Raw genomic sequence first — 54,452 nt, 5'->3', positions numbered from 1 at the left:
ATACTGCGAATATTTAATTTTAACAAAACAAAAATTTGCGAATTAAAATATATATGGTGTGGCAATACAACCGTAATTAAAACTTTTGATACTTGTAGTAACAATTTAAATTTTTTGCCAAGTTAAACATTATATAAACAATTAAATTATTTGTTATTAAAAACAAGTTAATTAAATCTAAAACTAATGTTTGAATTATATTAAAGTTGATATTTTAAACTATTAAGTAAAAAATGATATGTAGATGTACTAATGAATATTACTTGATTTTCAAAAAGTTAAAACTTTGTAAGCATATGTTTTAAATTAAATAAAAACTTTTGAATAAACAGTATTACAGAATTAAATTAAACCAAATAAAAGCTCTAATTATGTTCATCAATCTACAAATTATACAACAAAACTTAAAAAGTATTGAAACAATTGTTACACTTATTAAGCCAATGAACTCATGAACTTTAATTGGAAACACATTACATCATATTTTAAATATAGAAAGGTTAATAATAAGGAAAGTGTAAAACCATAATTTTGTGGAAAAATGATGAATTTGATTTGCTTTGAGTGATGCATGACTTAAGTAGGAAATAAAACTTAAAGTTTTTGACTTTAAATGCTGATATAACTGATTGATTATTATGAAGGATTATGTATATTGTTCATATTATTTTCACATTTAATTGTTCTTATCCGATATAATCATATTGTGGTATATTTTATATATTTTTTATACAAAAAAACATGAGGAAATGATTTAGTCAAACAATATAAATGTCATTGTTTAATGTTATACATGTAATTAGTTGGTAAGTTTTAGCTTTTTTTTACTTCAGTATGTTTTACTGAGTATGATTTATGAGTTTTACTCAGTATGAAAAACTTTATCTCATGTAATTAATAGAAACATGTTTATGTTAGTTTTCTATATGCAACCATACAATTATTTTCAAAGTGTTGTAAACTAAGATATTAACTAGTTTCTTTTAATATAATTTATAATAAATTTTTAAAAAAGTACAACTGTATTTCGAAGTAAATCATTAGTTTAATACAAGTGTTTATGTTTACTTTCTGAAGTTGCAAAAGTTTACAAATTTTAACTCAAAAATTCAAAAAAAGGTGTTTAATATTTCATTGCCAGCCTTAAGTAATGACAAAGTTTTTAATTTAAAAGTTGAAAAGATGACGTTTTAAGATTTATAATCTAAAACAACACTTTTCATTAATGTAAATTTAATTAGTTACATTCTTATAATGAGAGCTATTACTTCAATGATTTTCTTTTAATCTTAAGAAAAAACTGAAAACCTTCAAAATTAAACCAGTTTTTACAAAATTTACTTTCAAGCTGGTTAATCAGTGACTAAAATGTATAAAAATATTTTAAATATGTACTGGTTGTATTGTTTATTAACAAAAAACTAATAAAAGGCAGATAAGAAATCAAAACATAGTCAACACTCATGGATTAAATAAAATAAAGTTTAAGAAACAAAATTTTTTATTTTAGTTTTGCTTATGATACATAACAAACTGTGTGTGTAATTTACTATCAATAAAATTTCGATTCAAAAGTTGCATCTCATAATTTTGATTATTACTGGTAACATAAAAAAACTTAAATTTCTTTGATGTATCCAACTTATTTACTAAATGTACTTAATAGCGTGATTAAATTAAGTAGTGATGTTGAAAATGTTTTCTTCAAAATTTGTAATACTAATAAATTGTGCATACAAAACATGAGTTACAACCTCAAGCAGCATATAATTTTTACATCAAAGTACAACATTGAACATCAAATGAAATAATCTGTTTTGTGTTTAAATAAATTTATCATAGATTTAAGTATAATGACCTTTTAACTAAAAAAAAAATATGATCGATAACATTTAAATCTTATGACAGTTGGTTATGTTATTTTTTATTTAATTTTATCGCTTAATTCACGTTTTTGATATTATAACTATTAACACGATGTGTTATGTGGTAAATAATTTAGCTTAATAGTCGCGTGGAAACATTTTATTGTATTTAGTTGGCACGGCTATTAACACTTTTAAAACTTAAAAAATCGAAGTAAAAATAGTTTTACTATCAAATGGAGTATCAGTATATTTTTGTTTTCATAATGTTAAGAACAATTTATATTAAAAATAAGCTAAACGTTTTTAGACTAGAATTTACTTTTTGTATACAAAAAGTTAATAAATATAAAAATATAATTTCTGTCAATCTTTTTCATTTGCTAAATTGCTATATAATGATATAAATGCACTTTTAAAGATATTTTAGCTTAATAGTCGCTTGGCAATACTTTTTGTATTACGTTGCTACGGCTTTTAAGATTAATAAGCTCATAGATGAAACAAAAGAATGTAAACTATCAAATGGCAAATATTTTTTTTTAAGTTTAAAATCTATTATTGTCAAGATGACTTAGACTTAAGATTATTTAAAGTTAGCATCAAATAAACAATCAAAGTTTTTTATGTTGTAAGTCGTTATCTAATTATATATATGAAAATTGTACGTATAAGAATATGTACATATGTAACGTGTTATTAACTGTACGAAATATATTTGAAATTTATTTTGAACAACTTTAGTATAGAGATATTATGTTAAAATTTTAACCTAATATTTTATAATTATATTTAAAACAATTTTTTTAGTGAGTCACAGAAACCGAGCTTTTACTAAAAATTTATATTTGAACAACCAAGTTAAATTTAAAAATGCTTTGAATTTTGAGAGTTTTTTGTGGTGAAATTACTAAAAACAAATGATCAAGTTATTGTTAAAATGATTAAATTTTCAAAACTTTTCTTCAGTTAGTTTTTTCATCATTTTAATTGCTAATTTATAAACAGAATTAAATTAAATAAAAACATGAATTTTTTTGTTTTTTTAAGCTTTTGAGCTTGCAATCAATGCTAATCGAAACAAAAATAAAACTAAATACGCAAATATATGGAAATGGAAAGATAGCCCTATTAACAATATGTTAGCTTAAATTTCGTCGTTAATTTTAATTTAAAAATCCAATTCTTATAACTTAGTATAACTACGTCACAAATTTTTTTTTTTTTTAAAATACTTAAGTTGCAAGTGCGATTTAGATACAATAAAAATTCTTCTGACAATAAAATTAACAAATTAAAAGGCAACATAAATTGTTATAAGTTTATTTGATAAGAAACAGTACAACGATAAAAATAATCGAAATAACACAACAATATAAAAGAAATAACGTTCTTGTAAAACTCATAAGTTTGTATTTATTGTATTGTAATTAAAAAAAATACCGTAGAATAATTATGTTTAAGGTTTCATTGCTGAATTAGTATAAAAATGTTGCAAATAAAAAGATGATGATTAGAATACTTATTTAAATGCCACAAAGAAATAACCAAATGAAATATATTGTTATATCAATTATTTTTGAATTAGAAGTTTTGCACTTGATAAAACTTAGATAATATTTCTTTCTAGGCTTAATACTGTATTTAATTTGAGGTTTAAAAGATAAACTTCTGTATAAAGGTTTCAAAAGAAAGCACTGTAAGCAATAAATACGAAAGCAAAAAAAATATGTCCTTTAAAAATATTGGACTAAACAATAAAAGTTTGGAATGTGTAAAAGTTATGATCAGTTCAAAAAATATAAAAGTTTTAGTTGAGATTAAAACAAAAATTAAACTTTTTGAACCTCGATTAGTTTATATTTATTTATATAAAAGTGTTGTAAATTTAAGTTATCAATATTTATGAATTAAAGGTATATCTGTAAAAACATCAATTAGCTTTACATAACTAGTCATGTTGATACAAATGGCTGCTAAGTTTCTAAAATTGTGTTTATAATTGAAGTCTTAAAATAAAACAAAAAAAAATTACCTATACTTATATTTAGTTCTTTTATTCTTGTATTTTATAGCTTTCTAAAACGAGAATGTTTAAAAGTAATGAAAAATGTTATAAAATTCATAATTGGGCAGTGATTAAGCTGTTCTTTTAAATTTAAAACTGGTGAAATTTTAATCGACTGACAATGTTATTTTACTAGTTTTATATACATATATATAAACTAAGTAACTTACAATAAACGTATAACAATGCTAATGACTTATAATTGGCTTGCTTTAAAAAACTTCTCTACTTCATCTATAAATCATTTTAAACAACTTTTTATTTTCTACATCGCTTCATGGTTACTACTACCGGTTGCTGATTGATTTAGTTTGAGCTTTTTGACAAGTTCCGCAGCAGTTTTTACCGAAATAAGTGTGTGAACACTGGTTGTTTTTTGGTACGAGGTAACACCATTTAAAGTTGTCCACACACTTGTCTGAAATAAAATAAACAAGTTTAGAAAACAGTATATTTATTTCTAAAACTTAAATATGTACTAGGTATTTTTTAAGATTTAGTTGATAGTATTTAAGTATCATTTACTTATACGAGCAAAATCAACTAAATAACTAAGTTTATCTATTTTTTTGGACTGATCATAAATTTAACGACAATTAAAAGAAAGAAAGCTTCAATCGTTGCGTCATAACCACGATATAACCTCTTTCGAGATTTGATTAAACAATTTCATCACGCTAAGTTCAAACGTTAACGAGCTTAATACTCAAATCGAAAATATTAAAATCCCACTTTTGTTATCGGCAGGACATTTGTTGGTGTTGCAGGTTTTTCGAATAACCGGTTTTTGCCCGGGTCGGCATTTAATCGAGGGTCGACCGAATAACAGACATCTTACAATTCGCATTTGGTATCCACCACCACAAGTTACTGAACACTGAAAAAAAAATATTTCAGTTAGCAGGAATAATTTCTAACACTTAAACAAATGTTTGGTCATGAATATTTTTTTCAGATAATAATCTAATTTAGTAGTTTCTATTTGTTTTATATTCAAAATTATAGTAAAAAAAAGGTAAAAAATAGTAAATTTTAAGTCTTAAAAAAGTAGTAAACTACATTACAACTGGTTTTTAAAAGATAAAAAACTTATTTATAGTAGTTATTCTGCTGAATATAAGCAAATAATACTTTATTAATCTAACCTGTTGCCAATTGCCAGTGATCCAGCTTGCTCCAGTGAGACCTATTTTTAGAGCTGATTCTCTCTCATTCACCTCAATCCGTCTCAATCTTTCACTCGTCGTCCCTGACAGTGGTGGTTGTTGGAGTGGTTGTCATGGCAACGGTTGTCAGGCAACTTCGTACCAAACAAATGGCTGTCCTGTCGGCTTTCCAGTCGGTAGGCTTTTTGATTCGCTTGCATCGTTTGGAGCGGACGTGATAGATCTTGCCGCTTCTCGACTTGTAAGTACATTTCAGTTGCCTTCTTTTAATGCCCTCACTGCAAGATTCGAACACTGGAAAAAATTGAAACATGTAAAAATGAGCTGACAGTGTAACTGAATAATTCTAAATACAACAGGAAAAACTGTCATTCAACAACTTTTTCATCCCTTTTCAAAAATCGTTGCAGTAAAATTTAACTGCAAGCCAGAAACATAAGTAGTCATTGTTTGATTTTTGCGGTTACCAAATGTAAACACGAAACTAAAGGATTTGTTTTAAGAGCTTGGGGTTACGTAATGTTTATATAAGTAAACAGTCTTTTTACAAGCTAGTAAAAATTTATGCTCTCTTTTACTTTGATAAAATATTTTATTTAAATGTAAACTAAACAGAACTGTTTTCGAAGCAACAGAAAGTTAATTAAGGATTTAGCTTTCTACGTATAATAAATAACTTAAACATTAAAGATTTTAATCTGAAAAAGACAGCATACTAAAACATTTTTACTAACTTGTCCCCATGGTGTCCACTGCCAAGTAAATTTTTTTATTCTGCACTTTCTAATAAGACAGTTCTGTCTGCTGATTTGTTTAGTGTTAGTGCATTTGATGCTTCTCAGTGTCTGAAGTTCTGATTGACAGAAAACAATTCCATGTTGGTAACCTTGCCCACAACGTCGAGAACACTGTTGGTTTATTTTTGTTAAACTTTATTTAAACTATTTTAAAGGTAAAAATTTAATAACAAGTTTGTTTTGACAGTAACTGTTAAAATAACAAAAATATCAGTTAGTGAGGCTTATATATTTTTTTTGTAAATGACGAAACAACTTTTTTTTCTTTTGTTTTAAATTTGATATGTAATAAAATGAATAAGTTTTCACCAATACTGATTGGAAAAGATTAATTTTTAAAGTTTTAATTAGTTACTAAATAAAAAATGACAATTATATAAATTTAGGTTTTATGAGAATTAACAACTAAATATTAAATAAAAGTATGAAGTAAAATATATAGAACTAGGTTTTAAATAGGAAGTGATTAATTTCGTTAATAATATAAAGACTTGTTATGAAAAACAAATCTTTTTAGGAAATAATTTAAAAAGGGCACTAAAACAGAATTAATCCAATCAATTTTACCGAGATCACAGATAGACATGTTGTTAAAAGTTTTATAAAAATAAGTTAAAACACCCAAGAATATAAAAAACACTTCCTTTTAACAACGATTAATTTTGACAGACATCTTTAAATTTGTACACTTGTAAACTTTTAAAACATAAATACTGTAAAAAGTAAATGACAAAATAACTTGTTTTTTACTTATTTATTTCACAAAATTAACAGGTGGTTTTAAAATACGTGACTAGTTAAGAAGTTAACTACATAGCATAGATCTTATTTACCTTGACCAAGTTTTCAATTTTTATATATACTAAAATAGATAGTTTTCAAACGTTTATTTAATGAAAACTTATTATTTCTAATGTAGTTTAAAATTCAAAATTTTGAACAACGGCATATTATTTTGCGTTTAAGTTAATTAAATTCAGTTAAAGCTTGTTTTTTTAATATAAGTTTGAGTATATCAATACAATTAATTATTACAAAAACTAATTTATTTTCAATAAGTTTATAGATTTTACAAACTTTAGACCATGGGCCGGTGTGCCATTGGGGAGGACAAATTATGTCAGAGTAGCATTGTTGCGTCGTTGCAAGTTTTGATGACGTCACGCATTCGTAATTGGGAAACAAAAGATCCCCGGATGCAGTTAATGACATGCACTTGACCTGCCTCGATTTTATGCCGCCCCCGCAACTTCTACTGCATTCACCCCGATCATCCGACACCCATCTGGATAAATTTAAATAAATGTGTTATGTTTATTTAATGGACAAGTACTATTTATTTTCAACAAAAAGAGCTTATACTTATAGATAAAAAGATAGATAAAAAGAGCTTATATTTATATATAGATATATTTATTTATATATTTCAAACAATAAAATTTAAAACCGTAGTTTTAAAGTTATTTTTGCAACTATAAAAAAATTAAACTGTTAGGTACGTGAAAATAAAGGGTCTACACATAAAAACATATTTAAACTTAAAAAAAAAACAAATTTCAAACCTTGTTGGGCATTTTTCAATATTACAACGCCTTGTAATAACAATTGGTTTATTTGATGATTTGCAGTAATATTCAGATACTGTTTGTTCTTTTTGTGTAACTCCTTTTAATATTTGTCTCCTCAAACAACTTACTTGTAAAGTTTGTGATCCTTAAAATAACCTTATCATTGTACATCAAATTTTATAAAAAAGTTTGTTATAGATTTAACCATAAAATCAGAAGTTTTTATTGAATTTTCATCAAAGTAAAAAGAATACAGTCGAAACTGGTTTGAACATATAAATTATAAAAACTAGTGTTGTTATTGTTCCACGATTTTAAATGAGCATTAATTTCAGAAATTTAACAGTCAATAACAAACTCCAATAATAAAGTCTTTGTACCTGAATACTAAATCGATAAAAGGCAAATGGAATAGCAATACATATATACTTTGTAAACGATAAGTTACAGTAAACGACAAGCGCTTAAACGTTGTGACGTAATAATCTATTCTAGAATTACAACCGGTGTACTTCATAGAATAGAATGTTTGTATCAATAAGCAATATGTTGCACTTGTTTTTTACATACGTTTGAAGTTTTTTAACATAAAATAGCTACTTTTGTACCTCTTAAATTATTTAATACCTACTGAAGGTCTCTTAAGACATAATGTGAAACTAATGTCTAGTTTTTAGCTAATATACTCAAAACATTTTCAGGAAATATGATTTCAAACAACTGTATAGCCTGGAAACCTTTAAGTTAAAAAGTTTTTTTTTTACTCTCGCTAAATTGATTTATCAATACATAACTTTATTAAACAAAGCAATTTAGCTCTCATCTTAAATACACAGAGGCCAAAAATTAGTATAAAATCATACTATGATCATTATTTTTTAAAAAATCAACGGCTTGTTAAAATGTCCTTTTGGTTTTATACTTACTATTTTAGATTTAAAGGAATCATTAAGAACTATTTCAAACCTCCAGCACAAGATTTAGTGCATTCTGAATACTTTTTACTCCAAACATATTTTTCTTCTGGAGCGACCAGCTCATGTTCGAAAACAACCAATATTCTTGGTTTTGGGTAATTTTGTTTTCTTGTTGTATACGTCCAAGTTATACCCGGATTATCAGTTACTACTAAAACCTGTAAAACAGTTTGATAAATTAAAATACATGAATTGAATTTCAATTTGTAATTATACTTTATATTCTTGACAGTATAAATTTAGCAGATTTCTGTAAACAAGTTAGAAAAAAAATTAAACCTCGATTATCAAGTCTTGATCTATCTGGCCTTCGGTTGATAGAGATTCGGTTTATACGGTATCCGGTTGTATACCCATTCACTTCCGGCAAATATTCGATATCTTTGCATATTAACTGCACAGTTTCCATTGAGAAAATATCTTGAAACATATCAAAATTAAAATGGTATGTCAAATAAACGAAAACTAAAAATTATTTTGAGTATTTTTTGTCTTATTACTTTAGTATTTACAATAGATGTTAAAATTGTTTTGTTTACTTTATAGTTTATTGTTAATAAGTGTAAAATATATACATCAAACTTTGTTGCAGCTAAAACTAAAGCTTTATGAAAAAATAAATTTAGCTGTAAAACATAAAAGTAAAAGTTCAACAATTTCTCACTTAGTATTTCTTGTGTTTGTATTTTTCACTGCAATATAGCTGTGAGTGCAGCATTTATTTTCTTTTATTTCAATTTTTCGCGTACCGGCTGGAATGTGAACAACTCTGTAGTACCTTGCATTCATTGTTAAATGTGAGAAAATAATTAGAAAACAATTGTACTACAAATTCCAAAGATTTTCAAAGCGAGCATTGCCGGCTGATGTTACATAACCTTTTGTTATTAAATTTAAGTGTTATTTTATTTTGATATATGACTTGCTTGCCGATACTAAACTATTGTTAATGTGCTCTTAACTGGGTTAAAACTAAACACAAGAGCAGATCTATTGCTATATTTTCAAACAGTAATTAAATAGTTTGTTTCATGCAAAAATAAAAACTATTCAAGTGTTTGAATTTTGCATTTAAACTTTTAGGTTTAGGAATAGACTTTTTATGGTTTAATTAAAATTTGATCGTATAATTTTTTTTTTGGAATATTGTTAAAAAAATACTTTTGTATTTTCTAAAAACTAATCAAACAAACCGCTATTAACGACTTTTCTATTGTAAACACCATTTATTGTTTGGCATGTAGAATTGTCACCATTACAAACCCCACATGCGTCTATTGTCGCGTTTGAATTTATTTTATTGTCACATCCTAATCTCTGTTAAAAAAACAATTTATAATCTATTAAGTAATAAAAATAAAAATAGAAAATGAAACAAAAAAAAATAAACTAGTTATCTTTTGTACTACAACTTAGTAAGTTCATTAAACCATTCTACCCTAATCCAATTAAAAGTATAAAAGTGGTTTTAACCAGATAATTAATTTTCAATTAGGCATAAAATTTCGGAACTCATCTTTTTTATTTTGAAACAAATTTGGTGTAAAAATTAAATATTTTAATTTACCGAAACTTTGAAGTTACTATTATTAGATATGTAACCTTTAAAATGATCTGACTATTTTCAGTATAAAATTTGATTGAATATTAGAAATGTAAAAATAAACTAAATCTCCTTTAACAAACTACTTTTAAATTTTAAAAACATTTACAGAAAGGTAAAAAGCATGGTTTAAAATATATTTACTTTCTTTTTATCTTGATACTTTAAACTACTTAAATAAATTTAAACAAATGACTTTTAGAAAACAAATTAAATTGACCATGCATTTACCCTAAATACATAACATATTTTTATCTTCAGTACAAGGTGTCCCATCTATAACTTGATCTGCCAACATATCGAAAAATCCGAATCCTTCAGCTTTACATAACAATTCACATTGTCCTCGACCTAAAGATAAAATTTGTATCTGTTTTGTTTTAACTATTTAGAGGAAACTTAAAAAGTTATTGAGCTACTTAGTTAAGATTAAGTACAAAAACTTTAGAACTGTATTATTTCAAAAGTAATAATATGTATTTAAGAAAGTCTCATAAGATTCTCATAAACTTAAAGTAAATGTTTTAGTTGTTTTTGTTTTATAATACTTTTATACACTTTTTGCTAACCAAAAGTTAAATTTGGAAGTAAAAGATGTCATAAACTTAAAGTGAATGTTATTATTATATTTTATTATATAAATACTATTAACTTATTTTAACTAACCAAAAGTAGTGAATTTAGTGAAAGGTACCCATTTGTAATAAGATCTTCTGTAAGGTTTTGAATCAAAATTTGAACATTGCTGCTCTCTGAATGTCTTTGTTGAAGGCTCACAATTCTAAATTTTAAAAAATTATTAATCTAATAAATAAAATAACTCCTTACAATATCCTATATTTTCAAGAATATAAAATCAAAACCTGTAAATAGAAACTCGGCAATTAGAAAAAAAAATACCTCTGGATTGCAAATTTCGTACTGTTTGTCTTCGCCATTACAGGGAATTCCCCCAAATCGAGGCTTGGGGCTGTCACACCGCCGAACTCTCCATCGGACACCGCGGCCACAAGTCCTCGAACAAGATGACCAATTATCAAATTTGCTCCACCCTCCGTTAATTCTACTCGGGACTTCCCCTAATGTGACACACTCTCCTCGTCTGTACCACTGTTATAAAAAAAAATTACTGAAAAATAAAACATGTTTCTTTATTAAAAGTTGTTGATAACTTAATGTATTTTTTAACTTTGCTAGTTCTTTTACTTGAATTACAAAAAAATATTGAATAATAAAAAAAAAACAATGTAGATAAAAATTCAGATGGATTAATTCAGAATAGCATGTTATATCTAAACTTTAAAATAGAGTGCATTTGATTAATTATAATATATATATATATATTAAATAAAGTTGTTATTTAAACTTAAACACCTTCTACTGAGCCACACTTGAAGGGCTTTTAAATAATTTAACCTTTATGTTTAACAAAGTGCTTTTTATTTTAAGTTTAGCTGGCTTAAGATAAAAGAGGTCTAGTCTTATGAAACACGTGTACCAGTATTTTTGAAATCTTATTTTTCTAATAAATTATATATTTATATAAACTACTAACAAGATAATGTCCACATTTAGTACCTTCTGCAGCTGGCATATATTTTGTTTCACAAATTTCTCCCCTCCCACACCATAAAGTCTTACATATTCCTTTCTAAAAAAAATTACTGATCTATAAGATTGAGTAGGTAAGTGTACATTTATATACATATATATATGGTAAAATGTGTAGTATGGTTTGCAGAAAATATGAACATTGTGAATATCGTTCTTTTAAAGTTTAACATTTTTTTATATTGTGTAAATTTTTTTATTAAGATTAGTTTAGATTATGTATTTAATAAACAGCAAATAAAGTCTTACGTTAACTTGTAATGCTGCTTAACTAATTCTTAGCAAAAAAAGAACAAATTGAAAGTAAACTATAATATCAAGTATCAACTTAGTTTAAAAAGCTGTGTAAATATTGTACATCTACAAAGACTTGCCGGCTTTATTGTTTGTTTTTCATTAGTTGGCAAGTTATAAGCAGTTAACAATTCTCTCTTTTATCAATTACAAACATGCTTTGCTGGTAATTAAGTTTGTTTTAATATGAAAGTGCTGATAAAACTGACTTAATATTTGTTTTAACCATTTTTATAGGTCGGTAAATGTTAAGCTCTGGTTTAATCCAGGATGTATATTTTATTGTAAACGTTTTCAGCTGCAGTATTTAAGTTTAACTATTTTTACATTAAAAGCAATTAGCGATTAAAATTAATCAGCTGCAATTAAATTACTGTTTTTACGATCTATAACGGCTTTAATTACTGTGTTAAAATATCTTCAAAACCAGCTAATTACATACGGTGGCATAAAAACAACAACATTTTATATTTAAAAGAGTTGCAAAACAAGTAAATTTGTATCTTATTAGGCTAGCGCGTGCAAAAACTTTAAAAAAATTAACTTTAATACTTTTATATTAAATTACAAAATATTTTTAATTAGCTACCTTCGCAGCTTTCTGAAATAATGAAATTTTGAGAACGTATGTATTAAGCTTGGTTCTACAAAGAATTTTTTATAAGTGTTTATACTTTTTGCTTGTTTTTATCTGTAAACTAATGTACATACGTTATATAGCTTCTCAAAGAAGCATGTAAAATATTGACAAGTTAAATTAATTTTACGCTCGCTTGTCTGTTTTGTAACACCTTTTAAAGGCTTAGTAATTTAAATTTTAAGTTTTGTAATATGTTTTGAAGTATTTTAATTGACTTGTTACGTTCAAAATAGCGGAAGCATAGATAAAGATAATAAAGAAATCAAGTTATTTTGCTTAAAGTTAACTACGAAGCTCACCTGTTTTTATCATAGTTTAATTTTACTTTTTAAAGATATTTTTACTTGAACTAACAAGTCCATGTTTGTATTTATGGTTGCAAATTTGTGTTTTATTGCCAAACTGCCATCTACACTGTTCTTCAGCCGAATAAGTTTGTCCCGGTTGCTGTGACGGATAATCAAAATCAGAAGTTAGTTCTGATGGAATGTCGTTCATACAATAGCTGTCTGAACTCCTGAAAAAGTACTGAATATATAAAAATAAATTAGAAGATTTTTTTTACCTTTAAACAAGTGATGTAATTTTATCTTTAATAGGATTTTTTAAACTATACTGTTATGAAGAATTTGAATTATTTACTTGAGGAAGTCTTTTAATGACTCTCTGCTGCATTGGGACCAGGTAAATACCCCATTTAGAGAATTTAATGTAGGTGACATGATGTTTCCTTCACTCAAATTACACGTATTACTTTCACCATCATGTCTCATTCCAAGACTGTATTAATTAAAAAGTAAAATTATATTTATTTCCATTAATAAAATTACTATTTTCTACTATTTACAACAATATACAACACCTACCTATGTCCAGTTTCATGAGCGACAGTAAAAGCAAGTCCAAGACCAATGCCCTCGTTAATTGTGCAACTTTCTTTTCTACGACACATACCCCCTATTTGTGCAAGACCTGATAATGAAAACAGTAAATACTAAAAAAGTTTAACAGAATACAGTACTAATTTTTTAATGTATGTAGTTATGTATCAGTAGTGTAAGTTACATATGTTGTTTAATTTTTAATTTTATAATTTATAAAAGTTTAAAAAATGTAATTTTATAAATATTTACAGAAATTAATAACCTAATGTTGAACATGGTTTGTTCTTGTTAACACAAATATCAATTCCTGTGAGTAAAATTGAATGATCAGCTTTTCTACTGCCAATTTTATCTTGTTGTTTATGTTGCCATTCACAAAAATTAAGCAATGATGTATCAGCCCTGTGGCTTAATTCCAATTCCTTAAATATTAATTTAAAGTAAAAAATACTTACATAAAATTACTTAAAAATAATTAAGTATTAATATAAATTATTAAAAACTTTGCATGTATTTTAAAAACCTATTACAAATACTAACTGAATCATCTTCCAGTAAAACAATTCCAATGATAATGACGTTAACATCATTTTCTAACGAAGGATCAGAATATAAACTTGATACCTAAAATATTTTTTGACAGTTTATTTAAATAAAAAAATCAGTAAAAGTCAAATGATTTAAAACAAGTCAAGCTAAAAAAGTGTGAAGAAATACTTTAAAGCTTATTATATGTATTTTTAACACACTAATATTTAACCATAAGTAATAAAAACTTTTTAAACGTTTATTTTCACGAAAAACATTAATTGTCTTTCAAGGAATTTAGTAATTTTATAATTGAATGTTTACCGGTAAATAATGTTCCAGATGTTTTATTAGCAACATTGTGTAGTTTAAATTCTTTTAGCACCATAAACATCGAAACCTACAAACCTAATTACAAGTCCAAATTTTTAACTAGGTTAAAACATTAAAGAATTTTTAACGAATTATATCCGCCTTATGATGGGTTATAAAATTTAAAAACACCTATCAATGTGCTAACTATACTAATGAAAAACTTTAATTACAACAAAGACACTAAATATTATCCAGTTTTAACTAGTTTCTAGTACTTTATGAAACGGTAAAATCGTAATATGTTTACCAAGGATTATTTGACTTTTTAGTTTTTGTAATGTCTGTTTTTAGTTTAATGCAATTAAAGTTAGTATAATTTCTTATTTTTTTATCTGCACTTTATGTTTCTGGCGCTACAATTCAGTAGATAAGCGCATTAGTTACCTTAATTTTACGTATTACTATTGCTAGTATTTCTAATAAAAATAGATGCCAAACTTATGATTCCTTTTAAGAGCTTTTTTTATCTCATTTATAACTAGCTTGAACAAAATAGTTAAGCATTGTAATTTACAGCGAAGTACATAGTTTGCGGTTAGATATTAATTAAATAAAGAGTAAAAATTTTCTAGTGAAAAAAGCAATTAGGGTCTAATTTTTGAAAATATACTAGGAAACTTTAAAGAGAAACATGATTTAATCTTTAAAAATTAAAAACATACTATTTTTTAAAGTTTTATTTATTTTTGTAATAAAATTTATACAGTTTATACGATAAAGTATAATAACGATAAAAAATAAGCTAACAACTTATATGTGATTGCATAGAAAGACTTGTTACTATTCTAACCATGTTCATAATAGTTAGTATGTAGATTGTAGTACTCCTTTCATCATTTTTATGTTTTTCAATAAACTTTTTATCAGCGACCACCAAAGTTTCAATTCTCTTTTTAACTCTTCTCTCATCTCTCTCATAATGACTCGACCTTTCTCTTGAAATTGACCTGCGAAATCTTCTTTCTGCTTCAATTCTCTCTTCTTTTTCATGTTGATCTTCCTGTGAAGAAATATGAATTTCACCGTTTGACAGGATAGTCAGTGTCTTGTTTTCTAAATTTTCACTGATTTCTACTGGATCTGTTGTAAAATGAAACGCGTTGTTTATTGGTACAGTTTGACTTAACTTAATTATTTTTCATAAACAGTCAAAAAGGCAAAATAACTCCTAGTTGATCTAGAAAGCTGAGTTAAAGTAATTAATAAGCATATTTTTTAGTAACAATTACTATAAGCTTTCTATACTTATGTAGATGTCTTCAGATTTAAATTTTACTTATTTTACAAATAAACTACTTTTTAAAACAACTAAAACAGAAGTTTTCGTGCAAGTCTACGGAGAAACAAGTAGCTTTATTTTATAAAAATTTATTGTTGTAACTTTATAAAAAAAAATCGAACTAAATTCAGACCTGTTTTATTTTACGGCTGATTAACTCAATTATTTTTTATTGACTTTGAAAACAAACCACAAATTTGTTAGTTCATATGTTTAATATGTTTCATGTTGATTTAGTACTTTTTTAAAAGTTAAACATTAAACCATAAAAATAGACATACTTGATAACTCGCTTGAGTGAAAACTAAACAATATAATATAAATATATAGAAAACAACTATTAAAGTTAAATATTTATAGGGTCTTAAGTTTTTCTAGTTTAATTTCCAAAAAAAAACATTCGAACAACCGTAAACTTATATAGTTATTATTGGAAACAACTTTTTTATTGTAATGATATCAAAAATAACAATATTGTATTATTTCAACATTACTATAGAATTTGATTTGATACCACAAACAACTTAGCTCAGTAAATTCGACTTATCATTGTTTAGAATAGAAACGTTATTTTCTCTTCATTTGCTCAAATAAACTACTAATGCCAAGTTCACAATTAACAATAGAAAAATGCTTGTTGGGTCGTTTACGACACTTGAGACCCCTTGGTTTTTGTTGTTTATGTTCCAAAAACTCCTACTCACATGAAATTGTATAAACAAGTATTCTTAATAACAACAAATACACAAACGACTTTATGCTTTACTAGACAGAAGTACATAAAACACAATTGTAACAATGGAATTTGGAAAATTTCTGATAATGGAGTATTTTGTACAAATTGTTAAGTTTTATTGTAAAATACTTTTAGTGGTAAACTTTTAAAATTATTAAGTGATAAAAATGTCAAATAGGTTAAAAAGTAGCTTGTTAAAGATTTCTATGTAGCTTCAGTATCAAGTCATTGATTTTTCCAAAAAATTTAAAGCTTTTCGTAACTAGAAGGAGAAATCTAAAAACAAATTTTACAATTTATAACTCTAACTAAAATCATGCACGAACTTATGGCCAGCAATTTCTGTTTGTGGTGACTTTATTTCAGATCATATTTATTCAAAACTTATACTTTGGAAGGATATTTGTCGGTAATTTAGATAAAAATCAATTAAAGGGTTTTTAATTAACCACAACACTAAAAGCACGCCGACTTTTCCACAAAAATGTTTTAGTTTTGACGTCATAAACTCACGTCTTCTGCCCTTGCCACGGTACTGTATTTTTTATTCTTTTTTACCTCCTTGATGTTGATGCACGTGATTGTGACGTTTCCATCTTATGACGTTCTTTGTTGCTTATATGGCTATCGTTTATCGGTTCTATAATGATGTCATCATCGTTTGTTCGCATAAAGCCCGTCTGTAAAAGTTAGTTTATGTTGTTAAAGTTTGATGAACTGATCAAACTCATATACTAATTACATGAACAATTTTTTAAATACAAACAGATATTATTAACACAAAAGCTAACGAAATAAACACTTAACTTTTTAAACAAAAACTTTTTCTAGCAAATCTAGAAATAATAAGTGTTTTTTTATTTTCAAAAAATAAATTGTTTTGTGGAGTTTTTTGTTTATTACAAAGTTGTGTCGAATGACAATTATAAAAGCACTCATCTGCTGTCACAATTGCAGCATTTGTACGTCATAATAGTTGTAAAATGAGCTCCAGACGACAATTGTACTTGTTGAAAAATTGTATGTAACTTTACTACCAACTTAAATCAAAGCACAAACTTTTATTTACTAACTGTAAAGCGTTTTTAATGGTAACTTTTTACTTTCTCTTCACACGTTAGAAATTTTCATGTTATAAAGTTATCCAAAATTCTTTTACCATTTAAAAAACTTAATAAATGCTGTCATTATAAATATTAAAATATAATTTTTTTTATACTTATATTGACGTTGTAAATTTCAACTTAAGTGTACTTATTTTGTACTTATTTTAATTATGATTTGTAAGACTAAATTTGAATAAATCTTTTCATGTTAATATTTGATTTTTAATAACTTTTGTAAAGTTAATTCCTTTAAAGTATGTTTTATTGATAAAAGTAATTTAAGTCAGTTTTTGGATGTTTATATCAAAAGTTGTTTAAATTTAATTAAATTAGATCTTTATACTTTTTTGTACGCTTTATTTACCGACAAATGACAATTGTACTTAAGCTTACTAACTACTTGACCTCATACGTAAATACATATTATTTCACACGCTACTTATAAATAATGACTTTAAAAAAAATAATATGCTATAAACAACAAGTACTACACCAGCTTCTATACTAAAAAAAAGGTGAAATATAGACTGATTACGAACTTAATAAAACAATGAGTGTACATAAAAAAATGCAACAGTATTAGAAGGTTATAATAAAAAGAAGAAGTAATTAAAAACAGTACGGTCAGTTACACATTTTTTGAAAATAACCACTTTTTGTCCTTAAAATCATTCAATTATTGAAGCTGACCAATCTTAAGAGTTCAACCACGTAATACTAATTAACAAACGAGAACATGTGATGTTTATGAAAAAAAAAAGACCAAATATGTAATCATAAGGAATCTAAAACTTAATAATTTACTATTGAATAAATTGAAAACAAAAGCAATATGTTTTCAACGTCGGCATCTTCAAACTGAAGCTGAATGGAAATATTTCTACCGGTTTTTTTGTAAGATATTTAATAGCATAACGGTTTTGTTGTATTGTTAATTTCGTAGCGTTGATAACTACTTGCGAATTAACTACTAAGTGTAGTTAATTCTTACTAAGTGTTCGGAAATTTTAAAAGCTGTAGCCTTAACAGTGGCTTGATTAATAATATGTGATTGATGCAATAAAGTTGCTTTTTGGAGTTAAAATATGTTTTGTATACATTTAATAACAACCAAAAACCACAAAGAAACAATTATCTACTTTCTCGCAGACAGATAGTCATCTGTTAAACACAAGATTACTTAATTTTGTTCAATATCTTTTTCATTAAATTAACTAAAACAACTATTTCAAAAAATTGAAAATTAAAAAATAATAATTGTACTGTTTTTTTAATAGTAATTCTCAATTACATAAATGTTAGTTATTTTTTTTAAAACAGTTACTAGAATTTGTTTTCCACATTACTGTCTACATCAAAGGAAATTCTTTATAATTATGCGAAGTGGTTTAAAATTTTACATTCTTACATCATAACACTTCTTTAAATCAAAGGTAATTTGTCAATTAATAAAACCTTATGATTGTCAAATAGCTAATAGTTATTTATTAGACTTAAGCAATTACAACAACTTAAAAAATTTATGATTTTAAACAAGTTTAAGTTTATTGATTCTCATTGAAAATTTTTCACTTGTTATAAAAAAAGTTATAAAACCTATAAGTTGTTTTAAGTTGATAACGCTTTAAGTGGTTCAATTTATCTTACATTTATAGTTTACAATAAAACCAAGCAAACTTATAAAACTTTGAAATTTATGTTATACTTTTTCGGCCAGTTTAAAACAGCTTAACCTTTTTTCCCCATTTAAAACAGTTAGGTCAGTAAGGTTCATACACGCACACCTTTAAAATCATAAAATATAAAAATTAAATTTATGTAACAAACTGTTTTTTTAATACCTATTTTCTCACCTTACAACTACTTAACAATATTTCAACAGTAATTGTTTAGTTACTTATAGGTTTAATGTTTTTAATAAAAACCACAACAATCAAGTTGTAAGTTTTGAATATCAAACATGTAAGTTCTTGGAAATGAAACGGCAAAATTTTTCTGTATGCTAAAATCGTGATAACGAACAGAGTTAATTTAATTAAGCTCTGAAAACTTGTTACCATTATGTCATAGTTAAATCGGCGAAATTGAATACCTTCGGCAAAAAAATTAAACTTTTTATAAACCAGAAATTCAAACCATTATCAAAATTTAATCTAATTAAATATAATCTAGTTTTCTAAATGTCACACAAACATTTTTGCTGTGTTTTTTGAACATTTTTCTGCACCGGTAAAAACTGAATGAAACTTTCTCTTTATGATTTATTTATTGCAGCATTATTGGTTGCAGCATTCAAGAGATTATTGCAGCAATTTTGCAGCTTTTATGTTTAAATCTATAATTTATAATAATATGTAAAAGTAACTTCCTCTTTTTTTGTTTTATAAAAGTTAGTTATTTTAATTGTAACAAAATAACAATAACAATACCTTAGCAAAAGAAATAAACTAAGTTATTGTTTAATATCTACAATCAAATCAACTAAAGTTTGATATAATTGTTAAATAATATTGCACTGGTTATTTTAACAAATAAAAGTGATACAAATAATAAAGCTAAGTAAACTATTATATACTATTTAATGAATGTATTTATCTATTAAATGTTAAACTAAAACTTTTTTTATTTTGATTGTTTATAAGTTTTAAAATTTAGAGTTAAACAACACATATAAGAAAATTTGTAGGTGTTGATTTAGTTTGAGTTTTTTTTACAATGTTGATTTTATTATATAGTAATGTTAAGGCTATAAATTTTAATTGTATATATATTTTTTTTACAAACTTTGATATTAAAATAAAACAATAAAAGAAATTTATATTTTTTCCTTTAAAACGTAATCTAGCAAAAAAAAAGGATACATAATAAAATTTTGTCTATAGTTTAGTTTAATTAATCTTGGTTAAACAAACCTCAAAAGTATAACTTCAAACAAAATTATTTTGCTGATCTTTTGAAGTGATTACACAAGTAACCAAAAAGCGTGAATATTCTTAGAAAGTTAAACACATGTTTGTATAAAATAACATGTCTTTTTGCTTTCAACATCTATTAGAGTTTATTTTTATTAATTTTATAAAAGTTTTATATTTTTCCCGCGCAATTATTACCGTTCTCTCCAACTGTTCGAGCTCAAACAATACCGACTTTTTTTACTTTTAAAATCTCTCATATCAAGTATCTCGTATATTCTTACTTATACTGCGAATATTTAATTTTAACAAAACAAAAATTTGCGAATTAAAATATATATGGTGTGGCAGTACAACCGTAATTAAAACTTTTGATACTTGTAGTAACAATTTTAATTTTTTTTGCCAAGTTAAACATTATATAAACAATTAAATTATTTGTTATTAAAAACAAGTTAATTAAATCTAAAACTAATGTTTGAATTATATTAAAGTTGATATTTTAAACTATTAAGTAAAAAATGATATTGTAGATGTACTAATCAATATTACTTGATTTTCAAAAAGTTAAAACTTTGTAAGCATATGTTTTAAATTAAATAAAAACTTTTGAATAAACGGTATTACAGAATTAAATTAAACCAAATAAAAGCTCTAATTATGTTCATCAATCTACAAATTATACAACAAAACTTAAAAAGTATTGAAACAATTGTTACACTTATTAAGCCAATGAACTCATGAACTTTAATTGGAAACACATTACATCATATTTAAATATAGAAAGGTTAATAATAAGGAAAGTGTAAAACCATAATTTTGTGGAAAAATGATTTATTTGATTTGCTTTGAGTGATGCATGACTTAAGTAGGAAATAAAACTTAAAGTTTTTGACTTTAAATGCTGATATAACTGATTGATTATTATGAAGGATTATGTATATTGTTCATATTATTTTCACATTTAATTGTTCTTATCCGATATAATCATATTGTGGTATATTTTTATATATTTTATATACAAAAAAACATGAGGAAATGATTTAGTCAAACAATATAAATGTCATTGTTTAATGTTATACATGTAATTAGTTGGTAAGTTTTAGCTTTTTTTAACTTCAGTATGTTTTACTGAGTATGATTTATGAGTTTTACTCAGTATGAAAAACTTTATCTCATGTAATTAATAGAAACATGTTTATGTTAGTTTTCTATATGCAACCATACAATTATTTTCAAAGTGTTGTAAACTAAAAATATTAACTAGTTTCTTTAAATATAATTTATAATAAATTTTAAAAAAAGTACAACTGTATTTCGAAGTAAATCATTAGTTTAATACAAGTGTATACTTTCTGAAGTTGCAAAAGTTTACAAATTTTAACTCAAAAATTCAAAAAAAGGTGTTTAATATTTCATTGCCAGCTTTAAGTAATGACAAAGTTTTTAATTTAAAAGTTGAAAAGATGACGTTTTAAGATTTATAATCTAAAACAACACTTTTCATTAATTGTAAATTTAATCAGTTACATTCTTATAATGAGAGCTATTACTTCAATGATTTTCTTTTTAATCTTAAGAAAAAACTGAAAACCTTCAAAATTAAACCAGTTTTTACAAAATTTACTTTCAAGCTGGTTAATCAGTGACTAAAATGTATAAAAATATTTTAAATATGTACTGGTTGTATTGTTTATTAACAAAAAACTAATAAAAGGCAGATAAGAAATCAAAACATAGTCAACACTCATGGATTAAATAAAACAAAGTTTAAGAAACAAAATTTTTTATTTTAGTTTTGCTTATGATACATAACAAACTGTGTGTGTAATTTACTATCAATAAAATTTTAGTTTAAAATTTGCACCCCATAAGTTCGATTATTACAGGTAACATAAAAAACATAATTTCTTTGATGTATCAAACCTATATACTAAACACGCTTAATAGCGTGATTAAATTAAGTAATGATGTTGAAATTTTTTTCTTCAAAATGTTTAATACTTATAAATTGTGCTTACTAAACATGAATTACAACCTCAAGAAGCATTTAATTTTTACATCAAAGTATAACATTGAACATCAAATGAAGTAATCTGTTTTGTGTTTTAAATATTTTATCATATATTTAAGTGTAATGACCTTTTAACAAATAACAAGTAAAATATGATCGATAATGTTTAAAAACTTATGACAGTTGGTTATGCTGTTTTTTAATTAATTTCATCGTTTAATTTACGTTTCTGATAACAAAACTATTAAATATATCAAAGCTAATAAAAACAAGTTAACAGCAAAAAAAGTTTAATTTTAACTAAGAGTAACATTAATTATATTGTTTAAGTGTTAAGTTGCAAAACTTAGTTACTTGAACTTAAATTTTCTTTATTTTTATTAAAGCAAATAAAGTTTTTTTTTTCATCAAGAATTGATCCGTCAAAACAATTTATATCATAAATTCATTAACATCATTAAATTAATATGTGCTAATTTCATAATAGGTAGTTATATTTATACGAAAAAATGTATGATTTTACGAGTACCTTAAAAGTTTTGAGCAGCAAAAAAATAAGCATTTATACTCAATTGTTCAATTGTTACGATGCCAGAAAATTTTGTAAACTAAAAGTTACTTTTGCTGTAAAAGTAATAATATATAAGCTAAAAATGTTAAACTTCTAAAATAGTTTACATTACTAAATTACTATATAATAATTATTTTACATATGCTAAATTACTCATTAACAGGATATGTTATGTGGTAGATAATTATGCTTAATAGTCGCGAGGAAACATTTTTTGTATTTAGATGCCACGGCTGTTAAGACTTTTAAAGCTTAAAATATCAAAGTAAAAAATGTTTTACTGTCGAATGGAAAATCAGTATATATTTTTCATAATTTTTAGAACAATACTTGTTAACAATAAGCTAAAAATTATTAAACTAAAAATTACTTTTTGTGTTTAAGTAGTATGATGAATATGAAAATTTAATTTCTGTCAATCTTTTACGTATACTAAATTTCTCCATATTTATATAAATGCAGTTTGGTAGATAATTTAGCTTATTAGTTGTGTGGCAATACTTTCCGTATTAAGATGCTACGATTTTTAAGATTTATGATGCTTATATATAAAAACAAAAGAACTTAGACTATTTAATGGCAATTAAATTTATTTTTTTAGTTTTAAAACTTTATTATTGTTAAGATAACGTAGACTTAAGATTTTTTCAAAGTTAGTATCAAATAAACAATCTATAAATTTTTATGTTTTAAGTTGTTATCTAATTACATATATGTAAATTTTACGTTTAAGAATATGTAGATAAATAACGTGTTTTTAACTATGCGAAATATATTTAAAATTTAATTTGAAAAATTTTAGTACGGAGATATTATGTAAAATTTATACCTATTATTTTAAAAATATATTTAAAACAATTTCTTTTTAATGAATCACTAAAACCGAGATTTGAAAATTTATATTTGATAAACCAATATTAAAACCAACAGTATTAAATAAAAGATTGCATTTTTTGTATCTTAAAGCTTTGTAGTTATGAATCAGTTCTCATCAAAAAGAAAAACCAAAACGCAAATATCTGGAAATTGAAAGATAGCCCTATTAACAATACATTAGCTAAATTTCGTCGTTAATATAAGTTTGAAAATCAAATTCTTATAATTTAGTATAACTACGTCACAATTTTTTTTAATAAAAAAAATACTTATGTTGCAACTGGTATTTAAAACAATAAATTTCCTTCTGACAACAGAAACAAAAAATTAAAAATCATTATAAGTTGTTATAAGTTTATTTGATAAGAAACAGTACGACAAAAAAACTAATCGAAATAACAAAACAAAATATAAGAAAACACGTTATTGTAAAACTGATAAGTTTGTATTTATTGTTTTGTAAATTAAAAAAATACTGTAGGATAATTATGTTTAGTTTGAGGTTTCATTGTTAAATTAGTATAAAAATGTTGCAAATAAAAAGATGATGATTAGAATACTTATTCAAACGCTATAAAGAAATAACCAAATGAAAAATATTGTTGTATCAATTATTATTGAATTAGAAGTTTTGCACTTGATGATACTTAGAAAATATTTCTTTCTAGGCTTAATATTGTATTTAATTTGAGGTTTGAAAAATATACTTTTGTATAAAGGTATCAAAAGAAAGCACTGTAAGCAATAAATACGAAAGCAAAGAAAATATGTCCTTTAAAAATATTGGACTAAACAATAAAAGTCTGGAATGTTTAAAAGTTATGATCAGTTTAAAAATATAAAAGTTTTAGTTGAGATTAAAACAAGAAATGAAACTTTTTTTAAACTCTAATAGTTTATACTTATTTAGATAAAAGTGTTTTAAATTTAAGTTATCATTTATATAAATTAAAAGTATATCTGTAAAAAAATTCGATTAGCTTTGCAAAGCTAGTCATATTTATATAAATAAGTGGTAAGTTTGTGTATTAAAAATATAAAAGTTTTTAAAGTTTTATTTATACTTGAAGGCTTAAGATTAAACAAAATAGTTTACCTATACTTATAATTAGTTATTTTGTTCTTGTATTTTATAGCTTTCTAAAACGAAAGTATTTAGAAGTGATGCAAAAACGTCGTAAAATTAATAAATGGGCAGTGATTGAGCTCTTTTTTTAAGTTTAAAAATTGGTAGAATTTTAATCGACTTTTTATGGTATTTTCACTCGTTTTATAGATATAAATAAACTAAGGAATTTACAGTAAACGTATAACGATGCTAATGACTTATAATTGGCTTGCTTTAAAAAACTTCTCTACTTCTTCTATAAATCATTTTTAACAACTTTTTATTTTATACATCGCTTCATGGTTACTACTATCGGTAGCTGATTGATTTAGTTTGAGCTTTTTGACAAGTTTCGCAGCAATTTTTACCGAAATAACTGTGTGAACACTGATTGTTTTTTGGTACAAGGTAACACCATTTGAAATTGTCCACACATTTATCTGAAATAAAATTAACAAGTTGAGACAACAGTAAATTACTTCTAAAGACTAAACTAGATATTTTTTACGATTTAGTTAATAATATTTCAGAATTTTAGACTTAAATGAATAGCATCAACTGAATATCAATTTTTTTTTCTACAGTTGCTGAAAAATTTAAAGATATAAAAAAGGAAGAAAAGCTTCAATTGTTGCGTCATAACCATTTTGTCAAAAATCGTCAAAAGAGTTACGTCAAAACCTTCGGGATTTGATTAAACGAACTCGTCACTTCTAATTATAATAAGCCTAGTACTCAATTTAAAACAAAATATTTGAAATTTCTCACTTTTGTTATCGGAAGGACATTTGTTGGTGTTGCAAGTTTTCCGAATATCCGGTTTTTGCCCGGGTCGGCATTTAATCGACGGTCGACCGAATAACAGACATCTGACAATTCTCATTTGGTATCCGCTACCACAAGTTACTGAACACTGAAATAAATAATAACTTTATTGCACAAAGTAGGAATAATTTCTATCATTAAATCATGGCATTTTCTTAATGTTATTATTTTTATATTGAGGAGTTTCTACTTCTTTTAACTTTGAAATGATTGTAAAAAAATAAAATCTAGCAAATTTAAAGTGTTTAAAAAGTAGTAAACTACATTACAACTGGTTTTTAAAAAGATAAGAAACTTTTTTTAGTAGTTGTTCTTCTTAAAATAATTATATGATACTTAAATATTCCAACCTGTTGCCAATTGCCAGTGATCCAGCTTGCTTCAGTGAGACCTGTTTTTTAAAGCTGATTCTCTCTCATTCACCTCAATCCGTCTCAATCTTTCACTTGTAGTCCTGACAGTGGTGGTTGTTGGAGTGGTTGTCATGGCAACGATTAATGGGCAACTTTTTACTAAACAAATGGCTGTCCTGTCGGCTTTCCAGTCGTTGGGCTTCTTGATTCGCTTGCATCGTTTGGAGCGTACGTGATAGATCTTGCCGCTTCTCGACTTGTAAGTACATTTCAGTTGCCTTCTTTTAATGCCCTCACCGCAAGATTTCGAACACTAGAAAAAATTAAAACATTTTAAAATTAGTTGACAGTGTAACTAAACGATTTTAAATACAAGAGGAAAAAACTGTCATTCAACAACATTTTGCGCCCTTTTTAACAATCGTTGCAGTAAAGTTTTACTGCAAGTCAAAAACATAAGTAGTCATTGTTTGATTTTTGCGGTTACCAAATGTAAACACGAAACAAAAGGATTTGTTTTAAGAGCTTGGGGTTACGAATTGTTTATATAAGTAAACAGTCTTTTTACAAGCTAGTAAAACTTTTTGCTCTCTATTACTTTGATAGAAACTTTCATTGAAATGTAAACTAAACAGAATTCTGTTCGTAACAACCGAAAGTAAATTTAAGATTAAGTTTTCTATGTATAAGAAATTATTTAGGTATTAAACTTTATAGTTTGTGAAAGGCAGCATACTAAAACATTTTTACTTACTTGTCCCCATTGTGTCCACTGCCAAGTAAATTTTTTGATTCTGCATTTTCTAATAAGACAACTCTGTCTGCCGATTGGTTTAGTGTTTGTACATTTGATGCTTCTCAGTGTCTGAAGTTCTGATTGACAGAAAACAGTTCGATGTTGGTATCCTTGCCCGCAACGTCGAGAACACTGTTGGTTTATTATTGATTCACTCTATTTGTACTTTTTAAAAGATAATAATTTTATATCATGTTTGTTTTGACAGTAACTGTTAAAATAACAAAAATATCAGTTAGTGATAATATCAGTTAGTTAGCTTATACTTTTTTTTGTAAATGACGAAACAACTTTTTTTCTTTTGTTTTTAATTTAATATGTAATTAAATAAATAAGTTTTCACCAATACTGATGGAAAAGATTAATTTTTAAAGTTTTAATTAGTTACTAAATAAAAAATGACGATTATATAAATTTAGGTTTTATGAGACTTAACAACTGAATATTGTGTATATGGTGAATAATTAATATCATTTTAGTTATTTATTTAATGACTTGTTATTAAAAACAAATCTTTTTAGGAAATAATTTAAAAAGGGCACTGAAACAGAATTAATCCTATCAATTTTACCGAGACCACAGAATGATATGTTGTTTAAAATTTTATAAAAATAAGTTAAAACACCTAAAAATATAAAAAACACTTCTTTTAACAACGATTAATTTTGACTGACATCTTTCAATTTGTATACTTGTAAACTTTTAATACAAATATAGTATAAAAAGTACAATGACAAAAACAACTTGTTCCTTTTACATATGGTTTCACAAAATTAACAGATGATTTTTCAACACGTGACTAGTTAAGAAATTAATTATTTAACATAGACATTATTTAACTTGACCAAGTTTACAATTATTATATCTACTAAATTAGATGTTTTTAAAATGTTTATTTAATAAAAACTTATTATTTTAGCGTAATTCAAAATTCAAAATTTTAAACAACGGGCTACGTTCTTGCGTTGAAGCTATTTAAGTTCAGTTAAGGCTTGTTACATTAATTTAAGTTTGATTATTAATTAATATAATAAAATCTACAAACTTTAGACCATGGGCCGGTGTGCCATTGGGGAGGACAAATTACGTCAGAGTTGCATTGTTGCGTCGTTGCAGGTTTTGATGACGTCACGCATTCGTAATTGGGAAACAAAAGATCCCCGGATGCAGTTAATGACATGCACTTGATCTGCCTCGATTTTATGCCGCCCCCGCAACTTCTGCTGCATTCACCCCAATCATCCGACACCCACCTGGATAAATTTAAATAAATGTGTTATATTTATTTGATAAACAAGTTATTATTTATTTTCAACGAAAAAAAATTTAAAAGCTTATAATTTTTAATATTAATTTATTTATATATTTCAAACAATAAAATTTAAAACCGTAGTTTTAAAGCTATTTTTGCAACTATAAAAAATAAAACTTTTAAGTATGTAAACAATAAAAGGTCTACGCATAAAAAACATATTTAAACTTAAAAAAACAAATTTCAAACCTTGCTGGACATTTTTCAATGTTACAACGCCTTGTAATAACAATTGGTTTATCGGATGATTTGCAGTAATAGTTAGATACTGTTTGTTCTTTTTGTGTAACTCCTTTTAATATTTGTCTCCTCAAACAACTTACTTGTAGAGTTTGTGATCCTGAAAATAACGTTATTATTGTACATTATTTTTATTAAAAAGTTTAAGATACATTTAATCATAGTTTTCAGCAGTTTTTATTCAATTTTCGTCAAAGCAAAAAGAACAGAATCTATACTAATTTGAAGATATAAACTTTTGAAACTAGTGTTGTTATTGTTCCATAATTTCAAAAAAACGCATTATGCTTAGAAGTTTAACAGTCAATAACAATCTTTAGAAAATAAATTGCTTATACCGGAATACTATATCAAAAAAAAGCAAATTGAATAAGAATGTATGCTTTGTAAATTTAAAGTTGAGTAAACGACAAGCACTTAAACATTGTGACGTAATAATCTATTCTAGAAAAAAACAACCGGTGCATTTCATTGAGTAGAATGCTTGTATCAATAACCAATATTTTGCACTTATTTGTTATATTCGTTTAATGTTTTTCAACAAAAATAGCTACTTTTATACCTCTTAAACTATTTAATACCTACTAAAGGTCTCTTAAGATGTAATGTGAATATAATGTCTAGTTTTTATCCAATATAATCAAAACATTATCAGGAAATAAAAATTCAAACAACTGTATGGTCTGAAAACCTTTAAGTTAAAAAAAGTTGTGTTTTTTACTCTCGCTTAATTGATTTATCAGTACATAACTTTATTAAACAAAGCAATTTAGCTCTCATCTTAAATACACAGAGGCCAAAAATTAATATTAAAATCATACTATAATCATTATTTATAAAATAATCAACGGCTTGTAAAAATGTCCTTTTGGTTTTATACTTACTATTTTAGATTTAATTGCATTATTATGAACTATTTCAAACCTCCAGCACAAGATTTAGTGCATTCTGAATACTTTTTACTCCAAACATATTTTTCTATTGGAGCGACCAGCTCATGTTCATAAACAACCAATATTCTTGGTTCAGGGTAATTTCGTTTTTGTGTTGTATACGTCCAAGTTATACCCGGATTATCAGTTACTACTAAAACCTTAAAACAGTTTGATAAATTAAAAAACATAATTAGTTTGAACCTAAACTTTAGCTATACTTTATAGTTCTTGACAGTACAAATTCAGCAGAACTCTGTAAAAAACAAAGCAAAAATTTAAACCTCGATTATCAAGTCTTGATCTATCGGGCCTTCGGTTGAAAGTGATTCGGTTTTATATGGTGTTCGGTTGTATAACCATTCACTTCCGGCAAATTTTCGATCTCCTTGCATATTAACTGCCCAGTTTCCATTGAGGAAATATCTGGAAAAGTATAAAAATCAAAATGGTTTATCAAATAAACGAAAGTTAAAAATTCGTTTGAGTGTTTTTATGTTTTATTACCTTGGTATTTACAATATGTAATAAAATGTTCTGTACACTTAAAATTTTATTTCCGTTATTTTAAACTATATACCCAAACTTTGTTGCAGCTAAAATTAAAGCTTCAAAAAAAAAAAAAATTAGCTGTAAAACATTAACGTAGAAGTTCAATAAAAACTCACTTTGTATTTCTTGTGTTTGTATTTTTCACTGCAATATAGCTGTGAGTGCAGCATTTATTTTCTTTTATTTCAATTTTCCTTGCCCCAGCTGGAATGCGAACAACTCTGTAGTACCCTGCATTCATTGTTAAGTGTGAGAAAATAATTAGGAAACAAATGTACTACAAGTTCCGAAGATTTTCGAGAGCCGGCTGATGTTACATAACCTTTTGTAATTGAACTTAGGTCTAATTTTATTTTGATATATAACTTGTTTGCCGACATTAAACTATTTTTATTGTGCTCTTAAATAGGAAAACGCGATATAAAAGAGCAGATCTGTTGTTTAATTTTTATATGGTAATTAAATAGTTTGTCTAATGCAAATATTAAAAAATACTTAAGTGTTTGAAATTCATAACTATATTTTTTGGTTTAGGGATAAATTTTTTATGGCCAACTTAAAGTTTGATCGTACCAATTTCAAAAGAAATTTTTTCAAAAAACTACATTTAAAATTCTTAAAAAATATTCAAACAAACCGCTATTTACGACTTTTCTATCGTAGACACCACTTATTATTTGGCATGTAGAATTGTCACCATTACAAACACCACATGCGTCTATTGTTGCATTTGAATTTATTTTATTGTCACATCCTACTCTCTGTAACAAAAGCAAATACAATCTATTAAGTAATAAGAATAAAATAGAAATTGAAACAAAAAACATAAAGCATATATATTTTGTACTTTAACTTCACGAGTGAGTTCATACTAAACAAATCTACCCTAATCCAGTTAAAAGTACAAACAGTGGTGATAACCACACAATTAATTTTCAATTATGCATACAATTTCGGAACATACAATCTTTTTTATTTTGAAGCAAACTCGGTGTAAAACTTTAATATTTAAACGTACCAAAACTTTGTAGTTACTATTATTAGATATGTAACCTTTTTAATGATTTGACTATTTTAAGAATAACATTCAGTTAGTTATTTAAAGATATAAAAAACTAACAAAAATTACTTTAACAAACTACTTTTAAATTTTAAAAACATTAACAGAAAGGTAAAAAGTAGGGTTAGCAATATATTTACTATCATTTTATCTTAATACTTTAAACTACTTAACTAAATTAAAATAAATAACTTCTAGAAAACCAATTAAACTGACCATGCATTTACCCTGAATACACAACATATTTTTATCTTCAGTACAAGGTGTTCCATCTATAACTTGATCTGCTAACATATCGAAAAATCCGAATCCTTCAGCTTTACATAACAATTCACATTGTCCTCGACCTAAACATAAAAATAAAATCTGTTTAGTTTCAGGTATTTGAAAAGCTATTGAGCTACTTAGTTAGGCTTAAGTATAATAGTTTCTACAGCTGATTTAATTCTAAAGTAATAATCTGTATTTCAAAAAATTTTGAAGTTAAGATTGTCATAAACTTGAAGTAAATGTTTTAATTGTTTTTATTATATAAAAACTATAAACTAATTTTAACTGACCAAAAGTAGAGAATTTAGTGAAAGGTACCCATTTGTAATAAGATCTTCTGTAAGGTTTTGAATCAAATTTTGAACACTGTTGCTCTCTAAACGTCTTTGTTGAAGGTTTACAATCCTAAATTTTAAAAGATTATTAAACTAACAATTAAAATAACTCATGGCAATATCCTACAAACTAAAAAGAAATAATATTACAAAGTTGTAGATAAAAACTCAGCAGTTGGAAAAAAACCTCTGGGCTGCAAATTTCGTACTGTTTGTCTTCGCCATTACAGGGAATTCCCCCAAATCGAGGCTTGGGGCTGTCACACCGCCGAACTCTCCATCGGACACCGCGGCCACAAGTCCTCGAGCAAGATGACCAATTATCAAACTTGCTCCATCCTCCGTTTATTCTATTTGGGACTTCCCCTAATGTGACACATTCTCCTCGTCTGCACCACTGTTACCAAAAGGTTTTATTGATAAACAGAATTTTATTTTCTTATTATAAGTTACTGAATAAATTATAATATCTTTTACTTTACTAGTTATTTTACTTGAATTAAAACAATAATTAAATAATAAGAAAAAATCAATTTATGTTAAAATTTGGATGGTTTCTGTAAATAGAATGTTTTATCTTTATTCAAAGATAGCATGCAGTTAAGTTTTGTTATATATATATACATAAACTACTAACAAGATTGTGTCCACATTTAGTACCTTCTGCAGCTGGCATATATTTTGTTTCACAAATTTCTCCCCTTCCACACCATAAAGTCTTACATATTCCTTCCTAAGTAGAATTATTGTTTTATAAGTTTTAACAGGTAAAATATATATACCTATGGTAAAATGTATAGTATGGTTTACAGAAAATAAGAACATTGTAAATCGTGTTCTTTTTAAGTATAACTTTTTGTTTTAGCTTGTAAATCAATAATATTAAAAATAGTTTAGATTATGTGCTTAATAAACAGCAAATGAAGTTGTATGTTAGCTTTGTAATGCTGCTTAACTAAGACTTAGCAAAAATAAATAAAATAAATCTGATCGAACGAAAAGTAAACTAAAGTATCAAATATCAACTTAGTTTAAAAAGCTGTGCAAATATTTTACATCTACAAAGACTTGCCGGCTTTATTGTTTGTTTTTCATTAGTTGGCAAGTATAAGCAGTTCATATTTCTCTCTTATATCAATTACAAACATGCTTTGCTGGTAATTAAGTTTGTTTTAATATGAAACCGCTGATAAAACTGGCTTAATAGTTGTTTTAATCAGTTTTTATAGGTCAGTAAATGTTAAGCTCTGGTTTAAACCAGGTTGTATTTTTTTTTAAACATGTTCAGCTTCAGTACAATAGTTTAACTATTTTTACATTAAAAGCAATTAGCGATTGAACACTAATCAGCTGCAATTAGTTTACTATTTTTACGATCTACAACGGCTTTAATTACTGTTTTAAAATATTTACAAAAAAGCTAATTACCTATGGTAGCATAAAAACAACAACATTTGATATTTAAAAGAGTTGCAAAACAAGTCAATTTGTGTTTTATTAGGCTAGCGTGTGCAAAAACTAGAAAAAATTTCAACTTTAACATTTTTATATTGATTTATAAATTTTTTTTAAAAAGCTACCTTCACACCTCACTGAAACAATAAAATTTTTGAGAATGTATGTATTAAGCTTGCTTCTACAAATATTTATTTTATAAGTACAAAGTGTTTATACTTTTTGATTGCTTCTTTCTGTAAACTAATGTACATTCGTGTATAGCTTCTCAAAGAAGCATGTAAAAATGTTGACAAGTTAAATTAATTTTACGTTCGCTTGTCTGTTTTGTAACACCTTTTAAAGGCTTAGTAATTTAAAGGCGAGTAATACGTTTTGAAGTATTTTAATTGACTTATTACGTTAGAAATAGCAAAAGCATAGATCATGATCATAAAGAAATCAAGCTATGCTCAAAATTAACGACTAAGCTCACACGTTTTTTATCATAGTTTGAGTTCACATGTTTTTAAAGATATTTTTACTTGAACTAACAAGTCCATGTTTGTATTTATGATTGCAAATTTGTGTTTTGTTACCAAACTGCCATCTACACTGTTCTTCAGCCGAATAAGTTTGTCCCGGTTGCTGTGACGGATAATCGAAATCAGAAGTTATTTCAGATGGACTGTTATTCATACAATAACTGTCTGAACTCCTGAAAAAAGTGTATATTTATAAAACTAATTTAGAAGAAATTTTTACCTTTTAGCAAGTAATGTTGTTTAATGTTTGATAGCAATTTTCAAATTTTTGTCTTATGAAGAATTTGAATTATTTACTTGAGAAAATCTTTTAATGACTCTTTACTGCATTGGGACCAAGTAAATACCCCATTTAGAGAATTCAATGTAGGTGACATGATATTTCCTTCGCTCAAATTACACGTATTACTTTCACCGTCATGTCTCATTCCAAGACTGTATGAAATTAAAAAGTTAAATTATATTTATTTACATTAATATAATTACTATTTTCTTTTATTTACAGTAATTTACGAGACATACCTATGTCCAGTTTCATGAGCGACAGTAAAAGCAAGTCCAAGACCAATGTCCTCGTTAATTGTACAACTTTCTTTTCTACGACACATCCCTCCTATTTGTGCCAGACCTGATAATGAAAACAGCAAATAATAAAATAATTTTGACTGAATTATTAGTTAGTAAATGTAGTTTTGTATCTATCGTATAGGGTACAACCAGGGACGTAGCTAGCTCAAAAAAGTTACGAATCTGCAAAAGCTAAAATATCCTAAATAACACGTCCTAGCGGGAACACAGCAATTTAAACTACCTCTAATGTTATTAAGTTTAATCTGAAAATATGCAGTTATGTTAATACATCAAAAATGAAATGTTGAAGTACGAGTGATAACGGTATACAAGGCAATTTATTTTGCTCCACACCCCATATGACTCTTTATGTCATGCCACTTGTGTAAACCCAGAAAACATTCATTAAAAATAAATATAAAAAATCACAATTTAACTCAAAAACATTAATATTGTTTTCATTGTTTTCATTCAAACATTTAAACGTATAAAATCAAACATTTAACGTAGTCAATAGTAACAACAAGTTATGCAAATTTTAGTAACAGAAATTTGTATGATTTTGATTTTTGAAGCTACAACTTCCGTTAGATTCAATTTTGCATTGTAGCTTTTTGACAAAACAAAACTTTAACGCGCTAAATGTTACAATTTAGATGTATTTAATTCGTTCAATTTTTTTACGACACTAAAAGTGCTAAAGAGTACATATATGTCAAAATTATCTCTCAGGAGTGCATAATTAAGCATAAATGGATACTAAAAGCTAAAAAAGCAGAGTCTTTTCAAGCTGAAATAAAAGCAATTTTTTTTCGCACTCAAATATACGTTTCTGTAGATTTGCAGAAACGTACCAAGTCACGTGCCTGGGTACAACTACTGTTAATTTTTTTTTATAAAAATTAAAAAACTTTACACACTGTGACTTAATAATTATTTAAAATTTTAATAACCTAATGTTGAACATGGTTTGTTCTTGTTAACACAAATATCAATTCCTGTGAGTAAAATTGAATGATCAGCTTTTCTACTGCCAATTTTATCTTGTTGTTTATGTTGCCATTCACAAAAATTAAGCAATGAAGTATCTGCTCTGTGGCTTAATTCCAACTCCTTAAGAAATATTAATACTTTACAAATACTAGCATAAAAATATTTTAATATAGTGATGTATTACCATAAATCATAAAAAACTTTGCATGTATTTTAAAAACCTATTGCAAATACTAACTGAATCATCTTCCAGTAAAACAATTCCAATAATAATGACGTTAACATCGTTTTCTAATGAAGGATCAGAATATAAACTTGAAACCTAAAATATTTTATGACAGTTTATTCAATAAAAAAATCAATAAAAGTCAAATGATTTAAAACAAGTCAAGCTTAAAAAGTGTAAAGAAATACTTTAGTGTTTTTTATATGAATTTTCAACACAGTAATACACTTTTTAATTAAACCATAACGTAACAAAAACTTTTTAAACGTTTATTTTCACTTATATTTTAATTCGAAAAACATTAATTGTCTTGCAAGGAATTTAGTAATTCTATAATTGAATTTTTACCGGTAAATAATGCTCTAGATGTTTTATTAGCAATATTGTGTAATTTAAATTCTTTTAGCACCATAAACATCGAAACCTACAAACCTAATTATAAGTCCAAATTTTTAACTAGGGAAAAAACATTAAAGAATTTTTAACGAATTATATCCGCTTTATGATGGGATATAAAAATTTAAAAAACACCTATCGATGTGCTAACTATACTAATAAAAAACTTTAATTACAACAAAGACACTAATTATTACCCAGTTTTAACTACTTTCTAGTAGCTTTATGAAACGGTAAAATCGTAATATGTTTACCAAGGATACCCGTAAAATTAATTACTTTTTAAGTTTTCAAAGTATCTGTTTTCAGTTTAATACAATTAAAATTAGTAGAATTTCTTATCTCTCTATCTGCTTTTTAAAATTCTGGCGCTACAATTCAGTAGATAAGCGCATTAGTTACCTTAATTTTACGTATTACTATTGCTAGTAATTCTAATAAATATAAAACCAAACTTGTGAATCCTTTTAAGAGCTTCTTTTAATCTAATTTATTATTAACGTATTAAAGTAAATTAAAGTATTGTAGTATACAGCTAAGTACGTAGTTTGCGGTTAGACAATAACTAAAAAAGGGGTAAAAATTTGCTACTACAAAAAAAAAAAGGGTAAATTTCGCAAAAATATACTAAGAGACTTTAAAGAGAAACATGTTATTTTAAATTAAACACCTACTAATTTTTAAAGTTTTAACTATTTCACAAATATTATTTTTAAAGTTTATACGATAAAGTATAATAACGATAAAATATAAGCTAACAACTTATATGTAATTGCATATAAATATTTATTAATATTCTAACCATGTTCATAATAGTTAGTATGTAGATTGTAGTACTCCTTTCATCATTTTTATGTTTTTCAATAAACTTTTTATCAGCGACCACCAAAGTTTCAATTCTCTTTTTAACTCTTCTCTCATCTCTCTCATAATGACTCGACCTTTCTCTCGAAATTGACCTGCGAAATCTTCTTTCTGCTTCAATTCTCTCTTCGTTTTCATGTTGATCTTCCTGTGAAGATGTACGAATTTCACCATTTGACAGGATAGTCAGTGTCTTGTTTTCTAAATTTTCACTGATTTCTACTGGATCTGTTGTAAAATGAAACGCGTTGTTTATTGGTACAGTTTGAATTAACTTAATTATTTTTCATAAACAGTTGAAATAAGCAAAATAACTGTTGGTTTATCTAGAAAGCTATTGTAGTAGATAAAGAAAATAATTATGCTTATTGTTTAGTAACAACTAAGATAAGCTCTCTTTACTTATTTAGGTGTCTTCTGATTAAAATTATAGTTAATAAACAAATACACTAGCTTTAAAACAAACAAAATAGAAGTTTTCGATCAAATTATGAAAATATAAGTAGAAAAAATAACTTTATTTCATAAAAAATTTAAATGATGAAACTTACAAGAAAATTTTTAATTTGATTTGATAACACAAGCAACTTAGCTCAGTAAAATCGACTATCATTGTTTAGAATAGAAACGTTATTTTCTCTTCAATTGCTTATATAAACTACTAATGCCAAGTTCAAAATTAACAATAGAAAAATGCTTGTTGGGTCGTTTCAACGATACTTAAGACCCCTTGGTTTTTGTTGTTTATCTTGCAAAAACTCCTACTCACATGAAGTTGTTTAAACAATTATTCACAACACCAACAAATACACAAAAGACTTTATGCTTTACTAGACAGAAGTACATAAGTGACATCTTAAACAATGGAATTTAAAAAACTTTTAGTAATGAAGTACTTGTTTCAAATTGTAAGTTTTATTGTAAAATACTTTTAGTGTCAAACTTTTAAAGTTGTTAAGTGATAATCATGTCAAACAGGCCAAATGGTGGCTTTTTAAAGCTTTCTTTACAGCTTCATTATCACGTCATTGATTTTTTCCGAATAGGTTTTAAAGCATGTTGTAACTAGAAGGAGAAGGCTAATAATAAATTCAACATTTTATAACTCTAACTAAAATCAAAAGTAAACTTTTAACCACCAAATTCAAAACGATGACTTTATTGCATAACAAATTAATGTAAAACTTGTATTTTGAATGGATAATTTAGAGCAAATAGTTAAAAGGTTATCTTTTAACCACAAAGCTAAACAAACGCCGACTTTTAAACGAAAACGTTTTAGTTATGACGTCATAAACTTACGTCTTCTTCCCTTGCCACAGTACTGTATTTTTTCTTCGTTTTTGCCTCCTTGACGTTGATGCACGTGATTGTGACGTTTCTTGTAGATGACGTGAGGATCCGATTCGAACTTATGGCGTTCATCCTCGCTTATATGGCTATCGTCTACCGGTTCTATTATGATGTCATCATCGTTTGTTCGCATAAAGCCCGTCTGAATAAATATAGCTTTTTAATTAAAATTAAAAAAGTTATTGAAAATAGTTATAGAAGTGTTATAAGCAAGTTAACATGTACAAATAACATTGAATAATCAAAAAATGGTTCAACAAACAATAAAAAACGTCATCAAGAAAAATAAAAATAAAAGCTTATATATAGTGCAAAAAAAAGTGTAATGTCTGTTCAAAAAGCAGATTGTTGTGTCGAGTTTATTGTTTACTACAAAGTTTGTGTCGAGTTTATTGTTTATTACAAAGTTTGTGTCGAGTGATCATCATACAAGTACTCATCTGCTAACATTATTGCAGCATTGTTACGTCATAATAGTTGTTGAATGGCAATGAGATTAACATGCTAAAGAGTTGTAAACAAGTTTACTATCAGCTAAAATTATGGAAGCATTCTAAATAAAAAAGAGTTAATTTAAGTTTTACAAAATCTAGACAAACTAAATGGAAAACAACGTTTAAAAAAAACTGTCCATAAATGTACTTATCTAAAAATATGTAGTTCGAAAACCTTAAAAACTTAAATTGTACACGTTTTGATCAAAATCTAAAAATGTAAAAATTTTTTTATTCACGTTGATGCTAAAAGTTTTACGTAATATTTATATTTCGTTCTATTCACTTTTAATATCTATCAAATAACTATCATGGTTTTATTTTCCCTTTTTTTAAGATATTTAAGATTTCACGTAAGATAAAGTCTATAAAAGCTATTTTTGTCATAAGCTATATTTTAAGTACGTTTTGAATGTTTATGTACTCAAAGTATTTTAGTGTACTCTAGATAGAAGACAAAATTGTCTTTAAACAACAAAATCACTCTGTTTCAAAAATTAAATTTGAAATATTTCAGCTTTCATCTAAAGAAAATGTGACAAAAATCTTGCAGTGTTTTTTATAATTAGGTAGTAAAATTGAAACTTGACCGATTTTCTGTATAATTTCAGACGAACCCGTCAAAATGAACTAATTTTATATCAGACGCGACTTTTTGTTAATATATTTATCAAAAATAAGCATGATTTTGTTTACAGGTACTGTAACAGCTTCTTTTTTTATTTATTTTTTGTTAATATAGAACACACACGTAACCATAGAAGGCTGACTTACATCAAGATATTCAATAGAATAAACCAGATTATGCGAAGAGATAATAAAAACAAACATAACTTTTGAACAAAAACAAAACTAAAAGTTCAAAATTACGTTAGGATTTTTCACTAAAACAATATTAGCACGTAATAGTAATTAGTAAACGAGAATATGTGATAATGGTGAAATTGACCACGTGAGTAGCCATTAGGAATTTCAACAAAGGTAAAGATAAACTTATTAGTTTCCTATTGAGTTGTAGCAAAGAAAAGACAAACAGCAAGTCTGGTTGCTTTTGAACGTCGGCAACATCAAACAAAATTTCAATGAAAATATTTCTACTTATTCTTTTGTTATAAGTTTAAAGCGTAATACTTTTGTTATATTGTTAACTTCGTAGCGTTGGTCCAACTTTTACTGTTTGTAATGTTATAAATTATTTTTTGTTTTGGTTCTTTTAGATGCCATTTGATTGATGTATTTTCAGTTTGTAAGTCTTTTTACTTAAAGTTTGTTTTTAACTAATGAAAATCAATAACCGCTAGGAAATAATTATATATCTATTTGCAAGCAGATAGTCATCTACATAACACAAAAAAAAATAATTATTGTTTAATAGATAGAGAGCTCCCTACTTTTAATATAAACTTTCAAAACTAAAATAGTTTTACTTGGAAATAAAACTTTAAAATAATTTTTTTTCTAAGAACCACTTTTAAAAACACAATAAATAAATTTGTTCTACTTATGATATTTTCTAGAATTTGTTTTTCACACAACTGACTACTTCAAAGGAAATTCTTTATAATTAGGCAATGAATTTAAACTTTTACATTCTTACATCATAACACTTCTTTAAATCAAAGGTAACTTGTTAATTAAAACCTCATGATTGTCAAACAGTTAACGGTTATTTAATAGACTGTGGGAATTACAGAAATTTTAGAAATTTAGCTTGATTACAACTTATTTGTTTATTATTTTCCAACGCAAGATTTTCAATTGTTGTACAAAAACTTATTTAAAACTCATATTGTTAACTTTTTAGAAAAATTTTTCATTTAAACAAATTTAACCTATTATTAATAATATTCAACATAAGTTAAATTTTTAATGAATAAAACTGCACTTAAGCATCTAAAAACTCATTAGTTAATACATGTTTTTAATTTAACTACTTTGAGGTGTGTAAAAATTCTTAAAAGAGTCTAAAAAAAGTTTACATAGCAGTGTTTATACATCAAATGCTTTAAAAAGTATTACTGAAACAATTGTACAACCAGTTGTTGTTACTAACCAGTCCGTTGCAGGTTGTCATGGCAACTGGTCGGTCACCATGCGAGACCAAGCGACCGTGGTAGTGACAATCCCAACCGTTTCCTTCGACAATCCGACTTCCGTTCTTGTCCATTCTCTTAACGTAGAAATTGGGGGACAGCAGTTGTGAGTTGGGCCGAAGGTCGAACAGGAAAGACTGGCCGAGACCACGGACTCGATAGTGGACCACTTTATATGTTTTGCGGCTTATTTCTTCATTCAAGCTTCTGCGATGTCTCTTTGTTGCTTTTCGGTCAATTGTTTGATGGTTGAAACTTCTATCCGTTTTAAACGGTGTCACAATTTCAAAACCTAGGAATGTTTTTTTTTTTCATTCAGTTTTCTGTGTGGTTTTATCTAGAAATATTGAAAAACTATATACACAAAACAACTAAGAATTAGTTTGATTTAAAACGGTTCTTAAATTTGTTTTTACAATCACCTACTTTGCAATATTTGAAAAATAACCCCCTACCCTTTTTTTATCATACATCACACATTTAAACACCCATTAAGTTTTCCACCCCTTACATTTTTTCACCCTTTTAAAACCACTAAGGGACTACTTTAACCACTATGCAAAGGCCTGATTCAAAACCATTATTAAAATTGCTTATATTGTCTTACAAAAATAGTTTATAACTTAATAATAAAGGCATAGAATTATAACAAAGAAGTAGCAGAATTTAGAAAATTTTTAAAAATATTTTTATTGTTCTTGTAACCTTTTGCAAATATTTTTTTATTAAGTTAGATTCACAGGTTTACACTTTTAGAAATACCAGTAAGCAAAGTTAACAAACTGTTTGTGAACATTGAGTGTAAAACATGACATTTATTGGAAATGAAATGGCAGAAATGTTTCTGTAAGCTAATATTGTGATAACAAGCAGAGTTTATTTAAATAAGCAGAAAACTTCTTACAATTATGTCATAGTTAAATCGGCGAAATTAAAAACCTCCGGCGAAAATTTAAACTTGTTTAAAACCGGAAATTCAAACCCATATCAAAATATAATCAATGAGAAAATCTGCTGAAATTAAAAATCACGTGAAAGAGATTGCCGATCTAAAAGCAAATTTATTGCCAAACATAATTTTTGCACCGGTTAAACTGAATGAACTTTTTCCTTTTTTGTGACGTAACTGTTTGATTTCGGCCGTTGACGGCGGTACAGAGTTCGTGGAGAAAATTTAAACTTCAACGTCAAACATATTTTATTTTTCTAACTTCTAAGTAAATAATTATCTCATCTATAAATAATTAAATAATACTAATTTCTTTCATAAAAAAATTAACTAGTTCTTACATTAAGTTTTTCAAATTTAATTTCAGAAGATATAATGAAAATCCTAAATATTTCAGGAGTAGAAGTCAAATAGAATTTAAAGAAAACTAGGTTTACAGCAAAGTAATTAAATCGCTTAAGATAAAAAAAAAATATTTTGTTAAAATATTTCAACAAACTACCAATAGATTTTACTTAAATCCAAATATTTTCTACAGAAGTTATCTTTAAGATTTTGTTGAAATAGTTTAGCTTTAAAACACCATTTAAAAACAAGGCTCATTAATGTAATCATAATATTTAACCACTATATCCAACTACTGATCTTTTAATATAGTAAACAAAAATAAAAAAAAACCTTTTAAATGTCTATGCGTGGATTGCTTGAGTTTTTTGTGCAATGTTAGATGGTGTTCTTCGTAATGTTCTGGCCATGAATCCAAATCAGCATCATTAATTTTTTTCTGTTAAAACAGTACTGTTACTAAAAAATAAACTGTTCTAAAATAAAACTCTACTAGCTGTCAAGACAATTTGTTAAAGTTATGTACCGGGTATAATAACAAATCTTGGTCAACATGCTTTACTTAACCTTTAATATAGTACAAAAAGCTTTTTGATCAAACAATTTTTTTTTAATGAAAAATAAAAACTTTCAAACTTTCACTGACCTGTAGAGAATAGTTACACATCAAAACAAAATATGAAAAAAGTTGAAGAAATTTGAAAGACTTGTTTGTAAAAGCTAACATATCAGGGTTGTGATAAATATTAAAAAGTTCGAAAAGTAGCTAGTAAAAGTTTAAAGCTGTGTGATTTTTTTAAGCTTAAAGTTTTTCTAACGTGCAAACACGTTCTACTTGTAATTGTAAACTTGCTCGACAAATATCTAGATCTAGCATGGACAACTTTTTCTCTTTTTAGATCTCTCGTATTTGTACTCTCTCGTGCCTGAACTTAACTTTCGGACTTTTTCCTTTTTTTTCGTGGTTTTGAAGATGTAAGAAAAAGTTGTTAACTTCTTGCGAGCTTCGAAGTTTTAATACATACTTCGAGCTAATTTTACATGTATCAACTGACAAATTGTCAATTTTATATAAACATATTGCTGTTTTGGAGTATATCCAGCAAATGAAAAACTTAAATTTCGATTAAAAGTTTTAATAGTTCAATACTTAAGTTTATACTTGAAAATACAATTTCTTAGTTTTAAACTGAATGTTACAAATAATCTATGTTATTTCGGACATTTTTTATAGTCTGATCACTTACTGTTCCGTTAGAGTATTAAAAATATCAATGACTTCTTTCATGTTAAAACTAGAAAGTTGTTCTTTTTTCTCATTAAAAAAACATACTATGTGACGCAAATCAACCATAGATCAAAAAATAACATTACATCAGCTTAATTATAATTAAAAATATAAACCATGACATAATTACTATTAAAAGTCCTGTTGTATAAAAAAAACTTTTCAGTTCAAAACCGAAATTTTCATCATAAAAAAGCTTTTGTTTATTCAACTAAATGAAGCAAGTTTATTTTAGTTCTCTTAAACTAGATTAGTGAACTTATATTGCTCATAATCAATACAATGTTTTTTAAAGTATGATTAATGTTTTTATTTACAAACTAAATATAATCATTACAATAGAAAATGATACATAATAGAACTTCTATAGCTTACTGTATTACCTGTCAATTAGTAACTGTCAACACCTTTAGAAATCTCTTTAATGTAGAACAAAAAATTAAAAAGACTTTTTTTGAAAGTGTAATGAGCTAAATTTAAACATCAAGGAAGAAAAAAAAAATAATTTATTAAACAAACAATGTTTTTAATTTCTTTTTTAACTATGGTTCACTTTAAAAAACTTAAAAACAAATATCATGCTATTGAAACATATATAAATAATTAAAAAGAAGATATCAACTTTCATTGTTTTTGTGTTTAAATTTACTCAGTTTAAATAGCTTTTAAGAAATCTTAGAAATTTTAAACGATATGTAAAGTCTTTCTAGATGCAAATTTAGAAATAAAAGTTTTAACTTAATTAAAACTTTTCTTACGTGGTACAATTTGGAAAAGTTTATAAAGTAGAAAACATCATTTACATTTAATATCAAATTAAAATGTGATTTTATTTTACATAAAAACAACTTTATAAAACTGTGGTACATACAAACAATTAAGTAGCGACTAATCATAATTATCTTACACCAATATTTCTTGTAAATCATTTTACCACTCAAACTTTTATTGTTAATTCTTAGATTTAATATTGATAAATTAGAAGCGTCAAACCGCATTGCAATTATTCAATTAATCTAAAACCAATGCATACCGCAAAGGAAGTTTGTAATTAATTCAAGTGAAAATTCTCAAAATTATTCTAACTAAAAAATAGAAAACAAGATTTAACAACTTTTGGCATTAATCTCAATCTATTTTCTTTTAAATTAGTTTGTGCACGTTGTGTACGTTACTTTTATATTAGAGCAATTTAAACTTAAATTAATACAAGTAGCATATAAAGTTTTAGAAATTCCGATTACACAAAAACAAGAAAATGCAAACTTTACAAGCTGTTGTAAAATAAGTAACATTTTCAAAACTACGTCTTTATAGCAAACAATAAGTTTATATACATATTGAGCTTAACAAACACTAAAAGGTTAAACTTGGTTTTGTTTGGTTTTATTACTAAGTTTACTAAAATATATTTTACAGTACTTCAACAAATATGTTCATAGCTTTACGAAGACATAAATAGTTAACTAAATAGTACCTAATAAAAACTATATAAAAATTTAAATTTAAACTTAAATGTACTTTAAAGTTAGCTAAAAATTTAATTTATTTGTAAAATTAATAAATCTGTATTGTTTATTCACAAAACATAACAAAGTAAACTGAAAAAAAATTATTAAACGTTTAGTTTATCTAAACGTTGATACTTTTTATAAAAAAAACAACATAAGTTTTTTAAAAACAAATTAAAACTTAGTTTAATTTTTCTTCAATTCTAAAGTAAATAATTGTTTTTAATCCGCTAAAACTCGTTGTTTCAACAAGTTAAGCATACAGTTTAAAAATGCATTTTTACTACGCTTATTTTAATTTCAATTTAAAATAATAATACTTTTATTTTTCAAAACTTTTTTTGATTAAATTTAGTTAAGTATAACTTAAACTATTAACGCTCACAGAAGCTAACTCAAAATTTGTTTATGCAATAAAAAAAAATTATTTCGTATTTACTAACGACTAAATAATACAGCTCTTAAAGTTTTATTAAAAATCTATAACAAGTCACCACTAACTAGGTATAAAGATCTTATTATATTTTAAATTTAAATATATTTAATTTAAACTCTTTAGATCACCAACAACTTTTAGTTCAACTGTTTCATATTTTATTATTTGTATTACGAAGTTTTTTTTATTCAAGCTAAAGGCAAAACAGTTTAGCATTTTTTGTTCAATCTACGCTAGTAAACAGCTCAAACATATCGCAAAAATTTTACTCTTTAGCAGTGTGCAGCGGTTAAAAAAATTAACAAATTTTCATATAACTTTGTTACAAATGGATATATTTTGAATTTTTTTTCCGGGTAAAGAAGTGGCGCAGATTTAAAAATGTTTTTAAACTTGCTCTAAACAAAGAAAGTACTTTTGTGTTGAATTAATTAAATGTTGTTTGTACTCAGCAGTTAAACATGTCTTTGTAGGCAAAATACCTCAAATTTTATAGCCATTGGAAGTGTTAAAATGTAATATGAGTACATTAGAACTAAATTAATAATTAACATAGCTTAAAGAGAACGTTTAAAGTATGCATATTAGTATTAAAACGTAAAAAAAACTGTACTGTCAAGTTCAAAGCAAATTATTTTTTTAATAAGGTTGAAGATGTTAAAACCAAGAAAGCCATTATCTAGTGTTCATAACTAAATTAACACTAATTAAAGTATTTATTATGTTTAAATAACATTCTTTGTTTTAAATAACTTAATTCAAAGTCATAATACCTCACAGTAAGTTTTTTATTGTGCAAGTTTATATATAAAATTCAGAAAATAGTTCTAACCATAGAGGCCGAGAACGTTATGTTTTTTTTTATAACGTGCAGGCTTCGTGCATAGTGTACAGACCAACTAAAACTAAATTGTGGGTTTTTGTTTTATACATGAATTAATTCTCTTAGGCAGGGTTTCTCAAACTCATTTTAACAAACGCCCTCACAACAAAGATTTAAAAGATGATCGGTCCCGCTTATTAGATACCCATTTACTTTTTAGCCGCCCCACTTAATAACGCCCCCAGATAGCCAAAGAAGCAATATTACCTATTTTGGCAAACCCTGATGTACAGGTTCATTACTGCAAAAAAATTTAGCAGGGTCGTTTATAAATATGGGTGATTTAACAAGAATTTTGTTCTGTCATGGGTTAGTTCAAATATTTTCATCGAATACTTTCTAATATTACAAAAAAGTGTTGTCGAAAGTATAAACTATTTATATTAAAAATTGATCACTTGTTAGCTTATCGTCAAGTTGCACTTTTCACACATGTATAAAATTAAAATAACTTTAACAATGCCTTGTTGTTTTAACTCAGTTTTTTTTATTAGAAAACATAACAAGTTAGACTCAAGACAAGACTCAAGCCATAAATATGAGCCGAAATCGCGGACTGGCTTCTATCAGTGGGATATTTCGAAGACATAATAAAAATCCCAATCTTTAAATAAGATGGGGTTTGCATAATAAAGTTCATACAACAGTCAATACTGATTTTTAGCAAGTCTACCTACTGCAGCTGGCAATGTCTTGTTAAAATGAAGGTGTGTGTAAAAAACGATTTTATTGCAAAAATTTGCAAGTTCATATATATAAAACCTAATAATTTTCTTCTAATTCCAATTTGTGTAATATCGGCTTTGCTTTGTAGTAAATTTTATTTTTGTTAAAGCTTTTTGTTAAAGCGTTGTTTAAGTAGTTAATAGAGGTCAGGTCCAAATTAATTAATTAAACCATAATTAATTTATTGGGACTTAATTATTTATTAAAATTTGGAAATTAATTTTCTATAAATTAATAAACTAAAATAGTTATTTATATTCAACATATGTTATTTTTAATCTATAATTTTTATAACATTTTAATTTTAGGTATACTTGGTATATAAAGAAAACATATAAAAATATTAGAACTGGTTTAAATTTAATTTTAAGCTGGTTATTAAGATTTATTCTTAATGAAGTATAATAAGGTTCATATATAACCTTCTTATAAAAGTAAAGACAATCAATAAAGGTTTTTAAAACTAAAACTGAAAGTTGATGCGTGTAGTTTATGTTAAAATTTTTACTAAAAAAATAGTTCTTAGTGCTAGCTGTACTACTGAGCAAACAAACAACTCAAAGTTAACAAGCACAAAAATAAAAAATAAAAAACTAAAATGACATACTGTTTAGTATATATACTATTTTTAGTATGAAAAGCGAAAACTCAGTATATAAAAAAAGCTTTTCGTTTAATTAAAGGTTTTTAAATTTTCTACGAATAAAAGCGAACCTTATTACTTTAATATAAAGTTATATTTATGATTATTTATGTATTAACTATTATTTGTTTGATTTTATTAAGACTCTATTTTTGGAATTTTAGAGGTTTGGTAAATAAAATAGTTTAGTTTAAAAAAGAAAATCAATTTACGTTTTAAGCATATTTTAGATTATTAAAAGCACTGACCTTTTTAAATGTGTTCAAAATTCAGAGTTAATAAAGCATATTTTTCTTTAAAAAAAAGTTTTCAAAGTAAAAAAAAAGATAAATCGATTCTGGTTTCCATAAAGATTTGTCTAAAACACATTTTAATACACAATTGATTAAACTTCAATTAAAGTAAGAGGTTTTAACATTATGCAAATCCAAGCTAACAAGTATAAAACTTAAAAGTTCAAAACTGCTGTTTAACTTATTTTTGTTTTAAGCTTAAGTAAAGAAGCTTCCTCTTAAAACGACAAACTTATGTTTATGCAGTTATTTTTTTTTTAATTAAAAGAGCATTTTGTAACGAATAGGGTAAATAAAACTTTTAATAGATTTAACATACCTTATTCTTTTCACAAATTTTAGGCTAATTTCACATATGCTTATTTTTTAAGTTTTATCTTTGAATTCAAAAGTGTTGCTGTTAATTTTATATCAGTTGATCAATTTCACGTTTATACAAGACTTGAGTTTGACTGTATTGTTATCTAAAAAAAATAAGGTTAATATAAGTTCTCTCAAAAACATCGTCAACTTAAAAAATAACTTTAAATACCTAGTTTACAAGTATTTATAAGATAGATATTTTCAATAATGTGGTTTATAAAAGTTTTTTTATGTATAAAAACGTAAGCAAAGTGTTATTTAGTTTTATTTCAACTATAACTAGCGTTGTACACAGTTAATGTCGTATAAAAATTGTTTATCTTAAGAAGTTTGGACTCAATAAGTGTAAATAACTTAATTGATAAATTTTGAAACAAAAACATTTATAGTTTAAACATTCTAAGTATAGATTCTTGTTCAGAACTTAGATTAAAGTTAAATAAATATGAGTAACAAAATAAAGTTTAGCACTACTATTGATTTTTTAAGTTATTTAAATACTAAAGATATCATTTAATAAGTAAAGGTTTACAGTTTTTAGTTAAGTATTGTTTTACACATTGAGTAATTTTTGATTTCTTAAAAAAAAAAAAACTATAATTAGAATAATAAATTGTTTTTCAGAGTAAGTATATTAGCTGTAAAAATAAAATATTTTTTATAAAACTACTATAATTAGATTTTATGCGATTAGATTTTAGACAAAATTGTAAAAAATACAAACAAAATATTGAATTACTAATAATTATTTTAAATTTTTTTTCGAGTAAAAAGTAGGCACCTTGAAAAGTTAATTTAAAATTAAAAACAAAGAAAATGAATATCCTATAATTTTAAAGAGATAAAATTTATTCTACTTCTTTAAGACAGTTTTTAGTTTTATTTTGTTACAGACAGTCAAAAAGTTTTTTTTTTATTATAAATCAAAAACTCTTAAAGTGTTACAATAAAGTTATTTTAGTACTTTACATAAGCTGATAATCATATGTTCGTGATGTGAAGTACGCAGGTTGATTAAATCACAACTTTGCGCATTTCCTTGTGAAATCATCAGTACTCAACATGTATATTACAGCTGACTGCTGTTTAATATCGTTTAATTGGATAACCAGTAGCAGTAAAATAACGTTTTAAGTATGAAAGTGGTTTCAATTTCATTGTTGGTGGTTCTTTGCGTTCAGCTGGCTTATTGTGGACCCTCAATAGGTTTGTTGTTTTAATTAATAGTTTACTGTGATAGCTGTTTAGTATTTCAAATATTACAAACTGTATTTGAATTAGTTTTTTAATTTAATTGTGATATTTTTTGTGGTCGTACTAATAATTTTTGAAAACTTGAGCTTTTTTTTAATAAAATTTTTCAAAAGAAATCAAAAAACACAACATATGTTTAAATAAAAGATGTGCAAATGTTTAACAAAAAAACACAGTTTAAAAACTTCAAGACTTTTAAGCAATTTACACATACTATAACTATAAAGTTTATTTTACAATATAACGTAAAAAAACACTTTAATGTGTTAACTCGAAAAATATTCACTTTTTAAATAAGGACAAATACCAAATTTATTTATATTCTCATTAACCAAAACTCAAAAATTTCATTTTTGTGCAAACTAAAAAATAAATTTAAAAACAGGACCATGCAAGGTAGCTGCTGAGCTTGCGAAAGCCAAGCACGAGGAAGAGTTCAAGAATCTTCCGGAACCTGAAGATCTGGAAGATATCCCAGTTTGCGACAACAGTGGTTGGTATGCACAGTTGCACTGCGGGTTAGTTCGAAATACAATACATATAAATGATTAAATAGTTTGTCTTATTATGAAAAGTTTAGTAGGTATTAATGTATGTGTATTGGTATTTAATGCAGAAAACTAAATAAGGATGTTATAAAATGTTATAGAAGAATAGAAAACTAAAAGACTCATACAAAAGTTTGGTGTGTTAAAACTTTTGTTTACTACTTATATCATTATTTTAACTTAAAACAACAATTCGCGAATTAAGACAAAATTAGTTCACATTATTCACTTTGAATATTATTTTGCAGTGTCAACTTGTGCTGCTGTTACAACAAGTTCACTGGAAAGAAACAATTCTGCAAGCCCATCGAGGACAGAAGCATCCGTTGTGATCAGCCCTAAATTTTAAAAAATTTCTTTTTGTAAAAACTTGTTGAATAAACAGTATTGTGATAAGTTACAGTTTTTTATGTATTATTTTTCAATAGTTAGTTAGATGTATAAAGTTACAAAAAAATTACAAAACTTAGTTTTGAACGCAGCGTGGTATTTTTGAAAGTACACCAACATAATAATAAACTTTATTAGGTAATGTATAACAACAAAAGTAAAACTGAAACGTTTTATAAGTGATCAAATTAGTTTAAAAGATTAAGAAACGTTTGGAAAGTATGCAGCTAGTTTAGCTCAGTATTTGTAGCAAAGAAAAAAAACTCAAACTATTTATTTTAAGTTTAACAAAACTTCAAATTGTTTTATATTTTATTTGATTATATTTTCGCTAACTAGTTTGAAAGTTGAGATCAATTGGTTAAAATTCGCATTTTTACCCACACATTAATACATATCTTACATTACTAGTTTTCTTACAGTTTTTCATGAATGTTAAAAAAAGTTTAATAAAAAAATTGAGTATAGTGTAAATTTTCTTTTTATCTTTTTAAAAAGTTAAAATAGTTACATTATGAAACCAAATATTAGGTAACGACAATCTCTGTTTGATAAAACTCTTACATTTACTAAACGGTAAACTAAAGGAGTATTTTTAGTATTATAGAGCTAAAAACATTTAACAATGACTAAAATTAGCATTTGTCGAGATCAATTTTTGTGTCATGTTTTATGTTAAAACATCTCACACCAAGATTAAAAACAAATAACAGCATTGTTTTCAAGCCAATCAACATACATTACAAACTATCTTTTAAATACAATCAATCATATATGTCAGCATTGAAAGTCATACATTTTGAGTTTTATTTCCTATTTAAGTCATGGATCACTCAAAGCAAATCAAATCCATCATATTTCAAAAAAGTTGTGGTTTTACACTTTCCATATTATTAAGATTTCTATATTTAAAATATGATGTAATGTGCTTTTAATTGAAGTTCATGACTTGTTAAACCTAATTAGTAAAAGTTTTACTTCATCCATTTTTCTATTACTATTAATTTTTTTTATACCATTTATGAAAACGTAGCTGTTACTATTTTTATTTATTTTTCGGAGGCCAAGTTTTACCACTATTATATCAAGAAAAAAATTAAACATTTAGATCTTAACTGTCAAATTATTTAGATCTTAACAGTCAAAACTATACGACAAATAATTTCAAATAGTTCAATTTTTACTATGCATTTATAACATCAAGTTTCATTCCAACTTAAAAAATAAGTTAGCTCTGTGGTTTTTATTTTTGTTTGTTCAAATAAAATTATATTAATTTCGAGCATTATGTGTACAGGTTTGAAGTGAGTTTACTTAACTTTTGTGAAAAATTTTCGGCGTAAAATAAACTCTCATATTTGTCCTTTAACTTTTGGTTAAAACTTTACTAGCAAATGTTTGAAATATAGTTTATTAACTTTTTTACAGCTTTGATACTTTAAAAGCTTTTATTTTTACTTCTAAAGCATTAATTTACCCTAAGTTTGAAATACAATAACGAGAGATTAAAGTTTAAGAGATTTAAAAGATTAAACAGTTGCTGATGCTTCAATTTTTATCCTGTTGCTGCAACCGCCTAGATTAGAATACGTCATAAAAAAACCGGAAGTTCGCCAGTTTAACCGGTGCAAAAATATTCGATAAAAATATTTTTTGCAAAAATCTCTTCTGTAAGAATTTTAAAAACCTAGATTTAATCTAATGAGATTAAATTCTGTTATCAGTTTGAAATTCCGGATTTTAGGCAAGTTTTAATCTTAATTGGTGACTTTTATATTCATTGATTTATTTATGACATAATTGCTTTAAGTCGCCAACTTAATTAAACATTTAGTGTTCGTGATATAATAAACTTAATTTTATGAAAAGTTTTCGTTTTATTTTCCAAGTAATTTTGTGTTTAAAGTTTATTCTTATTTGTTGCGGTTTTCATCAAAAACACTAGTTAGTAAAGTATACTTTTTTTTAATAGTTGTTTATCCAGGTTGATAAAAATAAACAGATAAACTGTTTTTGATACATTTCTGATATCTAGAATTATATACCTTTATGTACTTTAGGACTTTTTAGTTTTTCTTAAATCGCTTAACACCAACTTTTGACAACTCAAAATATACAACTTATTGTTATTAATAACTTTATGATATACCTTTCTTTACTATAACTTCAAAATTAGAAAAAAAGTTTTGTTGATTAAATGATAAAAATTTTGAAGTAGTTCAGAGATTAATTAAAGTTTCTTAAGTTTTTGTAATTGCTACAGTCTCATAAATAAGTGTTAGCTGTTTGACAATTTTAAGGTTTTAATTAACAAGTTACCATTTCATCTTTGATTTAAAGTAGTTTTATGATGTTAGAATGTAGAAGTTTAAACTTGCGTAATTGTAATGAAGTTTCTTTGAAGTAAACAGTTTTGTGGAAAACGAATTTTAGTAGATATTATACGTTGAACAATTCTATTTTTTTTAAATTCTAAAAATAATCTAGAACTTTTTTTGAAGTTTGAACTTTAAGTAAATCTGCTTTAAATGAAAATTAAAAATAAAAACATTCTTTTTTTTTTCTAGATTACAAAACAATACATAATTCTATACTTGCACTTATTGATTTTCACCATATAAAAGCAAATTCTAGATGCACACACTCAGTTTAACTCAGGGTATTTTGAAATTCTAGGAAATCTCAGATTTCTCAGGATATTTTGACTTTTTAAAAACTCAAGGTGACTGAGGACAAATTTCACTTTTTTATATAAATCTCAGGATAGTTTAAACAGGGTTCGTGCGCGTCAGACTAAATCAGTTTTTTTGAAAAAAGTTGAAAAACGTCATGCTAAATCAGTTTTTTTATTTTAAAGTTTGAGAATCTCAGTTTTTCTCAGTTCAAATGCTTGAAAATTTTTGATTAGAAAAAATTGAGAAATCTTTTTAAGATCAAATTGAAATGTGAATATACTATAAACAAATATTTAGTTATTAAAGACAAAATCAGTCAATATTTTTAAATATAAATGCTTAAGACCTTTTGTTGAATATCTAAAAAGTTTTTAAGAATCTTCATTATTTTGTTTTGAATAGATTATATACGTCATAATTATGAAACTTCATAAAAAAAAATACAGTTTAACATTACAATTTAGTTCAACAGCTTAGCTGTTTGTTTGAATTTGTTTACGTCAGCTATGTTTTTCAGAGCTTAGTTAGTTGCACTGTTTTAATTTCTAATTTAAAGGCACTATACCAAATACTTTTTAGATTAAAACTCTTAGCAGTTTAAACATTTGTTTTACTGTTTGTTTAAAGTTATAAGAGATATTCACAACACTAAAACTTAGCTTTAAGATATAAGTACTAAGTTTTGTGGGATTACAAATTTTAGGTATAGTTATATTTTCTTTACAAGAACAAAACATTAAGGGTTTTTTTTTATTTAAGTGTAAGCTTTTTAAATCTGATACAACGTCAACAATCACTGTATTTATTTAGATTTTAGGATTTATAATTATGTATCACTTTAAGTATTAGTCAAAATACTATAATAAACATTTTTGCTTATTTTAATACTTTATACTCGTGTAAGCGTTTCATTTTAAATTTTAATAAAACACAACAATGCACGGGGTATAAGGGGGTCAAATCACCTTTTTTACAATTTAGTCTTATTTTATTGAGTTGTAATTAAGCTATGAGTTGCTTTTTGCAGATTTTTAATGCTCAAAATATTTTTGAGATAAAGCTGGTTGAAGTCAGAGACTACAATAGTAGTAATCAAGTAGTTACCAATACCTAAATTGACTTCTAAAGGGGATTTTCCTTACTTTGAAAAAATGTCAGGCTAAATTGTTCTCAGTCAGGCTAAATGAAAAAAATTTCGCGCACAAACCCTGTTTAAAGATTTCTATAAAATTTCAAGGCAATTTTTTTTCTAAGTCTAGAATTAGACTTATTTGATCCAGTGTCAATATTTTGTTATTTTTGTAACCAGTTTTGTTCCAGAACATGGTATTGATTGGTTTTGAAATGCTTATTTAAATAATGATATCCTGGAAAATAGCATTCTCTTAAGTTGAGTAAAATCTAATGCAAAAGCATAAACATACAACCTTCCTTTATTATAAAGAAAAATTAACATGAGCTATACGTAGTGTTCACCAGAGGCAAAAAAAACTCAGGATGACTCAGAGAAGATTTTGGTAACTCAGG

At 25.7% G+C, this 54,452-nt stretch overlaps 1 protein-coding gene and 1 pseudogene across 1 annotated transcript; both read right to left on the bottom strand.

The window, feature by feature from the left end:
- Positions 1 to 4,220: 4,220 nt before the first annotated feature.
- Positions 4,221 to 28,132, bottom strand: LOC145846796 (A disintegrin and metalloproteinase with thrombospondin motifs 18-like; annotated as a pseudogene).
- A 1,582-nt stretch (positions 28,133 to 29,714) lies between these two features.
- LOC145846793 (A disintegrin and metalloproteinase with thrombospondin motifs 18-like) lies at positions 29,715 to 41,607 on the bottom strand. The gene is made up of 16 exons (XM_082953408.1): positions 41,604 to 41,607; positions 40,582 to 40,913; positions 37,984 to 38,176; positions 36,620 to 36,909; positions 35,434 to 35,517; positions 35,156 to 35,315; positions 34,155 to 34,260; positions 33,930 to 34,067; positions 33,643 to 33,805; positions 32,291 to 32,386; positions 31,841 to 32,050; positions 31,609 to 31,723; positions 31,265 to 31,395; positions 30,626 to 30,749; positions 30,105 to 30,219; positions 29,715 to 29,862 (listed from the first exon to the last, which is right to left on the bottom strand). Exons 1-16 carry the CDS (start codon positions 41,605 to 41,607, stop codon positions 29,715 to 29,717), a joined length of 2,409 nt encoding a protein of 802 aa, XP_082809534.1.
- Between the last annotated feature and the right edge of the window lie 12,845 nt (positions 41,608 to 54,452).

Source organism: Thalia democratica, unplaced genomic scaffold (assembly GCF_965202585.1).
Source record: "Thalia democratica unplaced genomic scaffold, ktThaDemo2.hap1.1 HAP1_SCAFFOLD_638, whole genome shotgun sequence".
Classification (NCBI taxonomy): Eukaryota; Metazoa; Chordata; class Thaliacea; order Salpida; family Salpidae; genus Thalia; species Thalia democratica.
Note: the sequence above shows the minus strand (reverse complement) of the source record. Positions and strands in the feature narration are given on the sequence as shown.

Bases quoted from the DNA above. Each gene is read 5' to 3' on its own strand.
- LOC145846793 (XM_082953408.1), bottom strand. The intron at 34,261-35,155 runs GTTATTAAAATT...TTTCATTATCAG, and splicing joins CAAACCATGTTCAACATTAG to GTCTGGCACAAATAGGAGGG. The intron at 33,806-33,929 runs GTAAATAATTCA...CACTTTTTTCAG, and splicing joins TCATTAAAAGATTTTCTCAA to GAGTTCAGACAGTTATTGTA.